Source organism: Drosophila virilis, chromosome X (assembly GCF_030788295.1).
Source record: "Drosophila virilis strain 15010-1051.87 chromosome X, Dvir_AGI_RSII-ME, whole genome shotgun sequence".
NCBI classification, from domain to species: domain Eukaryota; kingdom Metazoa; phylum Arthropoda; class Insecta; order Diptera; family Drosophilidae; genus Drosophila; species Drosophila virilis.
In genome coordinates, this window is record NC_091543.1 from 25,507,565 (window position 1) to 25,579,653 (window position 72,089).

General features: G+C 41.4%; 1 protein-coding gene across 2 annotated transcripts; it reads left to right on the forward strand.

Moving 5' to 3' along the window:
* The first annotated feature begins 9,515 nt into the window (after positions 1-9,515).
* RunxA (Runt related A) lies at positions 9,516-46,588 on the forward strand. 2 transcript variants are annotated; one of them, XM_070211214.1, is made up of 6 exons: positions 9,516-10,225; positions 30,776-31,645; positions 38,765-38,878; positions 40,352-40,468; positions 44,781-44,978; positions 45,525-46,588. In XM_070211214.1, the coding sequence occupies exons 2-6, from the start codon at positions 31,099-31,101 to the stop codon at positions 46,493-46,495; spliced, it is 1,947 nt and encodes a 648-aa protein (XP_070067315.1). In that variant the 5' UTR covers positions 9,516-10,225; positions 30,776-31,098; the 3' UTR covers positions 46,496-46,588. The 2 variants fall into 2 exon arrangements, with proteins under 2 accessions (XP_070067315.1, XP_002055214.3); XM_002055178.4 differs by having other exon boundaries at positions 40,367-40,468.
* The last annotated feature ends 25,501 nt before the right edge of the window (positions 46,589-72,089 follow it).

A 72,089-nucleotide genomic window follows, 5' to 3' on the forward strand; every position in this document is an offset into this window, starting at 1 on the left:
AATCTACTCAAATTTCGAAAACCTGAAATATATATTCAATCACTCAATTTTCACAAACAAGAGTGCAAAAAACAACCCCCTACCCCTTCCACAGCGTGCGATGATCGCAACGGAAAGTGCTGCATACTTTTGAGCTGGTTCAAAAACTAAAAGCAGAATTTAAATAAATGTGAGCTGTAGATGGCGTTTTATAATATTTAAAGCCTACCAATTGCATGAAGTTTAGAAAATATCGGATGAAACTTATTTCTTAAATCGCTTTAATATTTAGTAGGATCTTTTGTGCACTTAAAAAAAATGCTTACGCTGCTATCAATAAAAATAGGCTGAAGTCGGATATACAGGCGGCCAGAAATCTCTTGAGATTTTGGGATCAGCTGCTTTTGTAAAATAACCTCAAGTCAGTTAATAAAAAACTACGTAAATAAAGAAGTATACATCTAAATTGATCTGACTTAAAGACTATGTTAGTCTTAAGTCAAGACAAAAATTGTTGAAATAATGAAATCATTCAAATAATTCACTTAATCTGTCAAGTATTAATCGTCTTAAGTATATTACTTTGCTCTTCAAAATTCAAAACAACTTGATTTGTTAATTTTCTAATCTTAAAATGGATCAATTTGACTCAAAAACTTAGGTTAGGTTTTTCGTACTTAAAAAGTCATAAAGGAAGGAAGAATCTTATAGTTCAGGCAGTTATTACTGATAATAGCTTGCAGATAGTTAATATTTGATTCAAGTAAGAAATTCTAGATTTGTTATTTCTCTGTTTAGGCGATTAATGTGGACAATAAAGCTGGACAGAGTCTTCATTTTGACTACATCATAAAATGTCACCGCATACCCACAATCATACCCACCTACACACACACACACACACACACACACACACACACACACATAGATACAAGTGAAACAATCGAATAACTAATACAACTAACGAAGTGGACACAGCCTAGTGGCAGTGGTTGCAGCTTGAATTCCATATGACATGACGATAGCGACGACGTCCACGCGACCCTTAGTGAAAGCCTTGGCCGCCGCAGCCGTAGTCCTGGCCATATGCAAAGTGGGCCGAACGTGTGTGAAGGAGGGGCGGGAGGGCGAGCGGGCTCATAAATGAAAGCAAAAGTGAAACTATGCGATAGCAGGGAAAGGGGGGTACGACTGGCCACTGGCTGGGAGCGTCGTCGGTGGCTAAGTGGAACACCCATAAAATGTGATGGTAGCTACGTACAAAGCATGTGCAAAATATGGTCAGGAGTTAAATAAATGAACGGATGAATGAATAAAGGCCACCGCATGTTACACAAGAGTCTGCGTAGTCTCCGTGCAAGTTAGTGTGTGTGCGTGTCTGTGTCTATATATATATATGTGTGTGTGTGTGTGTGTGTGTGTGTGTGTGTGTGTGCTTGTGTTCACTCTAGTTTACTTTGGGATTTATGAATGCTTTATGGCGGATGTCTGGACAAGGTCTGTGAAGAAGGTCGGTGGATTCTGTGTAACCCAACTAATTTATTGCCAACTTCCGGCAAGGCGAATAATTTTGTTTAGTTTTTGGTGTTGATAATGAACGAATGGCCAACAAAAAAAAAGCCAGACGAACGAGGGCTAACAACAGCCCCTCGACCCCCTCTCCACCCAAAAAAAACACATCTCTTAAGCATGCGGTGCTTTTGAAAGGGTTGAAAGCTGGACTCGCCTTTGCTTGCTTTGCCGACTGAAGCTCACGACTTTGGTTTGAACTGGTCGACTGATTCTCATTGCCCTCGACTGCTGACCACCATTGACTTTTACATAGCAGCCACCCTTTGGGAAAGGGTTTAGTTAGCAGTAGTTAGGTGGGTGTGGGTGTGGAGATGGGTGGGTGTGGATGGATGTCCAGCTGACCAACCCCAAGCTGTTGGGTAATGGGCGCTGCTCATTTAATTTTCGGATATTTTCGCATAAAACTTGCCATGAATTTATTGCTTTTTAAATAAATAAATGACCAAATAAAGTGTGCGTGTGTATGGGTGTGTGTGTGTGTGTGTTTGTGTGTGTGGGTGTGTGTGTGTAGGGTTGAGCGCTGGCATAAGGGAGCTGCCTCTTGTAGTTGTGGCGCAACTAATTGAAAGCCACTCAAGTGTGTGCCACACTAAGCGCAGCCTTTGCGCCCGCCTTTGTCAGCGCGGCCAGATGTGAAATAGAGGCGTGGTGGGGGGGGGGGGGTGTGCTGGAGCAGCTGAACATGCTTTGCTTACTTGAAAGAATCAAAATAAATATTTAATTAAAATATGTATTGAAAGATGCCAAGGGGTTGCTAATCAAGCAACATTTTTCGAAACTTTCGCCCAGACTTGGTATTTTTGTAATTTTTGGCACATTACATACCCAGTGTGTATTCCCCAACCCTAGACACGAGCAGGCACACATACACACACTCACACACACACACACACACACACACACACTCACACGCACGCACACACATGTGCCGTATCTTTCGTATTTGCGCTCTGTTGACTTACAGTAAAAAGCTTTCAGCAGCAGCGCAACCTCAAAATCGTCTGCCATAACTAATTAATGCTACACTAATAGTGAATGCCCCCCTGCCCGGTCTTCCCCATCCAACGATCCACCGTTCCCTGCCTGCCAGCAAAAATTGTTGTTATTGCATTTCTTTTTGTTTTTTTTTTTTTTTTTTTAGACGCCCCTAGAAGCTGAGGCAGCCAACCACAGCCACGCTGGAGGCCGCACCACCATCGCATCAAACCGAACCGCCACTAGGGGGCGCCACTTAGAGAGGCGCTCGACGTAGCTGCCAAACAGGCAACAGCAAATGAAAAGCACGAAAACTTTCGTTTTTCTATTTTTCACAATTTTCATTGCATTGCATTTATTTTTGTTCCACCCCGCATAGCTGGTCCATGCCCGACCTACGCTACGAGCTGAAGTTGCTTCTATGTAGAAGGTGACGACCGGGATGAGCACAAGGACAAGGACGAGCTGGTTTTTAAAGGGGGGGTGGGTAAAGATGGAGGCAGGGGTTGGCTGAAAGTCGCTGCTGTTGCTTTTGCACTTGCAATTTTGTTGGGGGCAAAAAAGTCTGCGCATGTTCCCTACCAATTGGATACGTAAAAATGAAACAAAAACTAGAAGAGTGATAAAGCGAATGATGCTGCCCGCCGTGGAGCAGCGGGTCGGGATGGGTGAGTGGGTGGGTAGACTAGAGCACAAAAATGGCGGCAGACGGCTCAAAAATTGAATGCATTGCAACGGCTGTTAAAGACGCTGCATTTGCTGAGTTAAGAACAACGAGAATATTTATAAAATAAAATAAAATATTATAAAATTAAATTAAATATTAGCTTATAAATTAACAGTAAAACGCCAGTACGTATACGCCATGTTGGGCATAAATAAGCTAAAATGCTGCAACTGCTAGGAAAAAATAAAAGTAAATCTATATAAATACCAGCTAAAAATGCAAAGTGTCAATGCGTATACGTCATGTTGGCCAGTCTTAACATACATTTCGGATACATTTTAATCTTTAAAAGGGTATTTCGCATAGAACAATTAACTTCTGGTAGTTCCGCTGTTTATATATATATATTTGCCAAATTATTTAAAATATTATACAATTTTAAAATGATAAGTTTTGACTCACAAAAAGTGCTTTCAACAATCATTCACTTTGCGCTTAATTGTTCCAATCAGAATTATTATTTTAGAACTTCTGTTCGTTTTTGAAAAACATTTATGATGATGATTGGCTTACAATATATTTTAAAATATTATCACTTTTATTTTAATAATTATTATCGTTTTTTGTTATGATTATTATTATTATATTTCCGATAGATCTATGTCTTGGACATCTGGTCGACTCTGCTGAGTAACTGAGTGAAATTCATATTTATAAACCTGTTCTTCCTGTTATGCTATGTGTGGTTGGCAATTGTGAGAGTGCGCGACAAATGGTTGCTCTAAACTAAATGAACCCAAATTGTAGCTGACGCTACATAAAATAAGAAAAATTGTCACCCACAAGTATGCGCAGAGTCGGCAAATGCCACACACCGCGCGTAGACGCCACCGAGTCTGTCAGTCAGGCAGCCAGCCAGTGGCATACGGCCGCAAAGTGCAGCATGATAGGTGGCCGGGACGGATTGGGAGCTCTGGGGGGCGGCCGCCACCTACACAGCATGCAGGTCTCACCCTAAAAAAAACTATCAAGCCTTTGCCGCACATCGTCGGCGGCCCTCTTCCAATCAGCGGATCCCATTTTTCTCCAGAGTAGAAAAAGGCGCAGAAATAAACTAGAAAAACGGCTGCTCCGCCCGCTGCAACAGAGTGTCCAAAGTGGCGTCGGGGGATGTGTGCGACTCTCCGTCGCTATTTGTTGCAACTGTGTGTGCGGCACTCGGTTCAACTGAGCACAAACAGAGACTAAGCAGGCGGCATCATGAGTGCGCCGAGCAATTTACTCAGAGCGAGCGCTCCAACGCAGCTGCTGCTCAACTGTGCTAGGGTTGTCAGCTCTCTTAAACATATATAAGCAATAATTATAATAATATCAATAAAAAGCAACTGAATTATTTAGCTAGGTTAAGTAAGGGTCTTCTTTACTACATTTGCTATAAATCTAAATTTTATTTTGCTTTCAGGGTTGTCAATGGTTCTGTTGTATTATATGTAAACACATTTTATATACATTTTGGCCAAACTTACTTTATATGGCTTAAAACCCTTTTGAATATATTTTTATTGCGTTTAATGTATATTTTAAATAAAATGTAGGGCCAAGAAAAGTGGGCGGCGCTTGTGCCCATTGAACCATCGAAACGGTGACAGCCCTGTTTCGCTGAGTTTATGTCAAATGCAAATTGAGTGCAAATTGTATGTTGCTCCCGTTTTACGCACTCAACTGTAATTGGGGCGCATGTTCTGATTTCGGATACCCTGTAAGCAAAGACTAAAGGGTAGGGTAGTACAAATGTTAAAGACAAAAACATTCCAAATAATTATTAGTAGGAGACGAAAAAACAATATTCTGTTTACAGTACAATTACCAATTGATTAAATAATAATGGGTTGCTAACTCTGAGACTGTAAGGGCTGTGTGGACTGGTGTGGGCATGCTTGCAATATTGTTGCATGTGACAATACAAGCTTAAAGACTGCGAAAATCTTTTGGTATATAATATATTTTATTATTATGTAATCTACTGAGTAAGGCGAAATATATGAAATGATTTAAAGAAAAAAACAGGAGTCAATTTTAAAATCAATTTACAAATATTTTACAGAAAATCATTTACAGCTTGAAATTTAGCTATTTCTTTCATACAGGATGTTTTTAAGTCGTTGACACTCTTAAATACTTGCCTTAATCCGTTATTGTCGTTGCTGCAGTTATGCGGCACGTGCCACTAAATGTAAACACGCCGCAAAATTGAAGCGCCTGAAAGCTCTACGGGCGGAAGTTGAATGGCAGAAGGCAAGCGTTTATTCAGGAACGTCGGGAATGGATGGAATGAAAATTATAAAGTCAACGATTCTTGGCGCAATTCAGATCAGTAAAGTCTGGAGACTGTGTGGCCTATCATAACTGACTGAAGTCTCACGGATTTTTCCAAGCCCTTTAAAAGAGCCTTCCCATTTGCATAAGCGGCTCCAAATGGACTGGAGCCCAAGGACCGTGCCTGGACTCCACATTTGCACAGCTGCTCATTTGCCTATAAGCCATTGAACTGAATCGAACGGAACTTGCCAACCTCATGTGCGTGCGCGCGCGGACACGCAGAAACCGCCCTAAATGCCGCCCACTTCGCCCGACCCCCTCCACCGTTCCGCTGCTGCAGTGCAGTGCGCATCGCACAGCGCTTTACAGCTCGCACCTTGTTTGGGTTTTGGGCTCAGCACAGCAGCAGGGAACAGCTATTTCTTTGGAGTGGGACTTGCTTAACTGGTTTGATTTAGTTTAGTTTTTCGCCGGAGAAGGGGCAACCGGAAAAGCGAACGGCACCGGTGCACAGATCGCTCTGCTGTGTGAAAAACCATTTAAAATTGCTGCAGAAAAGCAACAAATGTTCAAGCTGAAAATGGCGGAAAGGTTGCTGGCTTGGCAAGGGATGGCTACACATACACATGTAGGACACGCAGGATACACGGGACACGCAGGACTCGCATCGCGTTGCGTTAAATTAAAACGCGCATGTTGCACACAATAATTGCCGGGTAGTAAATACAATAACAGCAATGCGGGGCAAGAGCCGGCCAAAGCTTTTTCTAATCATTAACGCAACACACAGGCACACACACAGACACACCTATACACTTATTTGAAAACTTGAAAATTAGAAATGCCCATCAGAAGTACGCGGCGTATGTGGCCCTTGCCCCGGCTCCGGCCCCGGCCCCGTCCCCGGCCCATTGGCAGCGCATCGCTCCCGCCCCTTTGGGCTGCTAAAGTTGGAAAAGGTCGCATTGACAGCGGCCGTTTTGTGTGCAAGGATAATGCTGATGATGGTCTGCTTTTTGCCGAGCCCTGCTGCTGCCTTTCTCCGAAGGCTAAAGCTGAATTCCAAGCTCGCGCTGCCACGATATGGTAAAACGCTGATTGGGCGGGGGCAGTGGAGCAGATGGTTGATTGTGTGTTGCTGCACATGTGAAAACAACCGCGTTGTTGTTGCCACAGTCGTGGCCTGACAACGGCACAGTGGTCCGCGTTCATTGTCTTTGTCACACAAAATGCCAGTGTTTATTAAGATTATTATAGTCGTTTATGCATGTGAATCTGTTTAACTGACTCACCAAGGATGTTCAACGCCCAAGCCTCAAGCGTGGAAGCATGAGAATCGCATAGCGGAGCATTGCTTAAATTTAAGTAGTTTGTTTATCAATTAGCTGTGCAGAAGAAGGTTATAGGAGAGTTAACTGATTTTCATAGATCTATGCTGAACTCTTTATTGTGAAGTGTTTCACCATTTGCAAAAATAGGACGGCTCTATATTATATGTAAATAGATATACTGTATATCTAAATATCCTTACTCCCCCACTCTAAAGCGAATAACTGCATGTAGGTAATAAAAGCACATCTTTGTAGAAGTTCGAGTGAGTGTGTAAGTATGTGTATATGTATATTTATTCAAAAAAGAATCTTATCTAGATAGTTTTAAGCATTGAATGTATCCACAGAAAAAACCATATCTTGCACCTATAATTTAGTGCTAATGAGCACTAGTTAATTTAAAGCCCCCCCCTACAGTGGTTGAAAAAAGTACTTGCACAAAATAAATAGCAGTATTTATGTGCAATTAACCACTGTGCCGCACTTGTTTAAAAATAAAACATATGTATATAGAAAATAAAGAACAATCAATTTAAATAGAGATGTGCTCGGCACTTGCATATTTAAGTACAGTCTCGTCTGCTCTCGTTCTCGCACACACGCACACACACTCACACATCGACTTATATATATTTATATATATATATATATATTTATATATATATATCTATATATGTATATTTACATTCACATTTGTGCTCATTCCGCTTGATCCACATTCACTCACCTCCAATCAAAACTATCGCTGGCTAAGGACTAGTATGTTAAGCAGTTCATGTGGATGGGGTCGGGTGCTGTGTGTGCGAGGTTAAGAATGTGCGGGTGAGGGGTAGAGCGTGGAGGGCGGCAAGCGTTTGTCTAGCTAACGTTTGCAACTTTTGCTACCCGCAATGTTTCAAGTCGAAACGCAGCTACAAACTAATGCGGCAAATGGCGCTGGCTATGCGATAGTTTTCCCAATAGTTTAAAATCCATTTTATATGCAAAACTACAACACGCACACACACACACATACACACACACACACACACACACACACACGAGCACACATAGACATACAGACGCTCTCAACTCTCTGCTCAGCTTTTAAGTTGTATATAGTTTGAGCGGCGTTTTGTATGCTCTAAGTATGCATGCGACTGTACATATGTATATGTGTGTGTATGGATGTATATATGTATAAATCTGCAAACTATGGCGATATATATTTATATATATATATATATAAATATATGCATATATGTATGTAGACGCGAGCGTGTAGGTTTAAGCTCTGAATGTTTCTTGTATATTATGTAAAATGTTGCAGCGAACAATTTGTTGGTGGATGGTTGCCGTTGCCGTTGCTGCTGTTGCTACTGTTTTGTTGCTGTTGTTGTTGTTTATGATAATGAGCACTTCGCTCATGTGGGCCACACACATACACACACACACACACACACACACACACACACACACAACTGGCGCACACATTAATATAGCCATCTCGCTTCATTTGCCAAACAGTTGCCCCCTCCGTCGACCATGTGGGCGGCGTTTTTGGGTGGTTTTCTCATCTCTCTGGCTGTGCGCTCGCACAACCCGTTTGATAATGATGCAACATTTATGTATTTTGTGTAGAAATGAAACCTGATTTTCAGACCGGCCAAACTGAGTGAAAACTGTAACTGAAAACAGGGAAATGAGTTTATGTTGATGAGTTGAGCGAGCGGCGCACAACCCTTGACCAAGTGACCAGCTAAAAGCAAAAGGGGTTGACCTTAAAGTGCCCCAATGCCTGCTTGCGTGCCCCAAACGTGCCCCTTACGTCCCTTACCCCTTCGTCCACACACAAGTGCTCATTTAATTTCCCAAAAATTTTGGCTTTTCTTCGCGCGCGCCTTTTTTTTAAATATATTTTTTGTGTTTTTTGCGGAGTCAAATTCCCAGCGAGCGGAGGTTTGAGCTGCCAGCACTGACCAAAGCTAGTCCATTCGTGGTTATTGCTGAGCATTTGGTTGCGTTTCCGTTTCCGTTTACAGTCTAGGCGCGCGCGCACACACACACGGACAGACGCACACAAACACACACATATAAATTTATCGTCGCTTTTAATTGTTGCATAAATCTGTAAGCACACACATGTAATCCGTTCGGGAGCGCTCGCTCAACATTTTTGCGCTCAAACTCAATTTCCCTTTTGAGTTATTTAAACCAAAACACACACATGTGTTGCGGCTCGGCATGCGTGTGCCTGTGCGCCTGTGTGCGTGTGTGTGTGAGTCTCCTGTATGTACGCCCACACGCATACACAGGCTGGCAGACAGACAGAGCGACGTTGATGCGGCGTCGCCGCTGCTTTGAAAATTTGAAAAGTTTTTTGTGTGAAAATTTCGAAAATTTTCACCGAGCATTCTGTGTGCGTGTTATCATTTGCAATTGTGCTGTTAACCGGTTCAAAGCGCACGCATGTAGCAGCAGCAACTTCACAGCAACAACGGTAACAACAACAGCAACAACAGCAGCAGCAGCAGCAACTCGACAACATTAACGGACACGGACACGGACACGGACTTGATCTGGTCGTGTGGCATACAGCTTCGTACTTCGGCGCTTTGCAGTTCGTCGTGCTCGTTTCTCGTACATTGTTCGTGAGCTTCTCGTTGGTCGCGTGCGCTGTGTTTCAGGTGTGTGGGGCACGGGGCTAGGGCCGTTCGGCAAGTGCAACAATACGGGCGCAACACAAATCGGGCACGCTCAAAGCGGCTTCGTATTGCCGAATGCAGTTGGAGCCAGCACGGGGCACCATTGGCCGCATCCGCATTGGCATCGGCATCGGCAGCAACAGCAACGGCAACGGCAAATTCAGCATCGGCAGCATCGGCAGCATCATCATCAACAACAGCAGCAGCAGCAGCAGCATCTGGAGCTGGAGCTCCATGTGTCACTTTGCATTCTGACCACTAACTCGCCGGCCGCGTTTCCGTTCCGCTCCGGGCGTTCAATTGTCGTCTATTTGATTAGTCGTACATATTCGTAAGCGCAACAATATAAAGCGACTATCAATTCAATTCAATTTAAACCGTCAATCGTTCATCGCCAGTCGTCGATATTAATTACAATTTTAATATTATTTCCATTTTTTTTTTGTCTCCCATAATAAACGCAATTGTGTGTGCAATTTTTTGTGTTTGTGTGTCGTTAATAAATGTTGATTTCTTGGTGGCCTGATCAGCCAAAGGCAACAACAACAACAACAACTGCAACTACATACAGTGCCTGCAAACAGATCAGCAGTCACAAATATTTCAAGTAAAGTATCAAATTTGCCATAATTAAATAATTTGCAACGCATCAAACGCGGCAACAGCATCAATCAACTTCAGCAAATTCCTGTCTTAAGGTGAGTTTTCCTATTTTCATAATTTTCACTTACAATCGTTCGATTGCATGCAAAAAGTTGAGAACTAAGAAATTACTTTGTAAAATTAATTTCGGGCTTTATATTGAGTGCAGACAGTTGTTCAAGCTCACTTTTCTCTTATCTCAATTTATTTTTAAATAATTTAGTTATACTTATTTTAAGTGAATCAATAGGACTTTATGTGTGTTTAAAAATTGAAAATATTAGCTCAACTACTTTTATTTAGAGAAAGTGTTTCTTTATTGAGATTTATGAATTTGGAATTTGTTAAATATTTCACTAAAAGCAGTTTTAGTTTAATTTTATTAATTTTTCCTTTACGCAACATTACAAAAAAAGAGTGGGCACATTTAGAATTAGATTTTGCTCTGTTGATTTTTGTCTTACCACAAAATTTCCGCAGTCGAAATAACTTAAATAACATTTATTTCTCACATATGTCACATCAAACTAAAGAATTTCGACAGTTGGTGCTATTAATACATTGGAATGCCTTTATAGATATATATCATGTATTTGTATATTATATGTTACTATATATTTACCATTGCATTGGGCAGCATATGGCTGCCATATTGTGTGTTGGATCAGTGATGAATTACGAATTTCAAAATAAATATTTAAATGATTTTTCTTTGCGTAAAGTGCTTGGCCTCTAAGATAGAAGTAATGTATAAATTAGCTAAAAACTATAATTAAAGGTTTTTGACGAACTAAGGTTCAATCCTGTTGTTGGATTTTGCGTGTTCTTTGTACAAATTGTGCCTTGTTAATAGAAGTGTAGCGCGAAGATTGCCAAAAATCGTTAGCCAAACAATTAACGCAGTGATCGAAGCAAATAATAATAAAAAGTATGCATGTTATTTCATGTTGAAGCCATTCAGATAAACATTTAATGACCCACTTCACATGTCAATATGCAAACGCGAAATGGACGCAATGAACCATTTTTACTTAATGTAATTAATTAAAATTTAACGTTTTCATTTCGGGCTGACAGACGGCCAACAAAATCAAGTACAAACAACAACAAAAGCAAGAAAAAAAATGAATAAAGCAGCAGCAGCAGTCCGTTTAATATGATACCTTCGAAAACTCATCGGTGAACCGCACTTATGCACCGCAAGTTCTACCGCGAAATTGATAATTCAACGGTTAACCCAACGGTCAACCAACTAAAAAAATAAAAAAAAACTCAACAAAAAAATAAAAAAAGCCAAAGAAAAAAGCAATAACAACGAGCAAACCGCGGGAGAGGGCGCAACAAAATTGGCACGCCGGTGTAAAACGTTTAAATCAACTGTGTAGGCTGGCAACAACAACAAGAGAAGCAACAAAATAAAAAAAAATCCACGCAACATGATATATTTTAAAACAAATAAAAAAGAACAACAGGCAAAAAACTGAGGAATAAATAAAAATAAAAAGCAAATACAAATAAAATGTAGGCAACAAATATTGTGCATATAATCAACACACAACAACAGCAATGGCAACGGGATCGGGCACGGGAACGGGAGGGGGAAGGGGATCATACGAACTCACCACTCAAGTTGTTTGTTATTCTTTTTTTGTGCGAGGCGTGGGCGTGCATGTGGGCGTGGCTCTGGCTTTGACTGTATTTGAAAGTGGTCAACCAACTCGTTGACCGCAAAAGAGAAAAAATAATAAAATAAAATAAACACAAATGCACAAGAGCACACACACACACACAGCCATGTGTGCGTGCGTGTGCGTGTGCATGTGTGGTTGTCTGTATGCATGCCAGGGCCAGTCAAATCAAAAACAAAATAAAATTGCAACAACAACAGCAACAGCAACCAAAATGGATAACGATATCATGGCCAGCGCAGCCGGCGCTCAAATGTAGGCAACACATTTTGTTGCATTGCATTCCGTCGGCCTGCTCCATACATAATGTTTAATTAAATTATATTTAATTTAAATACATACATATATTTGTTGCTAATGCGCAGTTATGCTCCCGCTGCCATGCATTAGCCAATTAATGAATTTCATGCAGCTTAGAAAGGCCTCAATTAAAGAGATTTCCTCTGTTAAAAATAGTAACAAAAAATAACATTTTTTATATGATCTCCGTGCATTGATTTGTCGTCCAGGGCATTAATGAGATTTTGTTTCAGCTGTTTAATTAATTTGCGCAAAATTATAATTTTACAGAGTTTTTAGTACGAATTCTTTGGGAATTTGTTAATATACCAGTCAGGTTATCATTCCAAATGATCGGTAAATCGACACTCAGACGAAAGGCACTTGAAATTTCTATATCAATTTGTTCTGTGAAAAAAGTTGTTTCCGACTAATACATAATTGCATGGAGTCCATAACTGATTGAATATGGAGCTGAGCCTGGTGCTGCTATTGGGGCCGCTGAGGTGGAGAGTGTGCTGGGAGTTGCTTGCAATTTATTTTGCATTGTGTTGTTATTGTTGTTGATTTCGTCTGGTTTGTTTTTGTGCGAATGCAACTTTTATCGATTTAAATTAAAAACGCATTGCTGCAAATTGTAAAAATTATCTGTGCGTCTGTCTTTGTGACTGGGCTCATCATGTGACTGCGCATTTGTATGGTCCTGCGTGTGTGTGTGTGTGCGTGTGTGTATGTGTGTCTGTGCCAGGAAACGCCAACACATTAAGTTGGTAGGCCATTGGACATGGCCTGGCGGCTGTCGGTGGCCATTGCCGGCATATCCATGCTCATGTCATTGGCCGGAGCTGTGCGGAAAATCGCATTTTCTCATTTGGCTTCTGTCATGCAAAAATATCAAAAGCGCGCTGCGAAAATCTCGTTTATTTTTCACACGCATTTCTGACATTCTCCGTAGCACAGCAGACTCTGCCTCAATTCCCTGCTACACACCAACGCACACACACAAACACACACATTATCCACACAACACATATCGCGCCCAATGAGCTCAATTCCCGAGACGTAGCCCAAACTTCAACCGAGCTCGAAATCTGACCTTAACCTTCTTAAATGGCTTACGAAATTGGCTTTAAGCTTATGCAAAATTCTTATAATTTGTCGCATTTGGCTCAAACAATCCCAAGAACAATTAAAGTAACAAAAAATGTCCAAATAATATGCATCAGTGTCCAGTACGCCATATAAGACTGAATTTAAAATAGCACCATATTTGGAAAAGTTGAGCATACGTGGTTACAAATAATGATAATGTTAATATTAACATTAAAAATTATTAATTCAATAGTAAAATAAAATATATATATATATATATATATATATATATATCAAATCACTTAAGGAATCACAGGCAACTTGGCAATTATCATTTTTCATATTTATTTATAAGTTTTCTGGTTGGTAAGATCACGGTTGTCACTGTCTGTCCTATACTTAAATACAAAAATGGAAATATTTTGGCACTTTTCGTACCATTTGAAGTTTCTATTCTTCACTTGAAACAGGCTCTTATGATTCTGAGATCGATGCGTTCATCTATACGGATACACGAATCGATAGACGGACATGACTAGATTGACTCGGCTTGTGATGCTGATCATGAATATATATGCTTTATAGGGTTGGAGCTACTTCTTACTGCCTACATTTTCACAAAAATATTATTATCTTTACTCATTTTCAATAGGTTCAGGATATTGGTTTCGAGAAGAAAAATGTGGTTATATGTAGATGCGTATAGGTATTGGTTTATGGTAATATATATAGATGAATAGATAGATAGATGAAAGGATATTGTGATTGGAACGCATGTACAATATCTGTACGGACGCAAGTATAAAACAGAAGTGAATATCATAATTTGAAATGTATGTCTGCAGATGGTTTTAACTTTGGTTAAGCAGTTAATGTCCTGTGCCTTAATGAGCAGCCGCTACGACGCCAGCCAGGGGAAAATATTGAATATTCACTCTCACACAGACTCGTGCACTCGCACACTCGCTGCAACAGCAGCAGCAGCAGCGGCAACAACACACAATTAATAAGAATTACAAGTTATACAGCCCACACACATACACATGAACACGACCGGCCTGCTGCATCCCACTGCATGCTGCAAGCTTTGCGTGGGCAGCCGCCAACAGCAGCCGCACAAGTGCTAATGACTTAATAAATCATCGCGTGCGACAAAGAAATATATGATGGTCCTGTCGAATGGTCCTGGCTGCTGCTGCTGCTGCTGCTGCTGCTAGTGCTGGTGGTGCTGGTGGTGCTGGTGACCGCAGTCAGGAAGAGAGGCCAAAATGCATAATTCAATGAATATCCGCAAATTCCTTTAATCCTCAATATTCATTAAAATATGCCTGCTGGCAGCGATCAACGCTGTGATTCCTCCTGCTGCCGTTGCTGCTGCTGCTGCTGCTGCATCCTTGTTCGTTTGGCGCAGTTTCAATTAAGAGAATTTAAAAAAATCATTCCGCCCACACCGGCCCCCCTTTGACTCGTGTAGTTTATTAAGCGGCGACCAAAAGCGCGCTCCAAAGGATTCGATACTATCGCTGGTGTTGGTGGTGCTGCCGCTGCCGCTGTCGCTGCTGATGGTGGTGGTGGTGGTGGCGGTGGCGGCGGTCATGTATACAGGTCATTACATCTTTATGTGCTTAAGTATATAATGTACACATACTTCTGCATACATAAAGAGTTGCAATGCCGCATACATGTACCTATATACAATATATATATATGGAACATATATATGGGTACATATGGTATAAAGCGGCCAGCTTAATCATCAACTTAAATGTGTTGTGCGGCAAAGGATTTAATACGTATGAGTATCCCTATCAAACAGCTCTTAATGCTGCAGCAGCTATAGCTGCTGCTGCTGCTGCTGCTGCTGCTTGATGCGGTCATTTGCACGTTACAAAAATTAATTCGATTTGCTGCCTCGGCGGTCGTTTTAATCGCTTACCATGCGGCGCATTTAATGAAAGGACACAGACGCCAGAATAACTAGTAGACAGTGTACGGCAGCCAGCCGGCAAATAAGAGACAGCATCGGGCAGCAGTGGGCAATGGACAGCGGGCAATGGGTAGAATGCAATTAAAAATGTAAAACGTGAGCAAAATGCATAATGAGCTCTCGAGCAACACTTTATTAACGCATTTTCTTTGCCTGCCAAATGCACGCCAAAATCCGGTAAGCAAGGCCAGCAGCAAATCAGCGATTCACAGGCAAAAACGACATCAGAGTTAACACCTACACCCACACACGCACACACACACACACACACAGAATTGAAGCACCTGCGAGGCAGCCCCCCCTTCAAACAACCGCAAACAGATCAGCTGGCCAATGATAACTGTCAGGCCTTGGGTGCTGTGTCCGGACTGCGCATTGATAGGCGACAAAATGTTAACAAGCTGTTTAAAAATTGGCAAACTGGCCAACAAAAATCACACAACGCACATCAATGTGGCCGTCAAAATAGGCCCAATGGATCATATTCGACATGTGAATACGCTCACAAAGGTAGGTTAAACCTTAAGACCTTTACCAACTGAGAATATGTAGGAAATTGCGCGGGCTGCTCAATTACCAAATGTCTAGCATAATAAAGTATGATATTAACATTTGACTGTGTCAAGAGTAGTTGTAGAATAATGTGTTAGGCTGTTTGCAGCTTGGGGATTGAATATTATTATGCTCGGGCGGGGGCTTACCATAACAATTCGAGCTGATTATTATCACTGCTTTTGTTAATTTAAAGTCAACGAACTGGATTAAAGAAAGAAATTATAAATGCACTCCAATTATTGTCAAATATAATACGTTGAGAATAAAATTGCGGTTCAGGCTGATACGGGGTTAATTGTAGAAATAATGGTTTTTTTTTCGTAATATAGCCCCGTTTCTCTCCATATTTCTGGTTGTTAAAATTCAACATGAATCAAATATTGATGAAATTCATATAGCTGATAAACACGATCAATATACGCAGCTAGTTACCCTGTGAGTGTAGTGTAAAAAGAGGCAACTGGCAATACTTGACCAGTGTCATAAATTTACATGCCAAACAAAGAGGCCGACAAAAAAAAAACGGAACAAATGAAAAAAGAATCCAAAAACAAGCAGAAAAACCAGCCGCGAGTGGCGATGTTGTTCTTGCTGTTGTTGTCAGCGTTGGAAGGCAGCGCCGTTCGTGGCCTCAATGTTGGCCTCAAAATGCAAAACCTTAAAAAGGAACAAGAAGGCTCAAGCCCAGCCACCCCAGCCTGGGGCACGGCGAATGCGAATGCGAATCAGCCGGGGACATGGGCCTTCTTGTAAGCGAGCATTGTCAACAAGTTTGACTGCAATGAACACGTTGAAAGTTGCAAACAGGGAGATGTGGGCAGGGAATATGGACGCGGCGGTGGCGGCAAAGGACGTGTTGCCTGAGTCCGGGTCTACGCGTCCTGCACGAGCTTGCATTTTTTATGGATTGCACTGCGTTTTCCTTCGTCTATTTTTTATTAATACCGTTTCCTGTTTCGCTGTGTTTTCTTTCGTTTCGTTTTTTTTTATTGATTTTTTTGTGTTCATTTTGCTGCGCTTTTCGCACATTACGCATACGCGGCGTGTGCATCGGAAACCATGCGACTGACCAAACGCGTCCTTGTTGCCCCCGGTTGCCTCATATGCCTCCTGGCTTGTTTGTGAAGCTCTGCGTTTGTACAGCTGTCAGCCCCTCGTTTGCTCTCACACCTTCAACCCGGCTGTTGTCCGGTTGTTGCTGTTGCTGTTGTTGTTGCTGATGCTGATGCTGATGAGGCAGGCCAAACGTAACAACAGCAACAGGAACCGGGAACAGGCGCAGCAACAACAACGCCTGCTTCGTTTATTGTTATAGCAATGCTGGACACGCGTGTTGCCAGAGTGTTTATTATGCCACAACCCGTGGATTGCGGGCCGGACGGATGGACGGCTGGACTGTGCATTGTCCGTTGTTGCCGAAGACTGCAATGCAATTTTTTGTGTAATCCTTTTTTTTGTGTTATTTTGAGCTCTGCCGCTGACGATGGCCGCCGCCAAACAACTCACCTGACCAAGGTTCTTCCCAGCACCCTTACCGCTGGCTGTCAATGTAGCCGCCCTCTTTAATTGGGCTCGCGTGCTTAATCTGATACCCTGTAACACAGAATAGGAACGTATGCTATTGCATTTCAAAGGAATGCAGTTTTAAGCTTAAATCTTTGAAGAGTATTTGATACCCGCTACAAAGAATCACAAATGCCTTTCGTTTTCGTATTAGACTTGGTTTCCTTTGGAGCTGACTGCTACAGGGTATCTGTTGGCTGTGCACACTCCACGTGTGCATTCGCAGTTGCCTTTTGTTTGCCCTTTTGTTGGTGGCAACCACATATTTGGTTGCTGATTTTTGGTTTCGTAATTTTTTATGCCCGCAACTTTGTCCCTGTTGTTGCATTTGATTGGCGTTGTTTTCGTTTTTATGTGTGTGTGTGCGCGTGTGTTTGTGTGTATGGGTGTGTGTTTGCAGGTTTTCCCCCATTATAATTTTTTCTCGCTGTCTCTACAAATTATAAACGTGTTCAGCATACAACACTTTTGTACATGCCGTTGTTCTTTTTATTTTATTTTTTGCTACTTACAGGGAAATGGCTGTGTAAATTGGCAATTTGTATGCTGCATTTTTATTGAACAGCGAACAAAATAATTTCCAAAACTTTGGACTAGTGGAATGGCCATGAAAAGTAGCACAAGTATTAATTGCTTAATGTTGCCAATTCTTTTTTTGATAAACAAACAAACAAAACAAACATTGAAAGCTTAAGCTCGTTGCGATTTGTAATGCATAGAAAATGTATTACAATTTGTTATTGCTAGCAACTATTATATTTGTTGTTGGCGCTTTTGGCTGTCTTGAGGTCAACTTAAAGTGGAAATACAATTGCTTTCGAGCCTTCTGCCAATAAAGATGTGCACTTTTTACAAGTCCGTGCAGCTTAACGTACAGCTCTTGCCCCTACCCATGTTTATTTTTAAAACTTACTTTCAGAAATAAGTATACAATACAATTCAGAATGCAGTCTACAATAGGCTCAATAAGATTGACGGCAAACTCAATTGAAGCAGAGTTTTACTTGTTGCCGTTGTTATGTCTATATTATATAATAAATAAATATGTTGGGAGTGTTAAAAGATATATCTAGCCATTCGGTGTGGCCCGTTTTCATTGCCATTTCCATTGACGGATATTCCCTTCTCGAATTTTTGCAAAAATTTGTGCACAATATTTATGCTGCCACATTGTCAAAAATTGCAGTATCCCGAATATAATTGCTTGATAGAATGCCCATATTTCCGATCCATCTCCTTCTAAATAAACTGATCTTTTAGATTAAAAACAACTGTTGAACGCTTCCTTTTAGAGTTCAAAGTCAAAATGAAATAAACTAAAAATATTAAACTGTTAGAAAAGGCCAGAACTGATGTTCAGTCAGCATATTAAAGAAGACACAACTTTTGGTTGCAGCATCACATACAAAAAAAAAAAAGGAAGAAATAATTGTATTTCCATGATTTGGTCCTGAGGTGCAGGATAAAATTGAATATGCGTGAGTGTGTGCGAGTGTGCATATGTGAATTGTGTGCCAAAAATCGACAAAATATTTACAACGAGAGTAGAACAACAAGAGCAACAACAAAATCAAAGCCAAAGGCTTTTTAGGTCTACCAATATTATTCCACACAACTTCAAACCCACAAAACGTTGGTTAGTTTTTGGTAATAACTTCAAATCTGCACTTGCCACTTTGTTGCTGCCACAGCAACAGCAACAGCAACAACAACAAGGCAAGCCCAAAAACCGAAATGCAGTTGGCAAAAAGTGCATGCACACACGCACGCACACTCGCACACACGCACACACTCAGGCACCCATTTGTATAGGCTTAAAATAGAAACAGCATCGAATTTGCGTGTCGACATTTTGTTTTTTTTTTTGCCATGTGTGTGTGGGAGTGTGTGTGTAGATATGTAAAAATAATTTAACTAAAAATTGCACACAAAAATGTTGGCACCGGTTTGGCTCGGCCAGAGCACTGCACCGCACAATTCATACCCCTCCCCACCTCGACCATCATGACTAGGTTTATTTTATTTTGCGTGCGTGTGTGTCTGTTGATTTTTTAGGCAGTCTGCTGGGCTCCTCTCTGGGGCAACAACACATACCGCAAAATGCTGTGGGCGGCATTTGTGGCACAGTTGGTGCCACACGAGGGGTGGGCGGCTAATATTCGGAATGGGGTGGCAACTGCGTGATTTGCAAAAACGAAACGAAATGCAGCACAAAACATACGCAAAATAATAAAATCAGTGCCGCAAAAATATAAAACCAGGCAAAAGCAGCAGCAACAACAAAACCCTGCTCAAATAAAACAACAACAAAAATAAATAAATAAAAAAAAAAATAAACAGAACCCAGCACCAAACTGACCACACGCACACACGCACACACCCCCATGCACACATACACTGCTTGGAGCTGGGTGAATGCAAAGCTGCACTGGGCTTGCCAGCGACGGGGGCGGAGTCCAATGGACGCCAACAATTGAGTCGAGTGCAAAATGGCAAATTGAGAGCCAGATCCAAAACGGCTCCAACTTGCTTGCAACCCTTGGCTGGAGTGAAATGTGTGTGCTCCGTGTGTACGCGATTGTGGGGATGATGGGGGCCACCGGGGCTGGGGTTGGCCGGGAATGCTTAATTTGCTAATTGAGAGACGTTGAGTCGAGTGGGGTCGCCGTCGCCGTTGAGTGAGTGACTCAGTGAGTTGAGTGAGTTTTCAGCAAATTAAAAACCAGGCAACTCACATCATGCAGATCACACACAAAACCACGCACACACGCGCGCGCACAAGAGCATAAAAAACATGAATGCGCCGTTAAAACTCAGCATCAAAGGCGGCAACGACTCAAACGGTCTATACGATTGCCCAGAGACAAATGTAAACGATGCTTTATGGCACACACTCAGGCGCACACACACATGTTGAGTGTGGCATGTGTGTAATTTATACCGAGATCCAATGAAATTTTGGTTATCTAGACGCCGCAAACCTGGCGCTGTTGTTCCACACACACGCAACTCGAGAAGGTGCGCGAGGCAAGACACGGCAGCGAGTCAATTGGAAACGGCAACAGTAACAGCACACACACATACACACGCACACGCACACGCACACACATGTGGCCGGACAGTCACAACACACAGGCACACGCACACACACGCACGCACAAACGGTAACTCAGTTTTAGACACGCGCGACGCGTTTGCAGTTGTGGTGGCGCCCAAACAACGCCAAAGCCCCAAAATATAATCAAAGAAAATAAGAAAGAAATTAAGTAATAATAATAATGATAAAACAAATTACATTTGTGCATAAAAAGTGATTGCAGCATAAATTGAGCAGAGTTTAAAAAAAAGTGTAAATATATAAAAGTGATTAACTAAACTGAAAAAAACAAGATGTTTGTGTAAACACGATCTACTTAATACATAAAAATCAAACATAGTGAGCAAAATTTCGTAAGAGTGTTGCATTTTCTGATCATCATCTGAATGAGGTGTTTAATATATGTGCATCTGATCATGTGAAGTTATTTAACTATTTTATTGAATATTAAATTGTACAATAATCATAAAGTGAGCCGAAGACTTAAGCCCGGAATTCTATTATATAATACAATTCCATGCCGAGGCATATCAGAGCACCTAGCGCAAACGGAGTCACGTTTAAAGTTGAAATACCAAAGCCGGAATAAACATAAACACATAAAATCTAGCTGGTATTAGTCGGCGTTGCCCGGGCCAAGTTCAATTAATGTATGGCATGTCCAATTAAACGTATTATTAAATCGTAAATATAATTTGTGTCGTTCTTTCTTGAAACACGATTTTCACTTGGTGGAGTGGAATATCCGCTTGAAGTTGCTTTCATATTTATATTTGAAAATATGCGAAGTTTGAAACGCTCCCTAATTGAATATATACAATGAAAATTTGCCTAAGGTCTATCGGTAGTTTTATGTACATTTTTTAAATTGAATAAAGATTCGTATTTAGTACAAAAATCAGCCTCCCAGCTCTTAGGGTTGGTCTATGTGTTGATCATCAATCAGTCAGTCAGTCAGCAAGTCAATTAGTCGGTAAGTCAGTTAATCAGTCAGTTAGTTAGACAGGACATACTGTTTTATATAAAGAGATATATATTGTTATGGAAAAAAAGAAAACAACATCTTTACAGACAATCACAATAATTTGATCCTCTGTGCCGCCTCAAGGAGTATATTTTTGTAGTATTCAATTTGTTGTTTTTATGCATTTCTGTTGTTGTTTGCTGTTGTTGTTATTGATATTGAATGAAATTTAATTGCCATAAACAAACGCGGCTACCAGCTTACGTGAATGCGCATGAATCATGTGCATCTCTCATATTTTTGCCTTGCTGCCTCAGTTGTGTATTTATAAAGACATAAAAACCGAAAGGCGCAAGATAAACGCCATAAAATCAAAATATGATGCATTTCAAAGGCGGCCGCGTGCTGCGTCGCAGCGCTTGCCATGTTGAAAACCGGGTGGTCCAGCGGCTCGGTATGCCGCTCCATCAGCCAAGGCTGGAGTCCACCGTTTAACCGCCAAACGGTTGGCAGATGGCAGCATAAAGACGGGGGGGTTTTCTTCTTTTTTTTTATATAATTTTTTATGGTTAAAGTTGTGCGCGGCAGTTTGTGGAGCATAGTGTGTGACTCCGTTTGACAATACGTCATGAAAAGTGCAGGGCGCACTCGGCCCTTCAACCACAAAAACAATGTGCAGCCCCAGCCTCAAATTCTGATTGGAGCCCCAACCCCAATGCCAATCTCCATGATGGTGGTCTGTGGCAATGTGTGCAGCCAGGTGGGTGGGTTGGTGGCCACGAGAAATTGGTGCCTGGCAAATGCTTAACATTGCAGGTGGACGCCCAACTGCGGATGCAGAGGTCGAGCAATCAACAGCAATTTGGCAAATCCCAGACGCTGCCCATACCAACACAGGCTATGTCTATGGCACTGGATTGCTGGGGACATCCGTGTCAAAACAATGTACGCACTAGAAGTCATTTAATTTGTTAAACTCGGTGATTTGGACAAACTCAACAAGCTTTCGTGTGTGTGCGTGTGTGTGCGTATAAGTGTGTGTGCTTGTGTGCATGTTGGCATTTAAGTTGGGGAGAGACCTCAAGCCAGCCAAGGTATCAAGCAAGGCAGTAAAAGGCTGGAGTGTTGCATCCGACAATGGTGACAACATGCATATGACAATATTCACACTAGGTAACATGTTTATGTTTCGATACGGCTATAGAAAAATGGCTGAAGTCGTTCTGGTGAGGGTATAGTTGTTGTCGATTAGCTGAAAGTCCACTTACAAGAGATCAAGTATCAAACCCATGAACTTAAAGGAGCAAACAAGATATTATATCTATAATTAACGACAATGAAATACATAAAGAGAGCGTCTTATTGGCATACCAGAGTCATATAGATAGATAATGTGACAGATATATAATGATAAAAAAAATATATATAAAATGACTGAAGCGATTATACTTGACTGCATATCGTTTGCCAGGCCAGAGGTTGAAAACCCAGATGTCCAGTGTTATCCAAAGGCGCCAGCAATCCGTACGGAACAGACACACATCACAAAAAGGGGCTGGCATATGAGGTGGGCGTGGATGTAGGCAACAAGGGTTGCAGGCGTCTCGCAGCCCATTGCTATTGCTATCATTGGTGATGCTGTTGCAATTCAAGCTGCATTCATTGCATCATTTATGTATTTAAGACCCAGGGGCATATCGTAGGAGGGAGGAGCTGCCGGATGAGGGGTCGTGCCAGGCGCCGGATATGCAAATTATGTTATGTGTCAAGTAACCGGAAAATTCATTTTAATTGCCGTAGAAATGCAATATTGCATTCACTCACACACACAGACGCACTCACACACACACGGAGACAGAGTAGAAAGAGGTGTGGGCGTGGCATTGCGCATTTGACAACAGCAGAGGGGCGGCGGCAGTTGCTTGAGGTGCTAATAAACTGTTAATGGGCGTGACTGGGCCCCAACCCGTAACCTTGGGTTTGGCATTGGCTTTGCCCAAATCGCTTAAAATGCATTAGAAAAATGAACAGTGTTTGGGGTTACTTTGTGGGCGGGCATTCTGTATTAGGTGCTAGTGGGCATGGCTGGCTGTGGGTCCAGCCACATGCATGTTCACCGCAAACGAGCCACTCAACGAGTATTTCAAAATAACAGACAGCCGCAGGCTGGCTGACCATCAAAACCAAATGAAACCAAACCAAACCAAAGCCGACTTCATCAACAGTAAAAACAAATACAACAGCAACAACAACATCAGCAACAACAGCACTGAAAACAACAAAATCATCAACAAGTTTAGCTGCAAACTGCAATTGCAGCAGCAGCAGCAGCAGCAGCAGGAACACCAACAGCAGCAGCAGCAGCTGCTCAAAATGCAATTTTTCACTTTACGCAGAGGCCTGTGCAAAATCCAATCAAGCCTCAAAAATGTTAAACGCCTCCACCGGCCTCTGCTGGCTGCAAATGCGACTCCCATAGCTGTTTTGCCCTGCTGAAGGTAGGCGGCTTAAAAGCAAAAGCCAAAGCAAGCTGCGGGCAGGCGCAAACAAACAAGAAGGACTCCAACTGTAACTCGAAACTCAAATCTCGAACTCGAACACGCACTCGGAGAAACAACGACAGCAATCTGCACTTGTTACGCCATTTAAAGCTTAAAAATAACAGTCACAGCTGTCCAATGCCACAATTGAAACAACGCACACATAACACCCTTCTTTAGGTTATCAGAATCGTGTATAATCGAGAGTGAATCTTGACTATTAAGTTGTCCAAGATATTAAGTTGGATAGATCAAAAAACGGTTCTGATATGGCAGAGGGTGCACAGTTCTAAGCTACACATAAAACTAAATCTTCAAGTATTTCCCATTGTATATATTGTACTAGAACAGATTACCCGGCATCGCTCGGGTCCACTATCGTGGTTACTTTAGTCAGATTCAAGCCGCTTAAAATCTCATCATACTTAATTACTGCTTTAAATTAAATTTCTAATATTTAATCTTTACGAGGGTTCGCAACCTATTTGAGGTTGCATTTCAAATTAAAATCCACTCATTATCCTGAAATGAATAATGAGAAACAAACTCCTAAGCTAAAAAGAACTGAATCATATTCTTGAACTTAAAGAAAAGTATATTTTGTTTTTAGTTTAAGAAATGTGCGAAACTATATAGTTTCCAACGATGAGAAATTAATATCCAGCAACAAGCATTATTTTTTCCAAATTTGAAACAAATTAAGGATTTGTGTTTTTAGATAACCTTAAGCTTGCATTATATTAAGTTTAAATGTTTGTTTTTCAACTTGTTTTTTAATATACTATGAGAAACGTTTAAAAAAGGCAATCTCTTTATACACATGCTTCATCACAGCGTCATTAGGCCTAATTTTGGTTAGGGGAGGAAGTCGACAACTCAGCCAGCCAGTCAGGTCAGCAGTCAGCAGTCCGCAGTCCGCAGGCAGCAGTCAGGAGTCGGCAGTCGGCAGTCAGCAGTCAGGGGTGACACCGCTGGACACCTCGGCCAGATAATTCAATGGACACAAAATGTCGTCACATTGTCGTCTCGAAGCCAACACCAGCTCCCAGCTGCAGCTCCAGGCTGGATGTGGCTGCACTTCGTTGTAGCGTCGTGTGATGGCATCTCGTTTGGCATCGTTTTGTTTCTTCGTCGTTTATCAAATGGCCAACGGGGCCGCCGTTGGGCGACGCGTCGGCTAAGTGACAAGCAAAACCGCGAATTGACCAGAGAAAGTCCAACTCCAGTTGCGGCAGTTGCTTTTCGGTGTCCTACACGCGTCCACACACACACACACACACATACACACACACATAGCACACCAAGGACAGCAAGGACACACACTGGACACGGGCGAAGGACGAAGGATTGCATGCACACGCAGCTAGCCAGAACGTCTGCCACTGCACGCCGTTAATGGAGGAGGCACTGCACTGGACGAGCCAAAGTACCCGTACCCGCAACGGAGCGGGATAAGGGACCCAGGCGAAGGACGAGGATGTGGATGCGAACGAGAAGCAAAAGATGCGTGCATCGCTTTCAGCTTTCAGTTTTACGTTGCGTGTGCCCTTACCCTTGCTCTTGCCCCTGGGGACTGGTGGCTGGTGTCTGGTGGTTCGACTGGTTGTTGGCGCCTGGTGCCAGCGAGCATTGTTTTGGCCCAAAGTTGACCAAAAACTTGGGATTGTTGGATGCTCGTTTTTGGTTTTCTGGCCAGCCAGCCGGCCAGCAAAAAGGGAGTGAAGCCGGAAGGATTGCATTGCAATGCATCGCACTGCATCGTCCTCAAATGCAGCAAGTCCTTTTTTGCTGCATTTTGGCCGACTACGGTAACCGGCAGCCGGTCGTAGAGCAGCGGCATGAGCATGGCGTGACTCAGAGGCGTCTGTATCAATTTATGGTTGAATTTGGTCTCTTCTCTTTGGCTGTTGATTTCTGCTTAGTCCTGGCGTGTGCGTGCCTACGAGTGCGTGTGTGAGCGCGTGTGTGTGTGAGTGCGTGTGCGTACGTGCTTGGCTGTGCGTTGGATTGTATGTGTTGAAGTCTAGGAAATGTTCTCGGCATGCCGGAAATAAGTTTGCTGCCCGCAAAGTTAGTTGATTTAGGCATTAAAGCGAAGCCATTGGTCCAGCCTCTGACCAGCCTCGTCCTTCGTCCTGCAAAGCTCACAAGGCACTTGAGCGTTTATAAACAATGTATGGCTTAATTTGCTGTTAGTTAGTAGCAAATGTTGTTAATTTAGAGGCCGAGACCAGAGCCAGACAATATTAACAGATGCTCCTACATGGCTGCTTCAGATAATAAATTAAAGGATATTGGACGCTGCTTCCAAAAAGTAGCCCCTAAACAATAAATGAGAATTTGATCTCGACCCAAAAGCTTGCACAAACCAATATGGTCAAATAACTCCAATAATGCTTTTGACTTTAGTTATTTACTTTTTGTTGCTGAGCCAACCTCAAGAGTTCTTTATTATGAATCAGGCTATTTATGTAGAAAAATGTGATTCGAGCTTTGGTTCGATTGCTTTTTGTGAAACAGGTTTGGCTAAGAGTACAAAAGAAATTGAAAATTCCGGCTTGGAGCACTGAGATCAACGAAGCAAAAATCTTCAGGGCCTTCTTGGCTTAACGCCGCAGCTCTGTCTTAGAGTGTAGTTCTATGTATAGATTATCACATAACCTACCTTGCCGATATAATGAAGGAGAAATACTATCTAGGGCAGAGGATCTGTCTAGCAAGGCATCAAGGCCATGCTAGCTAAGTGTCACTTGCCCATCGGCTCATTGTAAAGAAATAGGCGCGAAAATCATTAAAGATCAGAAGCATTTAGTCAATCAGGGCTAGAATTATTGGTGACCTTTTAGTTGGCTAAAAAGATAGTAGCTGATCAAATTATTCGGTAATGCAGCTAATCAGAAAAATACAGAGATATATATATTTTAAAAAATGTATTTATTTCGATTAAGATCTTCTCGTGCCCTAGAAATTTCGTAACAAAAGAGTGAATAAAACTTTCCAAATTGAAGTATTTACTTATGCTTATGAATTACGGAAATAAGAACAAATCGAATTTCAACTAATACTTTGTGTTCGAATAACATTATTTTTACCTGTGCCATATTCAAATCAGATATATCCCAATCAAATCATATGAAATCGAATCGAGGTTAAGTTGAAATACTGTTGTTATCACCGCATATACTCTACGTTTAACTAAGTTTTTAAAATACAAATATGTTAAATTTTTGGTAATTGTTTGAAGTTAATTTAAATTCAAGACGTTCTTCATTTTGGAAATGTTTCAACACAATATGTTAAAGTTCAAACAGCAAAAAACCGGCTAGTATTCAAAAACACCAACACACATACTTTGTCTCTCGCTGTCTCTTATCCACACACACATAGCTAAGCACACACGCATAAATGGAATACCACAGACGGGGAATAAAAACCCAAAGTCCAATTAAAATTTAACTACATCAAAGTAGCAGCAGCAGCCGCATCAGTAGCTGTTTTAGATGAGACATCCCCGACACCTACACACACACATATGCACACATCCACACGCATGTGTATATACAATATATGTATATATATGGCTATAATATTAAACAAGTTTTGTATTTTGGGTTCGGGTGCGGATTGTGTTCGTGTGCTCTGTGGGAGCACAACAGCTGGACACGGACATGGACATTCCAACTATGAACAAAAAAAACGAAGCACGCTCACACCAACACACACACACACACAATGACCATACAACTCACACACACACACACACTAACACTAGCGCACACCTACACTCTCAGAGTATCCATGGCATGTCGAAATTGCGCAGCTTTACGGCAAATGCCGCAAATTGAAACAATTTACATGTTGTACATGTGTGTGGGGCCATCAAAGGGTTAAGCTTGCGTGTAAACCGTCTGTACATGAACGTGTGTGTGCGTGCTTGTGTGTGTGCTTGTATGTGTGCCTGTGTGTGTGTTTGCCCGCTATTGATACCAATGCACGATTGAGCATCGCCGCCGTGGCCTCTCTAACAAAACCATGAATTTTGATTTAGCCTCAAGCCTGAAGGTTGCCTCTGACCAGAAAAACCCGGCCAAAAAAATTGACAGTCGCGCACAAAAACAAAAAAGGACAATATCAACAACAATACCAACAACAACGAGGTGACAAGCCGCGCGTGACTCGTTGCCCAGCTTTCCAAAACTTGCAGTTACCCAACGTTAATGGCGACGGCAAGCTGGGATTATGGCGCGCTTCTCCAGCGGAGTTTCAGCTGCTCCACACATTACATTTTTTTTCTTTTCTTTTGAGTTGGCCACAATTTAATAAAGTGCGGCTTGACCAACTGTTGTGATACGCTTCACAATGGACACTAGCTATATGGGCCACAACATCGAAGCAGGCGAACGATAAAATATCATCCATATGGCTGTTTTCTTGACATACCTAGCTACTCTCTTAACATTTTCAATTTCCCAAACAGTATGCACCATTTTGCACTTTCTTCAGCTCTGAAGTGAGCCTTGAAGTAAAGTGAGCTCCTACTTGACATCATTTTGCACCTATAATATATTATTCCATCTTTTTCTTTTCTTGACAAACTATTGATATTAATATTATTCGAAGCTGAAATACGTCTCTCTCTGCGATTTTAATCTCTCTGCCTTTTCAATACGACAGCATATTTGAGTAGCACCTCTCTCTGCGATTCACACAGTCCTGATAAGGTAGGGCCACGCATTAATAGATGAAGTGTTAGATGGAAATAAAGAATAAAGGAAATACCTGGACAGTTTTACCTGTTATATTGGGCAGGTCATTAAGCACCCCACAAGAGCAGACGCAACTGCCCGACTGTCACTGCTGTCTCATTCCGCGTCTTGCTCCGTAATAACCTTTATAAAGTAAATTTACAATAAAAGGCAAATGGTGAATGAGGAATGGCGAGTGGCGGTTGGCAAATGGTAAATGGAGAGAATGGAGAATGGAGCATGGAAAATGTCGGATAGCGAAATGGCTGCGACACGCAGCCAGCAGCCTCCATTGTCCATTTTCTGCCTGCTTGGCTGTTTTTTGCTGCCATTTCTCTTACTGCTTTTTGGTGCTTTGCTGCCCACGCGCCGACACGTTTGGCTTCCGTTGGATTTTCGCCGCGATTTCCTTTTGCGCTGTTGACGTCGCGCCATGACCATACCCATGCCCAGTCCCAATCCCAATTGCCAGCTGTCGTTTTTTGTGCTCGTTGGCCAAAAGTCAACCCATGAGCTGTGGCATTTTTAAGTAATTTTTATCGCCGAACTGAGGTCTGGAGAAATTGGGGGGAAAATCGGACCAACTGGACAGTTGGACAATTGGACAGTTGGGCAGTTGGGCGGCTGGACAACTGTTTGTGGCGTCGTTGGGGGCGTGGCTCGCGCAAAAGAAATCTGCAGTTAGGAATTTTAAAGTTGTTACACGACCAGCAACAATGAAAACTCCGCCTACAAGGTCAGCGGATGCGGTCAGTACACTTCCTACTATCCGCCCAGACTGCTCCAGTGCGTGCCCGTTTGAGCTGGAGACGGGGTGTAGCACACAGTTCAAAAACTGGCAGTGACTAATGATGATGGTGATGTTGGGCTGACGCTTGGACAACGGGCGAGCAGAGTCGAGTGTCGACAAGTGACAAAATATGCAAGTATCAAACCACAAATTCTCACCCGTGAGTCCACAATCATTTTGACACTGGTTACTGCGAGGCGCAGTGCATGTGAATGCGGATGCGTATACGGATGAGGACTAGATTTGCGTTTGGATAGTTGAATGCCACAGCTAGCCACATGTCCTGTGCCAGTTCCTGTTGCCGTTCCTGTCTGATATCCCCGTTGCAACGTCCTTTGTCGCGTTGCAGGAAATTGAAAAGTGCAACGCAAATTGCGTTCCGCTGAAGGTTGCACGCTCAACGTTCAACGTTCCACATTCAACGTTCAGCATTGACCATGGCGCATCCTCATGGTCGCCACTGCCCTCGCGTCGAGTGGTTGACAATTGATTTGTGTTTATGTGTGCTGTCCGGTCTGCTCACTTGGATGCCGCACAGCCAGAGCACGGATTCGCCCGGACCAAGCATCATGGCCCTAGTCATGGCCATGCAAAATGCCGGTTGACTGTGATTTAAAGACATTAACATGATGGGTCTGCAAATTTCGTGGACGGCACAAACTGAAATTTAAGTCAATTTAAGCCCACTCCATCCCCAGCTCTAAGATACGCTGTTATAGATGGGCCAAATTTGCGCACTTTTTGGAATTTTACAAACTTAAATGATGGAATCTTAATTATCATATCCTAATTGCGTGGGTTTTAATGGGCTGATAACTATATTTTTATAATGATTTATGGATATATTTGTTGCTGAAAGCTGCTGGTGATAATTTGGTTATCTTTCCCTCTATTCTTTCCATATGTGTCCCTCTTTAAGAGAGAAATTCATTAGCCTTAACTTTGCTTTAACATTTCTTCAAGACAAAGGAAATCATAATGTCTGCTCTGAATCAGGACTAAGTTAAGAGTTGTAGAAAAAGCTAATTATATGCGATAACCATGTTCGATTGTTATTGATATTTCTCGTTGTTCGAGAATTTTTGAGATGATCTGCTTATTTCGCAAGCGGTACACAAAAAGGCATTGTATAATATTGTGCTGAAAGAAAATTTTGTGGGAGGGTGAGGCGCTACTAGATATTATTCCACAAGCAATTTTAAGTTTAAGTACATTTTAAAAAAATTAATATTTTTTAAATATTTTGTTTTGTAATACCAAAAGTCTAATCTATGGAATTTTCTTCGATTTTTTTTGTCCTTTCCAGCTGTTAAGGCAGCGAGTGAATTTCGTTAATCCAACCAACGTTTGGGCAAATCAGACAAAATTGTTCGCCTAAAAAAAGTGCAAGCTCACGCTCAAGGACATCTGGAGCAGTTTGAGCAGGAGCCGCCGCACTATACGCACCAACACTTGCACCACTCGCAACATCACTCGCAGCAGCAACAGCACCACTCGCAGCAGCAACAACAACAGCAGCAACACCACCAGCACCCCTACAACAGCCACTACAGCACACAGCAGCATCACAGCAACATCCACTACAACAACAATACCAACAACACCAACAACAGCAACCACGGCCACAAAATGCATTTGACAACCACGAGCGGCAATTCGACGGCATCGAATGCCAATAGCAACAACAACAACAACAGCAACAACAATAACAACAACACAGCTAACAACAATAACTCCAGCAGCAGCAACAACAACAACACAAGCAACACAAATGGCTCCAACAACAACAACAGCTCAAGCAGCAACAACAATACCGAACAGAATACGCCCCCAACACCCGCCCAGCTACTAAATGAGGCATACACCAAAATGACCTCGGACATATTGGCTGAACGCACCTTGGGCGATTTCCTCACCGAGCATCCCGGCGAGCTAATAAGAACAAGCAGCCCGCTTTTTGTCTGCACCGTCCTGCCACCGCACTGGCGCTCTAATAAGACGCTGCCGGTGGCCTTCAAGGTCGTCTCTCTGGGCGACATCATGGACGGTACCATGGTCACGGTTCGCGCTGGCAACGATGAGAACTACTGCGCCGAGCTGCGCAACTGCACAGCCGTCATGAAAAACCAGGTGGCCAAGTTCAACGATCTGCGATTTGTCGGACGCAGTGGCAGGGGTAAGTTTCATGCCATATCCATATATATCCAGTTATAAAAATAAATAAAGAACCGGCAACACTCAAGGACAGCCTTTTTCACATATCCTGCAGCTAATCATGCACGACAGTCAACAAGACAAGTCAAGGAAAGCCAATGAATATTCAGTTTTTGCAATAAAGTTTTGCCATATGGTTGTGAGCTTAACAGCTGCGAGCTTAGCATTCAGATTTATTTTTAACTCAAGGAGCGCAAGGAGTTGCTTTAAGCCGTGATTCCTTTTTTAGTTCTGGATGCAAAAGCAATATTTCCATATGTCTCACTCATGCTTTAAAGAACTTAACTTTGGGAAAATGTATCTGATGGTAACCTATTTTTTTGTATTTGAATAATATTATATAATAATCTGATCTATACGAAACTGAGTACAATATTTTTCTGGAAATCTATCTATAAACAGCTTGCTCGTGTCAGAACAATTTGATGCTCATTTCTCTCGCACTTTTTGGTATATTTTCAAGTCGCTTTAGTCATTTCGTGACCGAAAACTATTTTAAGTGCTTCTTTATAAGTGTAATACAAATATAATATATATAGATGTATCCATGTATTTATAGAAGTCAGTAGCCGCTGGTTGTTTGTGGCTGAAATGCACTCGAAACAATTTGTTCAATTATCGCCCCCCGTTCACGCCGCTGTCCGCTGAGTGGCAAAAGTTTTGAGTGTGCTCTCCATCTCTTGTCCAAGTATTATTCAGCCACTTTTTGCACTCTGGCATCGTTTTATCTTTGCCTTTTTTTTCCCCGGCTTTTTTTCCACGCAGCCATCCTTTTGTATCCTTTTGTAACCGCTTGTAAAACGCTGCACAAAATTGTCAGCAGTTCATTAGCAGACGAGTTCCGAAGACTTGACATCAGTTCCGGGTGCCCAGACCCAGTCCCCCATCCACGAGACAGTACCTTAAAGTGTTTAATAGACTGCCAGGCGAAATTGACTGTGAACTGTGCGCGGGTTATGTCAGATTGAAGTTAAAATTTACTTTTTACACGGCAAGATAATCAGCATGGGAAATTTAGTATATACCTTTTAAAGAAGACAATACTGGTTCTTGCCTGAGTCAAAACAATAATGCAGGTAGTACCGAAAGTTAGCGCCAACTTTAGGCAAATACATCTTATATTTTCACGGGGGTTTTCTCCTTAAACCTCGTGCGCGGTGTGCCGTTACTGGGCGCATCCCGTTCCGATAATATCAATGCAAAACAATACCAATAAAATGACTGAAGTTGCCCGTTAATAAGATATTAAAATTACTGCTGGATTTGAGCTGTCGACCCAGCCCAGTCTTTACAGTTTGGGCTGTAAATGGATCACCAATCAATCATTCGGTCAGTCAGGACAAACACTTTAATGTGTTTGTATAGAGTAAACTTTATAAATTCAGGCATAACGGAAATGGTGACTTGTGTTATTCAAACGAACCAAAACGGAATCAGCTAAACTCTGTTTCCATACAGACATAGGCAGACACTGCGGAGCTTGAAGAGATACAGAGAGAGGGAGAGAGAGAGAGAGAGAGAGGCTTACGCATCCGCTGCGGTAAAACCGCAAAAACCAAAGCTCTAACTGCGGCATTTGTGACAGGGCGAGTGACGTCCAGCGGGGACCTGCACCAAAGTCTGCCGAATGTGCTGCAGGATTCATGCATTGTCATTCAATGGGCATGCCAATAGACGCGTCCGTCTTCTCATTTCTCACATCCGCATATGGATTCGCATTGAGGCGTTTAATTGTAAATTTCCATTCATTTAGGCCGTCTGGCAGCCCGGGAGACGCAGACCAACGTCAACGTCCTGGCTAACAAGCCGCTGCAGACCGTGTTGTGGATGCTCACGCAGACGGCTTGCTCCGTGGCTAACATGAACTAGCTTTACGCATTCACGTCCTCGTTGTGACAGGACAAAATGTGGGGAAAGTTATGTGTTTCATTTGATTTGCATGCCCATTGTTATATTGAATTCCTTTTGTTATAAATTGGCGACTGTTTCTTTTTCGCTTGATTAATTCGCTGCTGACGCTCAGCATTTCTGTGACAACCACAACGCAGCACTCACACTTAAGGGCATAATCGATATTCTAAGATTCAGTTGGTTACTTTGGCTATTAATTGCAACGGTTGTGGTTTGGTGTTTTGTTTCTGGTTCCGATTCGGCTCGGCTAGGCTCGGCTCGGCTCGGCTCGGCTAAGCTGCGTATGATTGATTTGTGTGTTTGCATTCCGCTAACCGTTGGCTGCCTGGCATGGCGGCCGCCATTTTGTTTTAGCTTCTGCTGCTGTCGCCTGCTAATTACGATAGCAAAATAGGAAATGCACATCCACCAACTCACCCCCTTTCCCCTACTACATCTGCTGGTGTTTTCTCCTACCCGTTGGGCGTATCGTGTGCGCGCGTCATGCAATTTAATTACCCGGGCATCGATTTATTTGGCCCCTGCGCTCTGCACTAGGCTACACTTTTAATTAGCAAAGTGCCATGCACATGCACGCAATAACACACAAAAACGCATACATACATACACACACACACACACACATATACATGCACACGCACACACACTAGCGCACAGAGCATGCGGGGCAGAGCTAAAGGTTGCGCAGGGGCTGTCGGTGCCAGTTGGCGATTGTTACGAGAGTTTGCCGCCAAAAGCAAGTTTCGCGTCGATAACTTCTCCATCGCATCATATCACAAAGTGCCGCAACGCATCGCACCACACCACACTACGCGCACCACACCACTCCGAACCACATGAACATTATCGATAAAGATAGCATGTTAAGCTTAGGGTTCGCAGCGTTGAGGTTTTTATTTACACAACTCTCCCAAGCCATTTAAGACAGCCGCAAAATGAACTGCACAAGCCCCCTTTCATCCAACCCAGCCAAGGCAAACAATCGAAAGTGAAAGGCGGCGTTGCCCCAAAAAATTGTATAAAAAGACAAACGACAAAAAGGGCGCACGTTCCGAGTGTTTGGCTGTGGCTCAGAGTTTGGGGCCGAGACCCAGGCCGTGTCTGGAGTAAACCAAGACAAATGCCTGGCAAAAGTCAAGACCCCAAGCTGTTAAAAGAAGGCGGCGTTAAAAAGGCAAGTTTGTGTCTTGAAAAGAAAAACAAAAAATAATACAATATACAAATAAAAAAACTTCTACGAACTGACACCTTGACTGCGCCAAGGCTTGGGTTTCAGGCTCTGTGTGAAGAGGCACCACGCCCCATCCGTATATTTTTGAATGCGTGCGCCCAATTTGTTTTTGGCTTTTGGGTCCTTATTGTTGTTGTGTTTTCATGCTGAAAATGTTGTGGGTAAATGTGCGGCATTTGAGTTTTGGCTTTGGAGTTTGAAAGAAAGCAACAGGCAGGCATTAAATTGTGTCACAGTCAAAACGAACTCGCTTTTAGAGATCGCTCTGATATCTCTTGCAATTTTGTACTCACCTGCAAATTCACATGTACGCTTATTCCATTGCCATATATCATTAGGCGGGAGGCGAACTTTTATATGAAGACATTACTGAAAGAACAGAAAAACAGAAAAAATTATTATTACCTTAATAATCCAGTTTGCTTGAATTAGTGAGAATCAGGTGGTAGTGCAATTTTTATAGATTTATGGTATGTTCAAATAAATACAAATAACAACATGCATATATACTATTGTAATAGTTCTTACTTTTATTTTTAATTTAATGAGTCATAGCTATATTAATAATACATACCAATTATTTCAATGGACACATTTATATTTGATGCCGCCTCCTCCGTTAAATTCATAGCCACCGTCGACTCCGCCATAGTTGAATCCGTCTTCTCAATGACTGACGTCATTCTCCAATATTAAATTCGCCGCCTCCTCCATGGCTGAAGCTGCCGTGGAGATTTTTCCACGCAAAAGGTCATAGTAAGCCGATCTATTTAAAAAGTTATGTTAACTAAACCCTATTTTTATAATAACAATAACAAAAAAACTATAAGGTAATTTCTTCGGATTTAGTGAACCTTTGCCTCGTAAGTCGTTATAAGGGAGGAGCACAGCTTACACTTTGGCACCTCTGAACAAGCCAAATTAAGTTTATTTCCTTTGCTGTTATCGATAGTTTCGCAGCAAAATAGAAACATATTTTACAATTTTACTATTTCGGATGTACGTCTAATTATTTTAATGCATAGAATGACATTCAGATAACTCTTACTTGAGTATTTAAATGTTCCATTCACGAGTAAAGATTATTTGTTCAGCCACCTCTCCCTCGAAGAGTAGGCATTTTGTGTGCGGCATTAAAATCAAAGCTGTTGACAAATAACTGAAATCCTTGTTGCAAATCCTTGGCAATTTACAGAACAAGCGTCATAAATCAATTGGGTAAAGAAAGGCATACAAAGCACACACGTGTCGTGCCAGTAAGTGGGGATCTCTCAGCGTGGCGGGTGTGGGCAGCAAAGACAAAGTGAAGTGGGCTCACACACAAATACACACTCATGTCCTTGCCTGTCAGTCAATGCGTGTGGCTGTGTCACAAATCACAAGAAGGCACACACGGCCACGCACACAGACACTCACTCACTCAGAGGCAACTTGGGCACATCATCGTTTGCGTGGCTTAAAATTACAATTTACAGATTATTTGCAATTAAATTTTTGGCTCATCTCCAAAAGTTTCAATATTTTTGTTTAAATATTTGCCTCGTTTGTCATATTTTGCCTGTCTTGGCAAACTCACGAACACGTGCACGCACACACACACACTCTGCATGGGTACATATATTGGTTTATCATTTTTATTTTTTATCAGCCATTTGAAATTTCTGTTTACTTTGCGTTTACCTGTGTGCACTAAGACCTTAAAAGCTTTCTGAGCCTTCTAATCCAGCCAGTAAGTCGGCTAACACAAAAACGCATTTGTGGCTTATTTGGTTTCCCTTCGAATTTTCCTCACGATTTTTTTTCTTTATTGTTTTTCGTTTTTCTTCTTGAAACTTGTTGATTTATGGGGCTTACAGCATTAAAAAAAATGTTTTGTGCACCGATTAGGCATTGTTAGGAGTCAACAGCTTTGGGAAATGTATCAGAGTAGACCCAATCAAATTGAATCTATAAATAAAAGACTTCTACTCGAATTTATGTCTACGCGGGGAAAAACTTAAAGTATTAGCTGAAATCGACAAATCTGTAGGGTGTTTAAAAAAACAAATATTAACATATATTTTAACATGACTACACAACAAATAAGCGTGCATCATTTATAACATTTTTTTAACTAAAATTTTATGAAAAGAATCGTAATTTGAAATAACATTGAATAAAATTAATTAATGTTTTAAAATATGGGCAATATTGAATTTGATATATGGCAATCTCATAAATGCTGCAAAAACAGCTATATGACTGCATAAAATCTTTGTCTAAAATCTCTTGACAAAAGTCTCGGTTATTTCAAGAATATTTTAGTTCTCTGACTGTCACAGCTCAATCGATAAACCACTTTCAAGACTTTTGTTTTACCGAAATTTTATTTGTTTCAAATGCTTAAATCGCTGTAAAAACCCCAAATGACCCCACTCCGAATTAGATTAAAAAAGAATTTGCCGAAAAGTAGCACGACAATGAACAAAACTTGACAACAAGAAAGACAAAGTGTCATAGGACAACGTGCAAAAGCATTTTGCAGCGGCAGGACAGTCGGAAAACGGGGCAAAGGGGCAGCGGGCGTAGCCACTAGAAATGACTGCAGACAGACTCTAGATGAAGTTCATTTTTTATGGCAAGCATCGAGTCATCAGCACTGTTCTCGAAACTGGGTAGCAAGATGACAACCAGGCAGCGTAAGAAAGAAGAGTGCGACCCCAAGGCGGAGATTAAGACCAAAATTAAGGCGGCATTGTTAGCAGTGGGCGCAGTGGAGTGTGGCAGCAACATGTGTAAGCCTCAGACGCTTTGGGTCTCGGGGTCTTCGTGTGTGTGTGTGTGTGTGTGTGTGTGTGTGTGCGGTGTATTGTGGTGCGTGCCGAAATGATTTACGCTTTGTTTGTCAACTTAAAAAGCAAACGGCGGCAACAGGCAAAACCCTTGAAGACATTGCACATACGCCGCGTTGTCATTGGCAGACAAAACAAAAAAGGCAGCTCGGCTGCGATTCAAGTGCTAGGTGGGGTGCGGTAATGAAGAAGGAGGATGGGGTTGGAGTTAAGGGAGACAGTTTTCGCAGTTGTTAGTCGAGAACAGGAGTTGGCTGAAATGCTTTTAATTGAATCCCAGCATCGTCGTGGGCCTGGCAACACTTGACAATAGCAAAAAGAAGTCAGCCAAGTGGTTGGGGCAGTCCTTCTCCAAGTCAGGCTGGCTAGGTAGGGAGGTAGGCGTAACAAGTTAATTAAAAGAAAACTGTGTGGCACAAATGAAATAAATCTTAGCTTTCAACCGCCAGTGAAGCGATGTGTGTGTGTGTGTGTGTGTGTCATGTGTTGCAGACAATGAGTCTGAATTGTAATTAATTCTAAGAAGGGAAGTGTGAGTGGGTGTTTACCAAACGTGATCTATTATTAATAAATTAAATTTTAAATGATATGATAATAAGTATAAAGAGGTATATAATAAAAATAAAATAAGCTCAAAAGCAATTAGCATGCAATACAAATGGAAAAAATTTAATCGAGTAACTGACTAACTAAACAATTCTGATAAATTCAATATTCGAAAAAAGAGTCGAAAAATTACAACCAAAAAATATAAATAGAGTGAATATTGTATTGCAACTAACTTGGCTGGCACGAGAGTGCCTCTAAAAATGGCTGACTTGTGCCTGTTAACAGTTAATTTCCGGTCTCCCCGAAGCCCACCAAATCCTACTGTTAGTCCCATTTAATCTGATGCTATGCTCATTAGCCTTAAAGGACAACCAGCCTGTTTATATTATTGTGCCATAGTAAACAAATCGCTTTGATTTTTACGATGTGACAATCGACCGATGTTTTGAGGCCGTAAATGTGGGTACATGCGTGTGTAGAATACATTCGAAGATACTGCTAGTCATAAATTTGTTAAATTGAATTTCGTTTTCTTTTTGTGTGTTTGGCCTCGTTCCAGGAAAGAGCTTCACATTAACCATCACAGTGTCAACGAATCCACCACATATAGCAACATATAACAAGGCGATCAAAGTAACCGTCGATGGGCCACGCGAGCCGCGCTCCAAAACCAGTAAGTATAAATAGTACCCAATGGGCCAATGGGCCGTGTCCGATAGGCCGTACCCTGTGGCCAGGAGCATACTTATTGCACTCACTACACAAGCGACAAGCTGCAGAGCAAATTAATTTATTTTAGCGATAAATGATACTTTATTAAAGCACTAAGCACAGATATACACACAAGAGCACACCTTTCACCTCTTTTGTTCATTCTTATTCCCTGGACTCATTGAAATTTGGTAAAGAAAAGGGTATACTAGTTCCGGGAATGTGCATGTAACTGGACACGATTTGAATTTTGATGTATATATACTTATATATCTTTTATGGATATGAGTATATCGATTAAATAAGGAAACTTTCCATATAGATCTCGGGGAATATAAGGGCTAGCGATTTCAAATTTGGGATGTGGGTTCTTAAGTAGTTGTGGAATACAGTCCCACATTTTTCATAAGATTGAAAGTTAACGAAAAACACAGACGGTGTATAGGAAAAAGTACGCATTCTTGTAATGGCAGCTCGGCGCTGCGTATAGGATATCTTCTAGCCGGGCACTCTCGGCTAGCGCGCTATAAATTGTGAAGTCTGTTGTCCTTCTACAGTGTTCAATATGCATTGTCGACTCAACGTTTAGCATCAGCAAATGCATATTTATAAGCATGCAAATATTTTACTTTGCATATGTTAAGGCCGACCAGCTCAGACTCGGATCCAGACTAACAACAAAAGTTGCAGAAGTTGTAGTTGTTGCTCTTATTGTCATTGTTGCCAGTGTAATCTGTTGAGTCCGAGAACAACAATTCAATCCATGGCATGATTTATTTCCTTAGCAGCCAGACTGCAGCACTCTGGCCTCTGGCTCCGAAAAAACAGAGAGCACAGGGCTCTGCGGCATAAGCACGCACACAATCGCACGCTACACACACACACACACGAACACACACACACACACACACACACACACACACACACACACACGTTCCCATGCACACAAATATAAACGAGAGTTAGGTTTAAGCTGCTGCTACCAACATCAGACAAAAGGTTATTATTTTATAATGAATACAATCTGCTGTAGAATTGCAGCTGCATAATGGGAGACAGCTCATAGCTGTAAAACAGTCCGAGTGAGATAGACAGAGTGGTAGAAAGAGAGAGAGAGAGAGAGAGAGGGAACGTGAAGGTGATAGAAAGTGTGCGTGTCTGTGAGCTGATAACATTGACCATAACACAGCATGACCAAATGTGGCTTTCAACTAGATTTCTAAAACATATTTTGTTTCTATAGGCACTAAAGAAATGTAGTAAGAACAAATAGGAGTGATTTAGTTAAAATTGTTCGACTAGCAGATATCCAATGCATAGTTGCTGTTACAGATATTCAGACCTGCTTCTATATATGCACACACACACACACATAAAAATAACTACAAAAGAACATTTAGTTAAGGACAGATAATTAAAACTGAAAAAAACTTAGTGTTATCCCTTTTAGGGCAACAACAACAATTTCACTTCGCATTTGGCCAGCGACCGTTCCACTTCTCCACGGATCCCCTATCCGGCTTCCGGATGCCGCCAATTGGCAACTGTCAGAGTGAGTACCATCTAACCAATATCCTACATACATTGTAATTCATAGACTTGTCTCATCATTGATGCAACTTGCATTCGTTGTTGAATATTTTGTTTTCTGATTTTCGGCTTTTCATTTACCACTATGGGGTAACAGTATACGCAAAAAAAAAAACCGCATGCAACAAAAATACACGATCGTTTGAAGGTGGGTCTTGGGCAAAGGGTGGGCTGTGTGGACTGTGTGGTGTGCCCCAATGCAACCGCACAAAATCACACGAAGCGATTAGGTGGCAAGCTTAAAAAAAAAGGAACAATAACACAAACAACGTCAGGTTTTAAACTGCGGCCAGACAAAACCAACAAAAAGTGCAACAATAATTAAATCTATACAGTTTATTGAAAGAAAAAAAAACGTATACAATATATAATAAAAATAAATCTTGATATCAATTTTTCACGCTTTAAGCGACTGCATTAATTAGGCGTTCAATTATATATATTAATTTTTTTGTTAATAAAACTTTACATGCGCCAAAAAGTAGGCAACAAAGGCAGGCACATTGCATGCAGTATCCCACGACTGCTTAATGCTCTGTTCACACTATTAGGATATCAAATTTGGTTACGAATGATATTCCGAGAAACTTCAATTAAACTTCAACAATTAACAATTAACAATTAAACTTCATTCTGATGATATGTTATGATTCGTAGTCGTACAAGCCAGAGTTATGACTCTTACTCAACAGCTGTGTTGAATGGGCGTTGTTGGCTTATATACTCTTTGTTAATAAGGGCAACAGGGTATTAAAAAATTGTCGTTGCAATTGACATTTCGCTTTACCTTGCCCTAAATTATTATTGTTATTGCTGTTATTGCGAACTGCGCTGTTATTAAACTGTTGGCCACTTTATTTAACCAAAGTTTACTATACAAACAAATAAACGTTGGTCAAAGCCAACAACAACAACAGTGACAATGACAATCGACAAACGGCACAAAAAGCAGGCGTCAAAAATGTGTATGACTCGTGTTATTTATCTGTCTGTGTGTACGTAACTTTAACTATGTTTGCGTGCGTGCGTGTGTGTGTATATGAGTGTGTTTGTCGCCATTTTGTATTGTTGTTGCTGTGCGCGAGTTTAAGGACATAAATCACATCACACACACGAATTATTATTTAAATTCAAAGCAACAAAAGCGCCAACAAACATTGTACACAGGTATATATGTATACCTATGCATAAAAAAGACTGACTAACTGGTTGTCTGACTGACTAACTGTCTGACTGATTGACTGACTGATTGCTCTGTCCTTACCCTCCGACCAGTAAGCCCTGAAAAAAAAAGTTGAAATCTGCTTTCTTTTGGAAGAAAAATCGGCTTGGGCTTAATGAAAAACTTAAAGAGCAACAAAGCCACAGAGGCCCTAGGATGCTTGGCTCTGGTGTTACAATTTTTTGATCGATAAAACCGACTATGATTTCATAGTAACCTTAAGGTCTGTACATTGATCACGAGGCTTGGGAATTGAACTCCAGCGAAATGAGTTTAAAATTTATTTTTCCGACCGACGCCGGGCTATTTCCTTTAGTACATATAACCTGTCTAAGTTTTAACTGTTTGTTAAATTACCCGCCAAACAGGCTGCTGTCATGGGTGAGAGTCATAAATCAATAATTAAAATTGTGTGCAAGTTTTTTGCTGTGTCTGCGTTGTTAGTGAATTTAATTAAATAATACATTTAAAAATGCATTTATATTAAATTTGATGTTTCAATTTAAATAGAGAATTAATTGGCGTGCAACAACGACAAAACCTGCGTTAAATCGTTAGCCAAACGTGACAGTAACTTAAATTTAACCTTTTTTCGTAATATTTTTTATCTATTCACTTTTATTTCATAAATTGAAATAATTACTAGCGGTGCCCTTTAAACAAATATCAAATGCAATTCAATCAGCATACAAAATGGCCTGCCAATGACTGTCAATTTGCACTTGTTCTCAGTGGCAGTACCCCGGCAGTGCCTGCCTGTTCCTGCCTCCGGCCACACCCAGTGGCCAGTGCCCAGGCCCCAAGCCATTCCCCGCTTGTCTAGCATGAAGCGCACAAATCAAAATGCAAATTACGCGATTTACAGGCTGACATTTGCCAGGCGACATTGCAATCTATGACTGTTTCTCATTTATATGCACGCTATATTTATAAATGTATATATATATAGATATATGTATATACATTTATACCTTAATGTGCATATATGTACTTGTATATATGTGATTGTGTGTATATTTGTGTAGTTGGCCACACTATATGCAATGAATATATGTGTGCGTGTGTAAATAATGATTACTGAAAGCGTCTGTTGTTACTGATTACCCATAATTTAATTGTAAATATGCAAAAAGCAAAATAACCTGAATTATTTATTAACAAATTTTATTGACAGTCGCTGCTTGACTTAATTACTGGCATATATTTTATTAATTTCGCAAAAAATAAAATATAACGGTAAACATTAAAAATCAAGTTACGTGCACACATCACATTGTCAATGGCTGGTAAAGAGCGACGTATCCTAGAGTTGAGAAAATACCAGTCTATCAGAACTGAGAACGAGCTATATTTATAGTTCTCCCTATAAATATCAAAGTGAAATAGACTTATGAACTGTCTGCCATTGAATTTCAACGTTTTCCTTAAGTTTTTCTTATTCGCACGCTGATTTCTATGATAAATTGAAGAAGTAGACAGAGCAGTGGACAGTAATAGATCGAGATACCACTCAAATCGATTTGTATTTAAATATTCTTGGTCCTGTTTTCCATCGCATGGCTTTATTTGAGTCGAAAGCGAGCTTAGGCCGGACCTTAAAGAGGGAGAGAGCTTTGGCGACGTGATTAGCCCGCGTGGCTTAGATATCTAAGCGTCGGACCAACAAGCGAGCGGTCGCTGGCTAAATTGAACTGCAATTTTTAGTTTTTATATTTGTGTTAACTAAAGCACTTTTAAATATCTGAAATTGGCATGAATGTGTATTCGAAATATACTGGCATTTTCAAAATCATTTAAAAATTAGCGGGCAACGTCGGGTTTTCTTTCTGGTAGAGGTTGTAGTTTGAATAAATCACAAAACATTTTGAGGCTTAATTGATAAAATGTGAACATGACAGTTATTAGCTAAATTGTGTCCGATAAATCAATGCAAGAGATAAGTGTAGAGTACAATTCGAGTTAGCTTTCTTTGGAAGTTGACTGTAGTGGGCATATATTTGCGAAATACCCACATTTGGGTTGGCTTTGCCAACGTATAAACCGTTCTGACTTGTTAATAATTAAGTAACAAAATATGCGCAGAGAAAGTCAATCGTTGTGACAACAAACATCAGACAGCAGACCGAAACACCAACAACAACAAGCAACAACAAAAAGAACAACAGAAACATCAACAGCAACAAACTGTACACAAAAAGCAACGTAATTAATGGAGGTAGAAGCATTTAAGCCAATAGCATTAATAAAGCCACCACAAAATCAATATCCGGATACGAAAATGCGCCCGTCGCCTATAAAAACTAATTAATAATTTCCGAATGGGCTATTAATTAAGCCTAATTATCTGTGCATGAGTCTGGACCCGCAACGTGGTCTGTACTTCATCCGAAACCCTAGTTACCCCCTTCCCTCCTGGCCCCCTCCGCCAGCTTTGCTCACGATATGGGCCTAACATTGGCATTTTTGGGATCATGCCCACGCCAATGGCCGCATTGCGCCCACCTTTCACGTTTACATTGAAACCATTTTGGCCGCTGACCGTCGCATCAGAGATTCGTTTGTAATTTTTATGCACAGCTCTAGCTGAAGTCCCGCATAATGGCCATGATGGAGCTGCAATTAGCGGCCCACATGTGCCATAAATTTGAAAGCCGTAGACGCGTAACACGGGCGAGCGTTCGGTCGATGGCCGATGGCTGGATTGGGGGTTCACTTATTGACAATAATTGTATTCGGTGTGGCGAAACGATAAAGACATTTTTTTTGCGAACCGCTTGCCCGCTTCGGTTCGGTTTGAGGTACTTTATTCTATTTGATTTCGTTTAGTTGCTGATTTTGCCATCGATTTCGGTTTTCACTTTTGAGTTCTGCACACATGTCGTATACTTCATCTGCTGAGTATTCTAGTTTTTATCACGTTCTTCTCTTTGTTTGTTTTTCTCATCTCACGCACACGCATAAATCTAACACGTATATAAAAACACAAACAAAAACAAAAACATAAAAATCAAAATCGATACCAACAACAAAGATATGTCCCAATTTGGTTTAGGTGCCAGCAACACGCATTGGGGCTACGGATCAGCGGCATCTGCATACTCGCCGTACTTAGCTAGCAGCGGACTATCCTCCTGCACTACGCCCACCTCAGCGCAGTTTAACAATCCAGCATTGGGCTTCACCTGTTCCTCCAATGACCAAAGCAACAATCAGGACTTTGGGGGCGCCACCAATCGCGACTGTGTGCCAAGTAAGTGAAAAAGTTTTTTTTTCATTTATAATCGTTAAATATCGATCATAAACATAGAGTAATATATAAAATTAATTGAATTTAATCTTCTATTATTAAATCAGTTACTTATCAAATTAATATTATATATATTTTTAATTGTGAAATGCCAATTGGGCCTATTCTGGAATTAGATTCGACGTGTTTTTGAGTCCGAGAGCGTCCCAATCGATTTCACATAATAATTATTGAGTAATCCAACGAAAAACACGAACGGGTTCATTAAAATAGTTTTTGTTAAGTTATTCTTGAATAATAACTATGCAGAAAAGATTACTTGATAAAATAAATATTATGAAGAATGAAATAAAGACAAGTTTTTGTCTATATATTTTGGCTGATGATACCAATTACTTTTCATCTCAACGACTAGCTTATATTCTTTTTACATAAGCTAGTGTTTCATGTCTTTTTATTGGGTCTTTCAAGTCGGAGATACAAAATTCTTTAATAAAATCAATTTCTTTCCTAAATTCTATTCCTACTTACTTTGTTTATTTGGCGCAGTGCTGCCAGATTCAACAGCCAGCGATTTGGATCAGCATCTCAGCAGTCTAGTCGGATCCTCCAGTGGGCAGATGTCACATCATAGCTTGTTGGGCGCCAGTGGACAGACATCTATTACATCGACGGTGAATGGGGCAGGCGCCGGCAGCGGGGCAACCGCAGGAAGTGCAACAGGCGCTGGCGGCGGTGGTGGTGCCAACTCGATTCTGGTGCCACGATATCATACCAACGCTAGCAATGAGTACAACGTGCATTCCAGCCAGAACGGACCGCGCAGCCTGAGCGACAGCTCGCAGGCCGAATCGCCGGTGCAGGAGGATCTGCTGTCCACCAACACACCCAACCTGGGCAGCGGCAGTGGCGCCGGTGCCAGCAATGGCGGTGCCGCCAACGGTGCTGCTAGTGCTGCTGGCGCTGGCAGCGGCGCCTCAGCGGGTGCATCGGCTGGCGCTGGTAATCCCGCCATGCTGGGTGCCAATCAAAACTTTCCGGGCATTGTTAACCAGGCACAGCATGCCTCTGCCTCTGCGTATGGGGGCGGCGTAGGTGTTGGCGTGGGCGGCGGGCATGGCGGCGGTGCTGGGGCCACGGCCGCCGGCTGCAATGGATCGCTTTACCCGGTGCTCCCAGCCAGCCTGCTGTACTCGCAGCTATATACCGCCGCCAATCAGTCGGCGCACGGCTTTCATTCGCACACGCTGCCGGCGCATGCGTCGCCCAACTCCTCCGTGCATGGGGAGCTGCAGAGCGTAATGGATCACATCAGCAATGTCGGCGTACGGCAACAGCATAACATTATGACCGGCGGGGGCGTGGCGCATCCAGGCGATCTGACACTGATTGGCAACTGCGGCGCGTCGGTGAGGAACATCGAGGATGGGAACACAAATCGTCAGGTGGCCGCGCTCGCTGCCCATCGCGGCCACCACAACCCAACTGATAATGGGGGCAGCGTCTGGAGGCCATATTGAGGTCAGGTTCTGTGGTGCGGCTCCGCAGTTCTTTAGTGCCACGAGCACGTTGAGGGGCGAGCGGCGGAGAAGCAGCACGAGCATCTGCAAGGCAGTGGGAATAGGGACTTGGGTGGGGATATGGGTGGGGATGGGAATGGGACTGGAGGTGGAAGTGGGAATGGGTTTGGGGGCGTGGGTTACTGAGTGTACATTTCTGTATATACTTTTCTAGGCGTACTTGACTTAATTTTTTTTTTTTTTTTTTTTTTTTTTGAATGCCAATGATAAGAGTAAAGGAACTTTTAGTAGAATTTGTTGGAGTTCTCAAAACTCAAAACTAATTTAAAAATAAAAATAAAAACATACAAAACTTCTTTATGTTTGTATAGCGTACCAGTATAGTCAAATGTTAAGCATGAAAAGAAAACCAAAGTAAGAGCCAATTATATATAATTAAACTAGCAAATGGATGTTGCGAAAAACGTTTTCAGAATGGCTTTCGTCTCAAATTCGCAACGATTTCGACACAATTTCGCCTCTAAAAAACTTGACGTCCTGTTACGAAATCGTTACGCACTTGAGCAGCTGATAATGTTTGCAATAGATTTTTAGATACTTTTAACTTTTCGTCTGCAGTTCACAGATGAAACTACATTTTAGGCAGCATTGGGTCTGTGCCTCCCAAAGAGAAGCAGCAGTCCCAGGCCCGCGGATCGCCCGAGCCATTCAACTACACACAAGCTAGTCATAGAAATGAAACCCGGAAATAATGCCCAAAGACATTACGAATTCTAGATTCGTGAAGCAAAGCGAATTTGAAGCAGTCGCTAGAAACACAAGTATCTAATAGAAACGATGACAATTCTTCTCGTAGTTCTCAATGTTTATGATATAGCACGTCTTAAATTGTATGTGTTTTTTTTTTTTCATAATTTTTTTTATTTGTTTTTTTTTTCTATTCGTTTTACAAATGTAACATACTGTATAGAAGGGTTTAGAAAGAAAAAGATAAGGTGGGTAAGAAGCTAATGCGAAGAGCCGTTGTATATGAGTTCCTAGACCGTAATCCATGTTCGTGAATTTGTTTACTGTTTTCATGTGCTTCGATATGCGTGTATGTACTTTAAATGTGTATAAATCTGTGCAATGTAAGCTAAATACTATTTAAAATATATATATATATATGTGTATATATATATATATATATATATTTATATATATTTATATATATATATATGTATATATATTTATACGTAATATATATACAATGAATTATGCCATACTTGATGCAAAACCCAAAACTTTGCAGCACTTATATAAATAAATGTAATAACTTTTTTTTGTCTAGTACATAAAACTTTACCAATTAAGTGAATAGCAGCATTATTGGCTAAAAGTTTCAAAATTACTGTTTTGATGATAATGACGATGATGCTGGTGATAATGATGATGACGATGGTGTTGATGATTTTGCAAAAGAATCAGCTCCATTTCCACTCGTCTTTCAAACAAGGTGTAAGAGATCCAACGAAAAGATTTCATTACGATCTGATGCATCATAGTATTACACATACACACACACATACACACAACACACACACACACGACACACACGATCGCGATCTTAAAGATCTTCTAAAGTTCGAAAAAAAAAAAAAAACATTCGCCACATAAGAGCCACAACGAAGTGGTTTTAGTCTTAGAGATCAACTTATTTGCAAATGTCCAGTAGCACAGTTTTTTTTTTAAATCAAAGTTGAAATTAATTGAATATAATATTAAAAACTGATCGTAAAGTACGTATAATTGATGTATACCAGCATGAAAAAAGCAATAAAAACCACAAAAAAATAACTATGTGTATAAATAGAAAAAAAATGAAACGATGTCAAATCTGCTTGAAGAATTTGAATTTTGCATATACATAACTATAACTATATATATACAAATATATATATATATATATACCGATTTTTGTGCAGTAACATTTCCATGTAATAAATTGAAATATATGTAATGCAAAATTTGATTTCAAGCAAAAGATTTCAAGAGAATTCAAGAAAAAAAAAGAAGACATAAACAAAAAGATCACGGAAATTTAATTAAATACATTAATAAAATCAATATGGAAATTAATATCAAATAAGTGTTTTCTTTTAAGGCGTGTGGCTTTTTGGGTGGGTTTTTCGGTATATGGCAGCGGGTGCAACCGACTGCGCAATACTCTGTACGCAATCGAAATAGACGAAATCAGTTTAGCAACATTTTATGACAGAAAATTGTGTTGGATGATATTTTGCCACGCCTGGTTGGGTTCTTCAGCTCTTCTAAATTTATGTCACATTACTGTTGGTTTGATCTTTGCAAGAAATTGGAAGTAGTCAAACTGCAAAATATTCTGGACTTTAAAGCTTTAAGCATTAAACTGTGAAACGCAAAAGCAAAAAAAAGAATTGGAAGGGGGTTTTATTTGGAATATTTGGGTGCTGGTTTCGTATATCCTTACGAAAGGTGTGCAATACAAATTGCTTGCCACTTTTTACGACACAATCGGGACAATTGGCAAAGGTAAAATTATATTGAGGACGGTGAGCAGCATCTAGCTGCGGTTTAGATTGGCGGGCTACGTAATTTTCCGCTCAATTTATTTCACATTGTGGCATCCAATTAAGCTGCAAACCAGCAGCCAGTCGTGACCAGAACCAACCCCGGACCACCGAGCCAGACAATGGCTTATGGGATACGCTTTCGCGTTTATTTCTATCTTCTGTCCGCCATGTGCGCTCTTTTTGACTCCATAAAAAGGCAGCGCGCAAGATACGAGAGCGGAACACAACTGAAGGTGTGGCTGCAGACGTAGGTGGGAAGGTTTACAGTGGACGTGGATACGGAGACGAAATGGTAACAAGTATCAAGCAATAACCGCAATAGGTAAATTATCTCTTGCCCCGACTGAGAATTCGATATGGAAAGTGCTCACAGAGCAATCTCTGTTGCATATTTCATACGCCATACAGCAGACATTGGATTTTACTTTATTTTCGTCTGCTGCAACTTTTAATTATTTTATTTGTGCCTACTTATAAGAATTCTAAAGATGGCTTGCATAGCAAATTAGCAGTCAGGCGGCGCCTTGAAGTATGCAGCAGCAACTCCCTCAAATGCTATCGCTGGGTATGTGGGTGTGTATGCGTGTGGCGGGTGGGGGAGTCAGTGAATAATTAAAAATTTTACCCATTACTTGCGTCGCTTGATAAAATTTCAAACAGGCACATACATCCACACACAGTTAGAGGATACTCAAGAGTAGCTAAGCTGCCAGGAGACTGCGAAACCACTTGAGATGCTGTCTGCGAATCCCCCAGCAAGCAAATTTCTCCTTCAAACTAAGAGTGATACGCAAACCCCCAGCGTCCCCTCACACACACACACACACACTCTCTCTCTCTGTCTCTCCCTCTGTTTAGCCTTTATTCCCTCTTCCCGTCTCTATCGTGTCTCGCATATTAACACTTTTCATATGAGCAACAAAGAGTCCCTTGGCAACCGCATTGACTGATTGACTGAGCGTCTGAGATGAAGCTGAACGGCGCTGAGTAATTGGCTAACTGAATGCTGTTTTTTGTTGTCATACAGTAACACTCAGTAGAGTCTTTAGTAGAGAAAAGATATCGTATTACTGACATATTTATTTAAAACAATGTTTTCAAATGGACAGTATTTATTATCTAATCGACGCTCGCAAATAAGAGCTTATCGGCTCAAGAACATTTGCTAAAATAAGCTCTTCACTTTTTTTTTTAGTAATATTTAAAATTGTTTACCATAGATCAATTGCATAAAGGAAGTAATAGATGCAGATGCTCATAAAAGTCAAGAGTCAGAGAGTATTTCGGGACGTTCGGAATCGCGGTTGTTATTAACATTTGTTAAAATTCTTTTTATAAAATTGTCTATATATTTAATTACATTATAAGCTTACAAGGCTTTAAAATATTCAACTAAAATACTTTAAAAGTTTATAAAAAATATGTTAATTTGTTGTCAAAGCATTTTTCAACTTGAAAGGTCGTCTTTTTACTTCACTGGTAAATGCATCTTAAGGATAAAGTTTGTTGCATGGCTAGAGCCTGATACCAGGAATATCTGTATGTGGCCTACAAGCCAATTTCAATTTTTGACTGCCTTATGAGGATAATAAAGACGATGCCGAGTGTCATGTGGAACAAAAGGACAGAAAATGTATACATTTTAATTGAATTACAGAGTTAAGTAGATGAATACATATGTCAGATATAACAAGTATGTTAATCAGTAAAAGGCTTAAAAATGTTGTAAAAAAAAAAAAAAAACAACAACATCACATGTCTAACTGGGGCTATTGAGAATTTGCTTGAACAACCCTCAGGTACTTGGCTTTCATTCATAACGACGACAATCATCTTTTTGAGACGCTTCATTTGCCGAAATTTTGTTGTGTCAATTATGCACGCGATGAGCATGCGTGTGTGTGTGCATAACTTTTATTATGATACCAATTAAAGCCTCTCACATGGCAGCTCATGTGTGTGTCTCGCTTGTTTCTTAAGGGAAGAAACCAGGCGCTCGCTTAATTAGCAACACCTACAACAAATTCCACTCATACATCCCCCACCTTCGCGTCTTAGCAGCGCATTTAAAAGCAGCAAAACAAACTTTTTAATTATGTGCTAATATATTTAGCTTGTTTATGTAGCAACCACCCACTGCCAACCACACTTCCTACTGCGCTTTCAGCTCGCATCATTGACGCAGTCGAACTGGACCGAGAAAAGGACAAACATAAAAATACATAAATATGCTTGTAGAGTGTTTTAGTCGGCAGTGCCCGACTAAGGGATACCCTGCCTTTACCAGCATTTGAACTTTCTTCCATAGTTACATATATTCATAAAAGCACCCACATATGTAAGTTTAGGCTGACTTTGCACTTAACGCAGCTCTTGTGCTTCTTCTTCAAACAGCCACACACTTTTGGTCTAGAATATGTAACTACGGTGTTTACAGTCAGATCCATTTCAAGCTTTAGAGCCCAAATATGGCATGCGACCGCAGGAATATAACTAAGCGTATGGCTCTACCTTTAAAATGAGCTGTTCTTCAATTTTGAGAGAAGTGGGGAAGGGTTTGAAAAATGTAAAATATTCTTATTAAGTTTATTCTATTAAGGAACCTGTATACCTAGCTTCGTTTATATTATCTGACTTATGCTTAAAACGCAAGCTTCAAAATCGATTTATATCCATAATCTGATAAAAAGTGAATAACTCGTTTTGTATATGTTATGGAAGAAGAATACATATTGTAGATTTGTAGATTTCGATATGTGCACGTTTATATAGAGAGCCGGACAGACAGACATAGCTAGATCGAATCAGTTCACCCTCCTTAACAAAATGCTTTCTTCTGTCGGTTACATAGACTTGCAGAAAATCAATAAACCCCCTTTGACCATTTGCAATAGATTCAGTGCATATGCAAAATATACAAACAAATACTTGAAAGTCCACAAACAATAACAACATCAACAACAACAACAGTCACATGAACAATGCAACTAAGAAGAAATCTCCCGAATGGCTACCAAATGGACTCTGATGCAGGTGAATGGCCAGCAAAATATTGCAGTGATTTTGGTCGGCACAAATTATGCGGCAGCTCGCTCGTCTCTGCATTTGGAAATCTGTTGCCGTTACTCTCAACGCGCAAATATTTAACGGCTGCTACATATTTGCACTCCGCCGCATACACATGCAAACGCTCGCACACACACACACACACACGCACTACAGGCTGCTGGCTAAAAGGTATGAAAACATTCTTTGCTGCGGTTTCCATTGTTTTTCTACATTTCCGTTTTGTTGGCGTGTTGCATTTTTGGCATTCGCGCTTTGATAGCCTCCACGTGTGGCAATGGCAATCGCAGGACGCAGGTCGCAGGTCGCAGGTTTTTCGGTTCACCGTTGGCCAAATGAAAGGATAAATGAGCTCAGAGTTTAATTTCTCTGTGCATTATTTGATGTATCCGGCATTTGTCTTTGGTTTAATCGAATGCCAAATTCCAATTTAAGCAATGCACAAAGAAACCCTACGGGTTTTCCCAGAATATGCTATAAAGTTCAATCATATTCGACTGTTCATGTACTTTATGATAATTTTCATAAAAGTTTCAAACTTATATATTTAATAAAGAGCTCAAGTCATGACCGCGACGTCAGCAATTTGCACAAGCGGTTCAGCCTTAAAAGAGTTTTGAATGCCTTTATACAAGATAGAGCAAATGTGAATATGTCCAGCAGATCCTACTAAAAGATATCTGCCACTTATCCTAGACTTCCAGCCTAAGGGCGAATGGGCTAGGCATTTTGAAAGTCGCAGCCGTTTGGCTCTTCATCTTAACAATCTACTTATATACATATCATCCTCGATGGTACATTATGGCATCCACATTTGGTATGTGAGCAATAGTGATCTGAACTTGGCGCTCGTCTAGGAGCTGGCACTGACTTATTTTGGCATAAGGCAATTTAAATTTTTTGTTATCTTGTTTTAACTTGATGCTCTTACCACAAGTAGCTTGCACGAATGAGTAACCAGAAACGACTCAATCAATTTAAAGAACAAACTCTTTGGGCCACATAAAATGGTTCGCGTTAAGTTGGGGATCTGAAGCGTGTCCGTATGTTTGAAACGGTTCGATTTAAGACCGACTTGCATTGCTTTTTCATTATGCTTATTGTTATCATTATTAGTATCATAGTTACTACTATCATTTTGCTACTCAATATAAACTATAAGGCACTTGCATTGATTTAAGTAAAATTATATACAAATCAATACCAAAGCCTGGATCAAATTAGCCTTTAAATAGCATCACAAGCTTGCCAAACTAGCATGAAATAGGAGCCTGCAGCTCATCTACCGAAGGCATCTACTAAGATTATAAACAATTCCTTTATCAACTAATTGAAATGCAGTTCATCTGCACAATTCCTGTTTATCTGAGCGTCCCCCAGCCCGGCCGCTTGACCAGTCGACAAGCAATCATCGGCCACATTGTGTTTAGTGTTGGCATTGCAATTTTTGGACAGGGCAAATAGACGCGTCAAAGAAGGCCTTGGCGGGTGTTGGATGGTGGGAGAGGATAGTGGTGTGTGGGGAGTGGGGTGTGGACAAAACTGTCAGACAAATCAAGCTCAACTCACAGCGATTGGAGCACGTTTTCAATATGGTTTGTTAGTGTGGCCACCAGTGAGGCTGGCGGCGTTGCTGCTGGTGATGCGGATGATGTGGATGCGCGTTGGGCCATGTGTGTGTGGTGGGGAGGGGGTTGGGTGTCATCCTATTTAGAGGGCTCCTGATTCGGTTTTTGGTTAGTTTTTCGAGCATGGCCCGAAATGCCGAATATTGATTTGAATCAATTAATTCGTGCGGTTGTCGCTGGAATTACTCCCTCGAATCTAATTAATTTTAATGCACGAATACATACACGAAATTATACACATCAATACACAGACACACGCACACTTGCGCACACATCTGGGCGACACTTTGGCAACATTTTAGTTAGACGCAACGAACGAAAATTTATATTGAAGTCGAATTATGCAATTTGCTACTAAATTGATTGCATTTGCACAGCGGCAGGTTTGTTTGGCAAAGAAAGAGACGGGCTAACAAGGGAAACAGAGACGGCAGATAATAGAACATAGGATACAGACTAAATACTAAATACTTACACACATATACGCTTACAGCGAGATGAAATTTCTGTTTCAATTATTAAATGACAAACAAGAATACTCCAGCACTCGAGTATGCCCGACTAGGATAGATGACCTTACAAACATTCGAACTGCCTTTATTACACTCGCACACACATTTTTTATTAACTTCAGAGTCTCTAATCAGATCCGTGTGAGCTCAGGATCTAAGCAGCTAAAGTGTCAGACTGAAGTGTGGGTATATAGCAAAACACTCTACCTTAGCAAAGTGTTAATTGTTAAAGTATTGAAGGGGAATCGGTCAACGAAAATATCGAGCACTTGCAGCTTTCCGGATAAACGCGTTCAGACAAATGGATAGCCGGACATGCCAAGTTCGACTCAGCTCGTCGTCCAGATCCAATTCAGAATATGCACACCTAATGGGATCGGAAATGCTTTTCTCTGCTTTTACATTCACATGCACAAAAATAGTATACCCCCCTTAGACTTTTTCAATGGGTTACGGGCATAAAAAACAACAACCGCCGACAGCATGGAAAGGCCTTCCACATAGCTTGTGTCTTGAGTGCTGTGATTTAATTTTTATTAATGCAGATCAGATTTAAGAATTTTAAAGTGTTTAATTCAAGTGTTTCCCCTCTTTTGTCTGCGCTAATGTAATCGTGAATATAATGATCTCTCGCCGACTTCAGTAAATTCATGCTGCAAGCAACGATAGTTTCAATATGTTTTTTTTATGAAACTGACTTTATGTCATATATAACTTGTTTCCTTCTCTGGTGTAGTACTTGATGACTCTGACATGAACTGAGAAACGCTTAGAGACAGACTATGCCGGTCTTATAAAATATACAAATACAGTATTATAGCCAGTTCCGTCTGTTGGTTGTCTAAACTTGTCTTTCAGTTCAGAAGTTATTGTGACGAAAATTCGCATAGGTATGTGCGGAATCGGGCGGATCGGTTCCCTTTATCATACAGCTGCCATTTAAATTAGCTGTACAAAATTGAGTTTTTGCATAGAAAATTGTATGTCTTTTTCCTGCTGCTAATATAGCCCACTCTTTTCTTCTTTGGGCATTAACTAATGTGTCTGCTTATGTAAATAAAATAATCACGCTCTTATACACTTTTTGACAAGAACATATTTACATAGACATCTATATAAAAATAAGAATTCAGACCTGGGCTCAAGATATCTTGGCCAAACAGTCAGTCGGCTTCAGATCTATCCGAGAATATAGGGTATCTTCACTCCTATAAGGTCTATCGCTGGTTATTTAAAGGAAACAAAGTAAGTCCACAGACATTCTTTCTGCGCATATTATATTTTAAATTGGCGGCAAAATTCATATTTCATATTTAATAAAATGCGCTGCATGCATTATTATTATATTCATTATATTAAGCATATTTCTATTATTTTCGGCCAGCAGCATTCAAACAGTTAAACATTCAAAGCGCTGACCACTCCAGCCAAACGCACAAAAAGCGAAACTCGTTTCGCTTACCACACAAAAGGTTAACCTACACACACACACACACACACACACGCGCGCGCGCGTGCACACACATACACATGCAGCCACAAAAATACGGCAAAACAAATATTGTTGTTGTTGTCCATGTTTTTGGCAGCTGCAGCCGCGACTATGGCACCAAAAATGATTTTGATTTTTGGCAATTGCGAAATAAATGCGATCATTTTAAAACAAAATGGCAACAAAAATGCATGAGTGTGTCTGTGTGTGAGTGCGTGCGTGCGTGTGTGTGTGTGTGTGTGCGTGTGTGCACATATGTGATATGATTTGAATACATTTTGGGGACCCAGGCAGAGAATGATTTGAAATCGTTTTGCGGTTTTTACGAGTTGCAAATCATTTTAATTAAAATATCAAAATTAGAAAATGGAAAATGATTACATTATTCATTAGTTTTCATTACGCATGTTTATTTATTAGCAAACATTTGTGGCTCGTTGCACTTTTCGATGCGCTCACTGCAGCACGCCTGGCGCCATCTAGCGGCGCCTGTTGCGCGTAAATAAAAAAGCCAACTGCAAAAAAAATACATATAAATACTTCACGATTTTCATAAGCAGCCGCATCGAGAAAAGCTTGCAAAGTTTTCTTAACTTTTCCTCGCTCGAAGAAAGCGAACCAAAAAAAAAAAAAAACAAATAATAATGCTTGCGAAATGCTCGAGGGTGGCCCATTTGTGTGAGCATGTGTTTGTGTGTGTGTGTGTGCGCGCGTGTGCGTAGGTATTTCAGCGCGTCTGCGCATAACCTTAACTTAGACATTCACCCCCTTTCACCCGGAATCACGACCCGTTTGGCTTCTTGGCGCTCCAAGTCGAAGACGTTGGCCAAGGCGGCAACTTTGCGTCGTTGGCGGAATTTTTTTTCTTCTTCCGTTTGCTTGCCAGTTGAGTTTTTTCAGCTCTGTTGTCGCGGAAAGCTAACAGATGGCGCCAGCTAAAAAGCTTTGGGCTGCTTCAATTTTTCTATAAATATTTTTCATCATTTTATTTGCTTTATGTGCACATATTTTTGGCAAATATATTCATAAGAATTTATAGCTGATTGTTCTCAAATATCGCCATTATTTTACACACACACACCGACGCACACACTCACGCTTCCGTTAAGGGTAAGTCGCACACACACATACACACACGCGCTGAGTAACGCCTCATCTCTATTCGAGCGTAAGGCATTTCGACCAATTATAAGTTGTGGTTAACCGCAACATTTATTCAAGAAAATGTTCGGCATGTGCCTGACTGGGCGTGCGTGCGAGTGGGCAGGCAATAGTTCCAGAGAGCCGGACTGGGTTGGCTGAGCGCGCTGGAATTGGGTTTGAGGTTGGGTGAGTGTCTCTGGAAGCAGGTACGGGAAAATGGGAAACACGATTGGATGTCTCAGAAACGCAGGAAATTAACATAAGGGTTTCTGCTAAAACATCAAATTAACAAAAAATATGAAGTATTTTAAAGCTCTTAACCACGAACTAAAGATGTTCCATAGAAACTACAGAGTTTATTTTTAGCTTAATGTCAAGGATAGCAGGATTAACGAGCACGACGGACTTGACGATGTGAAAGTAGGATAAAATGTGTTTGGAAATTGTACTTGCAACAATGTCTCATCTGCTGTCTGTCGGTAAGTAACTAAGTAACTTATTTGAACAAGTATTTGGAACGAAAATAAAAAGCGTAAGCGTCTTAGCTCTGAGCCGGGGCCGCCGCCATGGGCCGCAGACAAGCTGCATGGAGCTTGCTGTAAAATTAATAGTTTTTCAAGTTGAAACGAATCGCCTTTTAAGTCGGTAACCGCCGAACAATATGTCGGCAGACACTGGTGAACGTTAGTTTGGCAAAGCTGAACGCAAGCCAACCAGCCCCAAGCCCGCCCAGCCACATTGCTGTGCTTTGCGCTTGAGAGCAACGCTGCGACATTAGTTTAACGTTAAATCCATTAAAAATCCATTCTAATATATGTCAGGCTAAGGCAGCGTGCAGCATGCCACAGAGCATAATGAGTGACGGGTGGCTCAGTGGGTGGGTGGGTGGTTGGTTGGTGCTGTTCTCAGCTGGTAGCTTAAAATAAGATACCACACACTCTTTGTGCGCTGTCTTTACACTTTTCCACTTTTCCACTTTACCTTTTGGCTTAAGTGCGACGGTGACGCCATTTTTCAGAGCGCCACAGAGCAGAGCAGAGTGCTGGAATGGGGCGAGGGCGAGTGGTTGCCACATTAATGAAACTACGAGATTGAGAGGCGAGCGCAAAGCCAAAGCAGCTTGAAGTTCGCTTACCCGCCAAATTCCGCATTCTCATCAAGTAGCTTTAGCGGGTCTCGCAGCACAGCAACCCACAGCCCGCAGCCCGCAGCGCGCTGCATGTTATTGCCGCCGTTTTTTTATTGATTTCATAAAATTTTTATTAATAAACATTCGTGAAATATCCAGGCTTCGGAAAATTGAAACACTGTGGAATTTTTTAATAGAAGCAAAAGCCAACCAAAAACAACAAAAAACGGGAAACCAAACAAAATTCATACCAGCAACAGCTACAACAACAACGGCAATTGCGAGTAAAACAAGTAAACTGCACAAATCAGCGTAATAAAATGTTTCCAGAAGAAGAAGCAGCAGAAGATGATGATGATAGGCATGAGGTGGAGAGAGCAAGAGGAAGCGGAAGGACCAGCAATTAAAATGGCGCTCGGCCCCGTCAGCCAAAAGACTTCAAAAAATTCCAAAAAGTTCAAATACTAATGAATTATCCTTTATTAGGATAATGTATGATGTGGTTCTCTGAAGAGTTTGCCTCTTCACGCAACAACAACAACAACAGCAACAACCAGAGCACCAAAAACAAACAGCAGCAACGCCCACAAGTCAAAAATGTTTCGCTGCCTTTTGCACACACTCACTACATGGGGTCAACCCGTTTTATAAAGCAGCTTGCCAGGTGGCCAGGCAGCAGCTGTGAATATCTATATCTATATCTATAAAAAAGAGTTTGTGCCGACTGATTGACAGACTGACAGTCAGATTGGTGATATATACATAGCCCAAAACATCAGGTGCTTTGTGCACGAAGTTTATGGATCGGATCCTTGTAAATATATTTATATTTTTTAAGTTCATCTTTTATATACTCATCTTAATAAAAGAACCTTTTAAATAACAATTTCGGTGCAAATAAAATTTCTAACATGATTCACTTGAGCCGGACTAAGCCGGGTTATTTCCTCTAGCATTTCTATATTGCATGGATTGGATTGGGGGATAAGAGAAATAAGAAATGTATTTATTTTGTGCCTGGACTTTTTGCTTCATTTACAAGTGTGTTCAAATCTCGTTGTGCCGCAAAGTGCCGACTTCTTCAGTTGTTTTGTAATGTTGATGGGTCTGCGGACTTATCTCCGCCTAGGGTTGCATTTGGTCTTAAGTGTGGGCGGTGGGTGGTTAGGCAAACTGCGGCTAGGATACTGTTGGCAATTTATGAAAAGAGCCAAATTAATCAGACTAATAACGAAAACACGCCGACGAAAAGGCGGCTGGGCAAAAAAGAACTGGCCAGAAAGGGGGACGTGGCTGCGTGATGAAGGCAACAACAACAACAACAACAACAACAACAACAACAGCAACAACAACAAGCGGCAAAAACTTATGCAAAGTTTTCTTAATGAAAAGATTTACGATGGCAATACTCAAAATTAGCAAAAACTGAGGTTGTGGTAAACAATAAGCGCTGGGACGAGCCAAAAGCTGGAGATTCACAGATTGAAGGAGAGCACGGTGAGGGGGCGGCTGTTGCCGTTGCCGTTCCTGGACTACAACTTGGCTAAGGCTATAGCTGTTGCTTTGGGTGGATACTCTTATAAAATTTTTACTGCCGGTGCAGACTCCACCCGCCCGGTGGTTGAAATAACAAACTTTACGAGAAATTTGCAGACCTTGTTGTAGTTTTTGTTTCTCCAGTTGTTGTTGCTGTTGTTGTTGTTATTGTTGTTGCTGTTGTTATTGTTGTTGCTGCTGTGGAATATGCTGTAGGCACTGCCAACTCACTGCTGGGCGACTGACCAGGGCTGTACTCATTTTTGTGGTCTACTGTAGGCATTCAATAGAGCGTACCAGCTTGCCAGCCCAATTAGTATTCGTATTCGAATTTGTGGCCCTCAACGGAAAGAAAAATCAAAAACCCAACTAATTGCTGTACTAGTTTTATCCGGAGATTGGAAATTAATAAACTGCACGCTGGCATGACAACTGGCCAACAAGCCGAAACCTGATGGCAGATTGCGGACAACGCTTTCAAAATTAACAATCAAATCCACAAACAGCAAGTCCAAGATGCAGCACACTCAAGTAGCTGGCTCATTGTTCTCTAAGATTATTAAAATAATTCGCATGACATCAATTCTGCAACAGCAAACAATAAAGTAAGCCTGCTCTTGTCGGGAGTAACCGACTAGGAGACACCCTAACTCGAGTTGTGTTAAAAAAAACAGTATTTCGCAAAATGTATAATAGTTCATCTACACACGCACGTATATGCTTCTATTTGCTCAGCTATAGGAAATAAAATTTAGAAATTCTCGTTTCCTTTGTTTATGAAAACAGATACAGAGGGTACCTTGTCTAAAATGCATTTGGATCCATACTCGGCGGAATCTGATAAATCTCATTGGAAATAGGCTTTAAGTGGGATACAGCGATGCATGTAGCAAGGACAGCTGCATGTAAGTGTTGAAATCGTCTTTCCCTCTTCCTTATCGCGAAAACTGCTGCAGAATTCGTTAATTTGGATAGTCATATACAATCGATATAGATTTTCGTAGGTATGTAGGGTATGTGCAAGCCGACACGCTGCACAATATGCCTATGAAGCAGCAGCATTAATATTGTTAAGTTATATTATGGAGTTATTATGTTTAAAGTCGCAAGAGGCTTTTCAGCATTTTCTAACTACAACATTTCGAATTCAATTTTTTAAATCGATGCCATGGAATGCCACAAATGCCACTTCCTTTTGCTTCGCCCCAACTCCTTCCGCACGAGCAGCAGCAGGACAAATATATATACATATATAGAGCAACAAAAAAAAAAGGGTTAAAACAATAGAAAATGTTGCCAGCGACAACGTGGACAAGAATAAGGACGAGCGGGCGGGTGGCAGAGACGGAGCTCGGGCTGGAGTTTGAGTTCAAGCTCCGCAAAACAATTCTTTATGTGTATTATGCTGGGAACGCTTTTAACGGCCCGTTCAGCTGTTGTACTATATGCCAGGCCAGGCGGGCACAGCCCTCTACTACCCTCCCCGGTACCCACACAAGCCAGCTCCTGGCCTCTCTTCTCTGGCGGCTATGTGAGCCAAATCATTATTACAACAACAATGAACTCTAAGCGCTGTTGCTCCGCTTATGTTGCTGTTTCTACTTCTATTTCTGCATCTGTTTTCGCTGCTGTTTTTAGCGCCGTAAGCCGTGCGCCCCATTTGCTCGGCATTTTTCAACTGCTGCAGCCAAAAACCCCCCTTGAGCTGCCGGCGAACCCAGTGCGGACATCGAATCCTTTCGTTCATAAATCAAGTCTTTGGTTTAATTAAATCTTGTGTTGGCGGTAAAAACGCTTAAAGAAAAAAAAGCAAGCAACAATAAGCAAGCAATCTTGTGGCAAGACCAAAAGATACCCTGTACATAGGCATAATTGGAAGAATTCAATTTCTAAATTCATATATTGTGTATCATCGTCAATTAGCAGATTGTTGTTGCCGCTCATAATATGCCCTGCCCTATTTCCCCTTGGATTGCAGGGTATTAAGAGGGGTGGGCTATGAGCGGTTTGCCGTCTACATCCGGCCAAAGTGAAAGCCAAATAAGTAGGAGAAATGTGAACCGAATATTGTACATAGCTGCAGGCGCTCCAGTCTCCAGTCTTTTGGGAAGAGGGGGCGAGACAGTTGGGAGCCCTGTTAAGGGCAAAGCAAACGCGTCTCGTTATAAAATTTCACCGTGGTTGTCCTGTTGGTATTTTTTATTTAATTTTTTTTTTTGTCAGCTCATTTCCGTTTTCTGGCTTCGGTCCTAGGTTTTGGGCCCTGGAATTGATCGCAGTTGCATAAATAACAAACGAAATGAAATTCTATGCCCTCAGTGTTGCCAGCTGATTTGAGCTAAAATAAGGTTCAGGAGCTCATCAAGACTTTCAGGACTTGCCATAGATGCAGTATGATCAACAAATGTGCAAGTTTTTTGTGCTCTAATTCAGTTTAAGCTTTAACAATATTTAAAAAAAAGCATAATCAAGGAATATATTTTGGTGGCTTTCGACTGCACAAGGCTCCTTCACAAATAAAAGCACGCTGCCCAAATTAGGGAGTAACATTTTCAAATAGACAAACTAATTAGGGATAACTAATATTATCGTAACTTTAGATACACAACTTAGCTTTTAATGAGACTAGGATATATATTCCAAAGTTTTATCTCTCCAACTTTAATATGAAGAGACGGACGGACTGACAGAAAGTCAGGCATATACAATAGCTTGAGATGTGAATTTTACCCTTATAAGTTTATTTTTGTTATATCTCAACGCTCTCTTAGACAGCTCCCCTAGTCCACCCAAAATTGGAAGAGACTTCACTTTAAAGCCTTGTGATTTGGCTTATGCACAAATTTGTGTGTCATATTTTTAAAGAGCAAAAATAAAAAATAAACGTTGAAACATTGAAGACAGGTTCGCTTTTGTTGTTGTTCTGGAAAATCGTCAAAGAGCACAGCGACAGAAATGGAAGAATGAAAAAGAGAAAAGCGGAAAAACCGTAAGCATTTAAAGTCGTGTAAGTTCGTGAACTGGATATGAGAAACCAACAAGGACAACAAGTGATGAAATATAGTATAAAACCGAAAGGGAAACACGTAAAATTGAATGCAAGACACGTTGCAGGATTTATGGCCAAAAGAAGCAGCCGCCAAACGCAGACTAATAAACACTGAGAGCGAGAAATTAAAAACAGGGAGAGAGAGGCCGAGAAACGGAAATAGTAAAGTGGCTGAGAGAATTATAGGCAAATGCCAGCGGCACTTTGGCCAAAATCTACGTGATGCGATGCGCTGACGGGTTGCCAATGGGACCAGGAACTTGGATTTGGACTTGGACCTGGCGGTTGACTTGGCATCGACTCGGCCGTGCGGCAAAGGGCAAATGAAACGAAACGAAACGAAATGTAATGAAATCCTTTACCGTAAGAATTTCATGCACGTCAACACGTGCTGACTGCGACAGCGGCGTTGACAGCACACTCCAACAGTCCGACACTCCACACGCCCGCAGTCACATCCAAAATCCGTATCTGAAGTAGCCCATTCCTGCCCGTGCCCCGTCCACCATCCTCAATACTCTCCTGCGCCGCATCAGAAACTTGTAGCAATTTCTAATTCATATGTTACCAAGGCAGCCCGGAGCACAGCTCGCCCCGAGCTCGATGATTTATGGTGGACGGACGCGAATACGAAATGAAAGGCGCTGCCACTCCTACGAGACACAGTCTTATAGTCGCCACGTCCTTGGACTTGGGCTTCGGTTACAGATATATCTACAGCTACAGCTACTGCTTCAGCTCTGGTCTGGTCGTTTAATCATTCAATAGGCAATTTGTTTGGCCGCTTGCAGAACGGCATCGAGCTGAAATGAAATGTTTTACACATTATAGCAACGGCTACTTGCACTCTGGTTCGGGCCGAGATCTGGTCTGGATCTGGCTATGCATCTTCAGCGACCATATTTAATATCATTTGTCTTTCCAACGGTCCAGTGTGCGGTTTGAAAGGCACAGCACCCCAGCACCCCAGACACCTCCAACCAGCCTTCACAAACGCCCATCATTTCCTTCCCCTCCGGTACGACATGTGTGCGGCAGTCCGGGCTCGGGCTCGGGTCGTGTTGTGATTTATGATTATCAAAGTATTTGTTACCTTTATGTCCAAGTTATTTGCTCGCACATAAATCATTTCGCTAGCCCAACTTTGGCGCTTTGATTAATTTCTTCAATTGCTGACGCGATTGGCGCCTGCGATTGGCGGCCTGAGTAAGAACCCAACCCGGCAGCTTTTTGATATGCCAAAGTGTTAACGGCAAACATAACTCACGAGTGGTCAACAGGCTACGCACAAATCAGCGCAGCAAACGCATGGAAATTAATTATTCAGCCAATCTGCTGGCCTACATAAGCAGGCAACATAATATTGCCTTACATGTATGTTGCAACATATTATTATAATTTATGAAACATGCAATAAAATATATAACTTGTCTCCGTATGTACTCTGCTTGCCGAATATACGAAGCCTAGAACAACTGTTCTTATTAGCCTGGCTCAATCTCTTCTGTTTAAGGTAATTGACAGCTTTAATTACCTTTAAAATTGCCAGTGCTAAGTTAGAATCTGCTAATTTAGTAGTTGATCTACACATCTCAACCTTAAGCCCAAAATACTTCAGCTTCGCCCACACTCACCTCTTCGATCTTGGAAATTTTAAGAGTAAGAGATATGCAACTTGAACTATATACCATACCATACCATACCATACGCAGAACGCGTTGATCATTTACAGAGCAGAACAAGTTAAATATCGCTTAAAACCTGTCTTTTTTTTTAAGCCATCGATGGCTCGAATATTATATGAACTAGATAAGACAAGCTCGATATGTGGGCTGTCGCATAGTATACACAGATAGATAAAGTTTTACTCTTTGAATAGCTGTCCCTACCCCTTCAAAGTTAAAAGAGCAAGATCGTTATTAAAGATAGTGTGAGTGCCCAATTTAGGCTCAGACAATTTCATAATGATCGGAAAGTAAGCACGGAGATTAATCAGGATCTCATTACATTCGCTCCTTGTGTGCATGTGTGTGTTTTGCATCGAATATGCTTGAATTATATCTATGAATTGTGTATATATAAGAAAATTGAAAATCTTGAAAAGAAAAAACAGCTTGGCTCCGGAAGCAGGGTATCTGCTAGTCTGGCATTTGAGCACTCTTCCTCCCCCGATTTTATATACCTAACCAAAAAACATATTTATCACATTAGTGTAGTGCGTAAATCTCAAGGCATGGTTGTGTACATATAATTCAGTCACTCGCTCAACTGGTCAATCAGCCCCTGGCTTGGGCTTGGTCTGCGTCTTCGCAAGTAAATCCTAAAAGTAAACTCTGTCCAATGAATTATATATTTGGATTTATTTGAGGCCAAGTAAAACAAATGACCCCAACAATCGTCGCCGCCTTCGGAAAACGCGCATTAAAAAAGGTCAAAAAAAAAAAACAGCAACAAAAAAATAAAGAAGGAGAAATAAAGAAAACAAGAAAGCGAAAGTAGCGTAAATAAATAAACGGCAAAACACAAAGCATATTAGGCTAAGCTACTTGCGATTTCCGTAACATGCCCGCCGGCCGGGAAAGCAGCTCGCTATAAAAATGCGGAAGCTGATTAGCCGTCCGTCCACCCACCCAAAATGAACTGAGAGCTGCCAACCTGGCCGGGGGGCGGTTGGGTTTTATGGGGCACAAAAATTAACAACGCCTTTGGGGTTGTCTTGAGGCGGCTGGCCCAACATCGACGACGACGACGACGACAAAAAAAAGTTGCCAAGTCTCATAATCGAAATTGGTCACAGGTGGCCCCCAGCAGTTGACCAATACAATGGCGCCGGGCTTGGCAGGCGACCCCAGTTCCAGCTCGGGCACGTCCGACTTGACTTATTGAAATTAAATGTGCTGGCCAGCAGATAATACCCATTTAAGGCGTGTTTAGTTAAGTTGAGTTTGATTTGGGTGTTATGCGGCCCGCTGGCCCTTCCATCACATAATTTGGCATTTACCTAAATCGAAGCTGTAAAGGGAATATCTTTAGAATGCTGATTATTTCGCCGTATAAAGTTGAAGGGTAAGCCCCTAAATTAAACATGGCTAATAGTATACTTTGAATTTGGAGTTTAACTTACATGTCAATCTCAAATATAGGGAATTATACTAACTTAATTAATCAGCAAATGATAAACGACTATGTTTCCGATCTGGTTCGAACGGGCTTTTAATATGCTCCAAAAGTCAATATGTGTTTAATTTAGAATTTAATTAGGCACAAATGTTGATATGTTGGAGGTTTGAATACATAGCTAGCAGGCTTAAGACCCATAAAACATAGACTTGATATTAGTTCAATAATTTATCAGTTCGATATGAGAAATCCAATTTCAAATATCTATTAAGTAGAAAGTAAAGCTATGATTTGTTGAGTTTAAGGTGCCAACTACAATGATAGTTTTGAATAAACAGATGTACCTTCTGTTGATTTGCAGCCCTAATGGATCTGGCAGAAGCGGAACTTAAACTCTTCACTAAACTGCGTTCGTGCAACTTCTGCAAAATTATTTTAAGCGGAACCAAAGAGTGAAGGTGATCTGTGAGAACCTGAATTAACACTGGTTCATCATCAGCACAAGCTAAGGTTAATAAAGTAAAGTCAAATTATTTTGTTTTTATTTTTTATTAAATAAGTTTCATATTGTTCTATTCTGTCCAGCCTCAAGCTGTGGCTTTAGCTTTAACCTGAACATAAGTCGAGGCGAATTACAGACAGGCGAACAAAAAATGTAACTCAATATGGACGAAGGGCTTTTCAAAATGGCCACGAAGTCCGAGAGATAGATGGATAATTCTCTTACAGTTCGTCAACGGAGATTTTGTCCACTAAACCAAACTGAACTCTGGCCGACAAGCTGACACAGAATGTGTCAAGTCAAGCTGAAGACGGCCTGACATGCTGGGCGCTCGTCTCTGTTGTAAATTTTTAATCAAATCTGTGAAACGACAGCAGTCATTAATTTTCCTTCCGTGTCCAAGATTGTGGCCATTTTTCTTTTGGGCTTTGTCACTCCCGTTTCGGCTACCTTTGTCACATTTACATGTTAGGCAAAAATCCTTGATGTGCTAACTCAGCTCGCAGACAAGAGTGACCGCAAGTTTTCGCAGGACGAGCGTTGAAACGAGACACTTTTAGATCGCTTATCTCCTAAATGGAAAATGGAATGAACTACTCCACGCTTAGATGGTGGAATTAAAGTTTGACTTCCTTAAGAAAATTAACATACCTAAATTTGCTTAATAATACTTACTAAGATGCTGCAAATTGTGAGACCTTGAGATATTCTTAGACATCTATGCTATCTTGGGAAGAACTGCACTTCGATTCGGTAAATAACTAAAGATGTGGCAGGAAATCTAATAGAGATTGCGCTATCGTCGGGTCAGCTCTAATTCAGTTGTAAATTTGGGATTCGCATCAGCCGCATCGACATTACTTACGATGGCGAAATAGTTTTGGGCCAAAAGTGAAACATATGCCGCTGACACATAGTAGTAAATCCGAAAGCTGGCAATATATGGTGGGGTGGCTACAGGCGGGGTTAGATCTCTGGGGCCTGATGTTAGCTGGATAGATGGATGACGGCGTCCGGACATTGATAAATCACATATGTGTACTTTTCTATAGAAAGCGTGGCCCTGGCTACATGCTATACAGGCGCTCTATCGCGGGCTATTTGAAAACGCGACGTTGCAAACAAACCAGTCCTCCCCCTCAACCAGTCCACTAGGCACCAACATATTGCAGTGCTGTCATGTGCTGTGCTCACGCACACACTTGGCCAAATTCAACAATTTTCTGCAGCGACATCAAATTACGAACTCATTATTGTTAGCGACGACAATGGGCCTTGGTCGTGGGTGGCACGTCCATCGGCCATGGATGGGTCCATCGTCCATCCAGGTTCGTTGGTGTTTGCGTTGGCGCGAATTTTGCCAAAAATTCGTTAGAGTCGCGGTGCGCTGCGGGGCATGTGCTATGTGTTTTTTGGGGGTATTTGTTGACGTTGATAGCGAGCTTTTGGGCGAGTGAACTCCTTTTTTTTTCTTTGTTAGCTTCATTTTTATACCCTTGTAGAGGGTATATTTAAATGCTGATGGAATGTGTTACGCGTTCACGAGGGACATTTCCAATGCCATACAGTATAGTATATAGATACGGTCTCTGATTCTTTGAAAACTACTTTCTCAGCTTCCGGAAAAATTGGCCGAAAGTTAATAAATTTATAAAAATTAACATATTTATTTTGTATGATATACTGTCCAAGCTCATCTTTTTTTAGTTTCCAAGTGCTCTTTATATACATGAAAAATTTGATCAATATAAGATTTGATCATATAGTTTTCATATATTAATTGGTCTTTGGGTGAATAACCTCTTTTGTTTATCAATGTATCTGGACATATTGGCACATACTAGTTTCGCTGTAGTCCCTATATATATATACATCGTAAGTTTGAACAACATCGGGCCACTAAATAGTTGGCAGAGTATCTTGAATTTATATCAACTAACTCTTATTAGTTTTACTATACATCTTAAATGTAAGCAAATTTTAATCAATATCGGACCACACTATATAAACGATCTTATAAACGATCAATCGAATATATAAAGTTTCGTGTCTAAGAACATTTACTTTCAATATATATTTGTTTCCTTTTTACCTTCTGATCTCTATATCTTTGAAATTCTCTTCTCATATGTTAAAAGGGTATTTAATCTTCGGTGTGAGCCGCTCGCTCTGGCTTTTTTCTATTTTTCATTTCTTGTTTTGTTTCGAAGCTGAGCGTGTAAATCGCATGCTAGAAACGTAACGACACCCAAAACGAACCCACATCAAACTGACCAAAATGCATGGAATGCCTATGAAAATTGTAAAGCGCTGTTGTTCCATAGCTAGTCAGGCCCAAACTACAATCAGCCTCTCGCCCCCGCGGAGTGAGCTCCAGCGAGGCGCTCATTAAATGACACTCACAGCGAGCCAGCCAAAAATTGCACGCTATAATGCACACAACGCGTGTGTGCCTGTGTGTGTGTGTGTGTGTGTGTGTGTGTCTCTGTGCGTGTGTGTGGGATGGTGGGCTGTTATGGTAGGAGACGTGGCGTTGCATAATTTTAGTTGCGCTTCGTAGGCGTCGAGAAGCCACGCCACGGCACCTCTGCGTCCACCTCTCCCCACACTCTTTACCATGCAATTTCTATTGCTTGTCATACGCAGAGCGCAGATGGAGGCTTTTGTTCTACGCAAAAGGCCCCAGCCCTCTCTTACACGCACCCTTGCACGCACCTTCCCTTTTGGCCGGGCTATATGCTGCGCTGCTTGGCTTCTGCGAAAGCAAATTGGTTTGTCATGGGGAGAACTCCACCAATTCTGGAGCTAGTATATCATATGGTATTTGCCTGTTTATAATCTATCTAGATATAGATCATTTCTTAGGCATGTGACCATGTTATGAAAATATATAATTCGGACTAATTTTTCCTAGAGAGATCAGAAATTTTCCAAATTTAGAAACAAAATTACAATAGAAGAAGGAAGCTGCAAGTATATGATAGTTTCCCATGATACCCCACCGAAATACGAGGTATATATATAAAAAAAAACCGGAAAAAAGCAGCTGGAATATCAAATGATAAACCAATGTATATAACTATTGACTGATTTATATATAATTTATAAATAGCTACTGCAAAACATGACGTGCAATCCTTCCTAGATTCTGGGCAGACATAGTGCAAATTCTACAAACATGCTTCCTTATGAAATTATAGAACCTTTAATGCAACATAGATAACCACATAGTATCTTGAATCTGGCCTTTCGGGTTAAGGGTATTTGATGTGCGCTCTGGCTGCAATCGTGATTTTCTTCTAGTTTAGTTTTGGCATCCAGTTTTCGTTTACGTATTTTCGTTTTTCGTATTTGCGAAAAACCGTGAAAATTACATGCCGCTGACGCAGCGGCGCCGTCACTCATGATGAGGCTGCTCGGTTTTTGGGGGCCGATCACCCATCGCTGCCACCAGCCAGCCCACATCCTCGGCCAGGACTCGCTGCTGCTGCTGCTGCTGCTGCTGCTGCTGCTGCATTTTTATTTTCGGTCATTTTATTCGCGACGCGCTGATACGGCACGAAGTTGTCCCTGACCGCAACATCGCATGTTGTAGGTGCGCCAATGACGCTGATTTTGTTCCTGCGCACGGGCTACACATTATTAACAGTTCCTGTGACAAAGCGCGACCCCGACTGCTGGAACAGTGTGGGCGCTGTGTTCGGCATGGATAACTCTGGGCTTGTATGTGGAGGGATTGGGGCACGGCCATGGCCACCTGTCATATTACGGGCCACGGGCAACGGGCAACGGGCAACAAGCAACGGGACATTCAGGCGACGTTTTCGTCGTTGTTGCCGTTGCTGTTGCTATCCTTTGCCGGCCGTTTGCTGTCCAACAAAATGTTTTGTGGTTCCCGTTGCCCGTTGCAAAGTTTGTGCCTCCGGCTGTTTGTTTATTTTAGATACGATGCAGCGACTCTGCAAGTACAACTGGGACTCATTGCCAAAATGAGCCTTTAATGGGTAGCATAGACCCTGAAAATATCTGTTTTGGGGGTTGCAGAAGCCAAGTCGAGATTGCAAAATATCCTGCTAGCTGATCTAACGGGATCTTAAAACATTTGCGATAGGTTAGTTGTGTATAATCAAGGGAGCTCGTTCCCAATTTCCAAAAGCTTTAACCAAAAATTGCTCAAAACTTAGCGAAATACGAAAACATAGGAAGGCTTAATGTATATCTATTCTCTTGAATATGCTAATAATATGTTTGGTATATACCAAATCCAGCATATATCTGTTCATACATCAACTCAATCATTGGCCGAACGAAAGATAAAGTTGAAGCCCGTTTTTCTAAAATTGCACTCATTTTAAACCCTGGCTCTGGATCTTATATAAACTGCAAAACCAATTTTTCAACCTACGAATTTTGAGACTAATTTTCAAGCCGCTTGAATTTAAATAAAAGAAATTTGTGTACAACCTTTTTCCGCAGTTGCAGGTGAAATTTTGTCACTACAAAAAGTAACTATAGCAAGAAATATAAGCTTATTCCTTATCTTTCTTTATCATTCGGTTTTGCTTGTATGGCCAGCTCTATGGTAATACATGCGTCCTGACTTCGCCTGAAAAGTGGGCACATGTGGTTTGCACCCCCAAAAATGAGTAACTAAGCAAGCCCATTTGGCAGGGGATATGTTGAGAATTTTATCTAGCGTGTAAAAATTACTAACAAATGGCACAAAATTAAATTTGGCTTATGAGTTGGAACTGACAAATCGCCAGCAAAGATATCGTAGTCTATGTCGTTAAAATACGAAATTAGCATACTAAAGTAAATGATGCCAACCCTCCGTTGCCCAACAACAACACACACACACACACACACGTGTAGCACAACATTTTGGGCAAAAAGTGTAAGAACTTAGAGGTAGAAATTAAAAATGAATAACATAAAATAAGGCGAACTTGGGTTGAAAATGGAATTGGAATTGGGTTCAATGGGGTTTGAGTCACGACCGGTTGGTCCTAAATGTAAGCAGGCTGTCGGAAGCAAATCAACACGTCTCGTTCGAGCCCTGGGCTTGGGCGTGCTTCTGTGGCAGTCGATCTCCGTTAGAGCAGTGAGTATCCTGCTTGGGGTGGTTTCATTTTAAATTGGTTGTCGCCGTCTTTATGTCACCTTTGACACCGTCTGGTCATTGGCATGACGAGGCAGACAAGGCAGAGCTTCGGGTCGGTCGCCAGCCTCAGCATGACCATCGAAATTGGATTGCTTGCAACGGTGGCTGCTCTGAGACTGAGAGCTAGGACAATGACGAGCATGAGCACAAGCTGGAGCTGGAGCCGGAGTTGTCCTAGCGACCATTTAGCTCCCAAGCTCACAACGATGACAGGAAGTTGGCTGGCAAGGCCATCTTAAGAAACGATAATGACAACCTAATAAACTGTTGCCCCCGACAACAAGGCACATCAGACGCTACTGCCAATGCCGATGCCGCTGACTACAAAAGGAAATTTCGTATCAGTTTGAGGTTTAAACAGCTTCGAAATTCAAGTATGTTCACACACACACAAGCATACCAACACACAAACACACACACACGCACACACACTTAAGCGAATGTCGCTCAAGCGTTAAATAGAAAACTTTATAGATGCTCGGTAACCTGGCAACACTTCCCTTTGCCTTGTCGACATCAATTGAAGCACCTTTTGGGCACACACACACACACGCACACTTACACGCACACACACATCGACTGCAATAAGTGGGCTTTCAATTAACATACTGGCACGCCCCCTTCCAGCGCACATATGACACTCGGCGCGTAAGCAATTTGAC

Coding starts and splice junctions, on each gene's coding strand:
- RunxA (XM_070211214.1), top strand. CDS start 31,099: ATGCATTTGACAACCACGAGCGGCAATTCGACGGCATCGAATGCCAAT. Junction 31,646..38,764: donor TGTCGGACGCAGTGGCAGGG/GTAAGTTTCATG, acceptor GCCTCGTTCCAG/GAAAGAGCTTCACATTAACC. Junction 40,469..44,780: donor GCCAATTGGCAACTGTCAGA/GTGAGTACCATC, acceptor AATTTGGTTTAG/GTGCCAGCAACACGCATTGG.